Genomic DNA, 68,423 nt, shown 5'->3' on the forward strand with positions numbered 1-68,423 from the left:
GAAATGCTAAGCCAAGGTCCTGGGGCAGGAAAGTGCACGCCATCAACCACATGCACTACCAGTGAAGGGAAGGCCTGGTGGGTGCTTACCTTCATTGATAGTCTCTGCACTATCAGTGGACTCTCAAGTCCCTTCATTGAAATGGCTCTGTTCACAATGTCACCATGGGCAACACACGACCTATTGATTCCATGAAGAGAGAAACCCTGCAGGACCCAGGGAGCCACGTCAGGAGGTGAATCTAGGTGACGTTGGGGGTCGATTCTTCTCTACACTCCAGCAGTAAACAGAGATGTTTGGATTTAGCACCACGACCTGGTGATGTGGTGGTGCCTCGGCAAGTGGAGGGTGGGAGGAGGGGACGTGGACAGTAAGAGCAAACACACAGCAGGACTCTCAGGGTTTTAGTGAGACTTTTTCACAGTCATGTCCACAGGACCAGCACACTTTACACTGTGGGCACAGCTTCACGGACAGCTCCCAGTGGGGACTGGCGTGTGGAGGGCTGCAGAGAGTGGTGGGCCAGCCCTGGGTGGGCACAGCATGGTGGGGAAGGCTCTGCAGCCAGCACCCAGCTGGTCCTGCACCCAGTCACCTCTGCTGCCAGGACAGTCTCAGGTGCAGCCCCACCTGTCCAGGTGGCCTTCAGACTCCTGAGGGTCCTTCCTCTCCCAGCTCTGCACTCTGAGTGTGCCCTGTTCCTCCTGTTCACCTCCTGGCTGCATCTCGGGTCCCTCTCTGGCTGTCCTGAGCCTGAAACAGCAGGATCCCGAGGACCAGCAGGACCAGGCCAGCCACGCCCATCCGGATGAGGTTCTGCACTGTGTAATCCTGGGGAGGTGAGGCTGGGAAATGGACACAGAGGTCAGAGGTCAGGGAGGCCAGCAGGTCAGGGTCTGAGCTGCTCTGTGCTGGGCTGATGGTCTCAGTGGCTCCTGAGAACCAAGTGGAGGAGGGGACCTGTGACCTGAGGAGCCCCGTCCTGCCTGGGACCCAGCTCCTCGCCTCATTCTCACCACAGGACTCTCTGAGCCCCTCTGAGCCCTTCCTGGTCCTCAGGGTCCCCTCTGCTCCTCTCCCTGGTCCTTCACCCTCTCTGTGCTCTGGGGGTCAGGACTGTGTCTGAGTCACGTTGGAGCAAAGTTCAGCTGAGCCCAGAGCAACTGCATGACACCTGTAACTGTCAATCATGTGACAGGCACCACCACCCATCCACCCACCAAGGTATGAGGACACTGAGGCTCACCCAGGTCCCCAGCAGGAAGCAGCAGAGCGGGGCCTGAACTGGGGGAGTCTGACTCCCAGTCTCCTTCTCTCCCCCAGAGCTCAGCCCTGAGCTGGAGGGAAAGAGCCTCACACCCCGATGGCCTGAGCCCTCCCCTGCTCAGTGACACTGTCACTGCACAGAGGGGACAGAGCCCTGCAGATTCAGGTCCTGGAGGCGTCCCTGGAGGCCCCTCTCCCAGCAGGGCACAGCCAAGGTCAGCCTGAGAGGCACTTGAAGGTCAGGGCCGGGCCTCTCCTCTGCCCTGGGAGAAACTGAGGCCCAGAGGGGAGGGGCTGGTCCCCGTCAGCATCTCCAGAGGGGGCTGCCCCCCTCAGCTCAGCCCTGCCCTGGACCCACCTCCCACCAGAGCCCCTCACTCACCACTCTGGGGTCCTGGGTATGTGGGAGTGAGGGGCTGGTCCTCAGGGCCTCCTGGGGTGGGTGGGAGGTGAGGGCTGGGCTGCCTGCCCCCCATTCAGCTGGCTGCTCCTCCCCAGGCTGGGCCCAGGGTCACCTCTGCCTGGACCTCACCCTCACGCCTCCCAGCACTGAGCTCTGGGGCCCGGGTTTCCTGACACTGTACACCCCTGAATCTTGTCCTCTGAAAACTTTGAAGAGGAAGCAGAGATCCACTGGGACAGTCAGAAGAGCTAGGTCAGAGTGGGGTGGGGAGTCCTGGGTCCCTGTGAGCTACCAGGCCTTAGGGACCAGCCTTGGGGATGGTAGGGGCAGGGCCACCAGAGGGTCCTGGGAATGAGGAGGACAGGAGGGTGAGGGGTGCAGGCTGCCCCTGGGGACTGTCTCTGCCCATCCTCCTACACCTGCTTGGCCTCCCCAGCACCCTCCTGTGCCCACCTGCACCTTCCTGATTCCAGTGGTGGTGGGTGCACAGGCTGGAGGACCCCGTTGGCCCCTCCTCTCTGAGGGGTGAGTCCCGCTGGCCGACCCTCCCTAGGCCCCTCCCTCCCATCCCACCCAGAGCTGTCCTGGGCAGGGCCATGGGGGAATCCTTGAGCTCACAGAGGATGGGGGCAGGGTCACTCACCTGAGACCACCAGGTCCAGGGGGGCACTGGGCCGTGACAGCAGGTAGGGGGATGAGCTGTGAGAGCCATAGCACCTGTAGGTCCCCCCGAGGGCTGGGGTCACAGCTCTCATGGAGAACTCTGCCTGGTACCATGGGGCTCGGTACTCTGCTCTCAGACGCAGGGGGGGATCAGCTGCCCCCTCCTTGCACAGAAGGAAAGTGTCCATCTTGATCTGTGACTGACACAGCAGGGTCACGTTCTCCCCTGAGGACACTGTGGGACCAGGCTGCACTGAGAGGGAAGGTGTGACAGGGAGCTGTCCTAGAGAGGAAGGAGGGTGAGGGTGGCCCCAGCTTGTTCTGAGCTGAGACCTCCCAGGGCCTCTCTCTGAGGACCCTGTGCTCTCTGTCTGTCTCATTGTCTCTGATTCTTCCTGTCCCTGTGTCCCCTGTCCCTGTCCTCTCTGTCCCTCCCTGTCTCTCTCCCTCCTGAGACCCCACATCACCCTGGCCATCACCTCCTGGGGCCCCCCAACAGGGCTGTGCAGAGGCTGGGTCCCTGACTGCACCCTCTGGGCTCCTCACCTGAGACCAGGATGTCCAGGGGGTCACTGGAGGCTGACCACTCAGAGGAGAGGCTGTGTCCACCGTAGCACCTGTACCGACCCCCGTGGGAGCTGCTCTCAGGGCCCAGCAGGAAGTCGGCCTGGGAGAGCCCAGCCTGGGGCTGCTGGGCAGGGCTCTGGGGGAGGTCCTGTGCCCCCTCCTTGGACAGAGCGAATCTGTCATAGGTGACATCTGAGTGACACTGGAGGGTCAGGTTCTCTCCAGGGGCCAGGACAGGGCCCTGCTGGGTCAGGAGGGAGGGCTTCCTGGACACCCCTGGAGGAAGAGGAGCCTGGGCTGAGGGCTGGATCCTGCCAACCCCTCCCTCCCCCCGTCCTGCCTGCAGGTCACCCTCTCACACCTGGGGACTCTGGTCAGGAGTCCCTGATTCTCTCCCCTTTCTCTCACCTGGGGCCATCCTGAGGAAAAGGCCCCCAAGTCCCTGATTGATGTCCCCAACTGTGTCAGGGGAAGATGGAGCCTCCTCACCTGAGACCAGGAGCTCCAGGGGGTCACTGGGCACTGACCACACCTGGGGTTCATGCCTGTAGTAGCCGTAGCATGTGAATGTCCACCTGTGGCTGGGGGTCACGGGGCCCACAGGGAACAGGGCCTGCACCTGCCCACTGGGATCTTGCTGTGAGTCCAGGGTCCAGGTGAGGTGGTGTCCTCCTTCCTTGGTGAGAACAAACCTGCCATATCCCTGCCCTGAGCCACACTGGAGGGTCACCTTCCCTCCTGAGGTCACCACAGGGCTGGGCAGGGCTGAGAGCCAGGGTTTGCTGTAGGATCCTAGGAGAGAAGGAGGCAGGTGTTCATGGCTCCCTCCTCCACACCACCCCCAGCTGGGCTGTGAGAGGGACCCCTGGGGGCAGACCCCGTCCCTGAGGGCAGAGCTTTGGGCAGGGACCCCTGAGTGTCCTCTCACCTGTCACCACCAGCTCCAGGGGGTCACTGGGCTCTGACCACCCAGCAGGGCTGAGATAGAGGCATTGATATCTCCCTGCGTGATACTCGATCATGGACGGGATGGGGAACTTGGTCATATTTCTGGACCCTAGTGGGCTCTGTCTGTCCCAGGGCACTGAGAATCCCTCTTTATCCAGACGGAACTCCTGGGCCTCCAGGGGCCCCTCACACCAGATGGTCACTGGCCTTCCCCAGGCGATCACTGAGCCTGGCTCAGCCCACAGGGTGGGCTTGGGGAGGGTCCCTGCAAGGGGATCAGAGGCTGGGTCCCAGCACAGCCCCTCAGATCCCAGCCCTCAGCCCAGCCCCCTCCAGGCTCCCCAGCCTCAGCCCCCAACTCTGTTCTCCACCCACTGCCCACGGTGGCTCCTGGTCCCCAGGAGGAGGACCTGGACAGCTGGGGACACTCACCTGCCTGCCCTCGGGTCCCGGGGCCCAGACTCATCCCTGGAAGAGAGTTCCTGTGAGAGGGGAGCCCCTGAGGCCTGAGCAGGCCCTGTCCCCCCACAGCCTCCTGGGCCCTGGGTCTCCTGGTGGCCAGGGCCAGGCTGTGGGCTGGGTCCCCCCAGAACAGGGTGTCCCCTCCCTCCTTCACATCTCACCCAGGCAGAGCAGGGCCGTGAGGGTGGGGGTCATGGTGTGTCCTCCCGTGGTCCCAGGGTCCAGATGGAGGAGGTCACAGAGCTGGAGGACAGACACACACAAGGTGTGGCCACTTGGAGGCCGGGTTCTGCCTGTGTGGGGTGTCACATAGCTGCCCACAGGAAGGGGAACTGCCCTCCCAGAGCCTGGCTCTTGTTCCCAGGACTGGGTGGGGTGGGCCTGGGCTCCCTGCAGGCGGCTCAGACAGCAGTGCTGCCCTCTCACCCCTTCTGCTGTCACCTGACCTGTCCTCGTCCCTCCAGGGCCAGGATGCAGCAGCACACTCCCTGGTGCCCTCCTGAGCCGGCCCCTTCCAGGTGAGGGTAACCCGGGGCTGGTCCTCTTCCCAGGGCCTCCCGGGGGCTCCCTCAGCCTGTCCTGGGCACAGGTTCTGGTCCTTGCTGGGCCTGTCGTCTCCCAGCCCTGGAGGTGCTCTGGGGAAGGTGCAGGTTCCTGCTGCAGGTGGGCGCAGAGCAGCAGACCTGAATGTACCATTACTTCGACTCAGAACAGGGAAGACAAACCCCCAACCAGCAACCAGGACCCGGGGAGAAACAACTAGAGGGACCTCGGCTCCCACCCTGACGTCTGCTCATGTCAGAATCAGGGAAGTCCCTCACTAAAAAGAGAAGTACTCACCCAAAATACGCTTAGAAAAGAGCAAGGGGACCCCACCTCAGCTGATGCTCTCGTCCAGGGTCTCTGACAACAGGGGGAAACACGCAAACAAAACTGACCCCCAAATTCACGATCCCCCAACAAAGGATGCCAGAATATCAAAGTCAAGAAATTCCAGAGAAAGATCACGAGAAACTGATGATAAAAATGTTCAATGAATAAAATGATCTGAGCACTGAAACAACAGGGCGAATACAGGATATAGAAGGTCATTCCAATGAAGAAGTAGGATTATTGAAAAGGAGGATCCCGCAAACTGAAGAGATGCGCTTCCTGAGAGAGAGGGGGGAGGGCCTGGGAAGTCCCACCTGCTGCTCATGGACCTAAACAGAAGGAAACATCCAGGAGGAGAAAGCAGAGAGCAGGAAGACAGAAGAAAACAGAGAGAGAGGAGCGTCAGGTGAGGAAAGTGGTGCAGGAATTGACAGCGAAGGTGAAACGGAGCCAGACGCGGAGGCCCCGCAGGAGATGGGAGGAGAAGATGCAGAGGTAACCGAGGAGAAGATGGACCAAGCCCAGGGAAGGAAGGGGCTGCCGGGAGCCTGAATGGTGGCAGCTACAGGACGCCCCAGGGCTCTCAGCTGAGTCCTCACTTGGCCACTCTGCAGGCCGAGAGAGCCAGGGTCTTCACCCAATGGCAGAAGCCAAATGCTGCCGTTCGAGAGTGTGACAGAGCCATCGAAACCAACCTGATTCAGCTCCGCCTTGCGAGTGGCCAGGGAAAGCCCAAGACGTGTGGCCACGGGTAGGGCAGCCCTCCGATTGGCCTTGCCTGTGGCATGATGACCTAAGGCCATGCTGAGAGAAGGTCCACCTCGGGCACAGAAAACGGCAGAATGTGGGAGAAGACGGGAGCGAAACCGTGAGGAGCGAGAGATCCAAGGAAGAACGGAGGGGTAAAGAAGGCTCCAGAAGAGCAGAGAGGCCCAGAGGGAGGAGGAAGGGGGACCACAGCAGGAGCTCAGGTGGGCGCTTCCCCAGGTGCGTTCCCGGGGGAATGCCTGGAGCGGCCGGGGGCGTGCTGCCATGTTCTTGTGGCCACGCAGGATCCAGGAGTCAGGTGGCCTTCCAGGACGGGGCCCAGAACCCAGCAAAGGTGTCATGATGTCAAAGCAACCCTCAGGTTAGGCATCTCACCAGTCAGTTGTCAGCCAAGGTTGGAGTCGAGCAGAAGGCCCAGCACACAACCCTCATGAGGAAAAGCACCTCCATCACTTAGTGGCTGTGGCGACCTCCGCCTCATCAGGAGAGCTGGGTGCTTTCAAGGTGACCTGCCCCTGTGCGGCCAGGGCAGGTGGAGCATTGCACAGGGTTGGCCATGAGGGTGTCCATTCAGATGATGTTTTCCTACTAGGACTTACAAACTTTAAACACTTTCAAACCTTAAAATATTTAAAACTAAACATGGTGTTATTTCCTACATCTTTCTTTACTAATCATTTTGGGTTTTTTCCTTTGACATTGGGCAAGGCAGACACTAAGTATGGAAAATCCATTGCTGTAGTGTGAGTAAAATAAAGACTCACTAGTGGGAAGTAAATAAATCCCATTTACAGAGATAAAAGTTTCAGGTGAATGTATGGTTACTGAGACTGAGGCATTTTGATTCATCTTCAAAAATACACTTTAAATGATTGATTTCAATAAAACTATGGGGACCGTCGGTATTTCACTGTCACCTGGTAGGGGCTGGAAGTCCTGGGAAGGCAGCAGCAGTCTTGCTATTTCATGACACGTGCCTTATGCAGGTTGCATTTCAATGTTACACTGGGTCGAGGGGCGATTGCCTTTGTTGTGCTGCAGTGGAGTTGGGTTACTTAGCTCTGATGTTGTTCGATATATCAAATAAATGTTTCATATCATTTCCTCCATGGGGGAAAAAAGAAAATAAGGAAAGCATATGAAACTTCTGGAGAGAAAGTTCAGGTCACATTTAGAAGCAAACCAGCAACACTCCTTCTGACCTGTCCCTTTAGACCCGACAATCAAGGAGGACTGCAGTGAGATATTTCAAGCTCTGTAAGGAAACAGCTGCCAGCCAAGGTCACCCCACTCAGCAACGCTCTCTTTCTAGTTCAAGGAGGGAAGTAAAACTCTCCATGACAAGGATAAACTGAGAGAATCCATGACCACCACCCAGAACTAAAGAACCCTCCAGATAACCTGCACACAGAGGAACTCAGAACCAAATCTGGAAGTCCCCCCGTACAGGGATATCCCTGAGAAGTGATCCACTAAATGAGACCCAGGATGGAATCCAATGTAGCAAGACACCACGATGGCAGGAAACACGGACACAGTCTATAGGAACACTGAATGTAAATGGTCTCACCCCTCATTAAAAGACACAGAGGAGCAGAGCGGATCAAAACACAGAGTCCAGCTGTATGCCGAGACTCGTCTCATAGGTGAGCACTCACAGGACGGAGGAAATAGGAAGGAAAAACTCTCCACACAAATGAAGATTGAAAACAACACGAGTAGCTTCTTCTCAGACAAGGAGCAGGTGTGCTGGGCAGCTAAGAGAAGGGGACCTGTTGTCCACCACGGTCCTGAACAAAACAGTACAGATCAACCTAAGGAGTGAGTCCACACCTCTGTACGTCTTCACCACTCTTAGCTCCCATGACACCGCCTTGTCCCCTTTAGACGTGGTTTTGATGGAACACCATTGACCAGTCAGCACAGCAGACAGTGCCATGGACGTGGAGTGACCTCAGGTTCAGTGGGAGACTCAGCGTGGTGGACCATTGCTGAGGACCTTGTGCTTCTGTCAAAGCAGACTTCTGAGCACCCACGTGCTGGGTTCTGTGGGAGGCAGTCCACAGTGGTGTGAAAGTGTCCTGACTTCTTGAATCTATGCAAGTCCCTGAACCTGGTCAATCACTGTGTCTATAGTGGACATCTGCGCCCAGGGCTACTCCAGATTCTGATGTGGGTTTCCTGCTCTCCCTGGGACAAGACATTTTTTTTTTTTTGAGCAGGAAACCCTTGCCTCTACCATAGCTCAGATCTGTTTCCCCTAGTGCCGCCGACAACCAAAGCAGAGATAATACATCCCCCTGTGAATGCCACCCATGACGTCTCGGTCACTCAGTGGTGACACTGGGCTCCATCAGTACATACCCTCAGCTTCCCAGGGCTCCCCCTCCAGCCTGGCCTCTGGAGGCCCAGTGTCTTCAGGAGGGACTTTTCACCGTGTCCTCTGCTGCCTCCCCTTCCAGGGCACAGCAGGGACAGGAGGTTGGTAAATTTGGGGCCAAGTTGTGGGACAGGATGCAGGAGCTGAGCAAAGCTGCAAAGTGAGCAGGATGTGGTCTCAGGACCTTCACACCCTGCAGGGTTGCTGCCTTCTCCCCACAGCAAGGTGACCAGCTTCTTCTCACCCCAGCAAGGGCCGGGGGTGGGCAGCTGTCAGGTGAGACCTGGGTGCAGCACAGGCCCCTCCCAGGCCCCGCTCGGCCCCTCACAGCCCCCTGTGGACACTGCAAGCCCACTGTGGCCATGCAGCCCCCACACAGACATTCATCACGTCTCACCACCTTCCTGGGTCTGGGCAACTTGTCCTGGGCACCAGGCCCCAGCACATGGACATGGAGTCAGTACTCACACAGGATCGTGTAGAAGTGAAGTGAATCCTCTTCTCCTTACTTGTGTGCTCTTCATCAACAATTCCCGTCTAGTAGAGGCTGGGTGACCTGGGCCTGCCCACATCCACCGTGTCCTGGGGGTCGTTTCCACCTTTCCATCACGTTCCCCGTGCACCTGGAGCCCGCCCTGGTGCTCCTGGGTTCAGCTCTGGTCACTCTGTCCTTCTTGACCTTAGTGGGCTTCAGTCCTTTCATCTCCTTTCCCACCTGGGGCTGACCTCAGCCCTGCACAAGGACCTGGGTATGCGAGTGCTCCACCCCGAGCCACGTCCCAGCCCTGTGACTCTTCTCTAAGGTTCCCAGGGTGGCCTCAAACCTGGGATCCTCTTGTCTCAGCCTCTAGAGCCACTGGGATTAGACAGGGACTGTACCACCAGGCTTGAGTCAGCTGTTTAATATCTTTCAAAATTCACTACTTTCTGTTGATTCCATCTGTCCTTTAACTTGGACAAAATGATTAAAATATATTATGTTAAATGATGATATTGCTGAGATTTGATGCTGATTTGCCGTGTCTTTTATGGTATTTATTAGTTATTTGAAGACTTACATGATACTGGTGTTCATCATGACACACTCATGCAGGCATGGGAGGTGATTTGCTCCAGTTCAGGCCATACCAGGCTGGCTGTGACACCTAGGTCAGTGTCTGTGCACTATCTTGTGCCTGCTGAGGTCCCCGTGTCCCTGTTCTTGCAGTGTGGGATCTGAGTGGTGTCCTGGGCTAGTGGATGGCCAGGGTGGCGTAGACACTGGACTCAGCTGGACGCTCCAGTCCCTGGGAGGAAGGAGGAGTGGCTGTCCCCTGTCTGAGCTTGAGATCCTTCAGCTGGGCGTAGGTCACATCGTGGGGAGGTTCAGATGCAGCCAACTGGAGTGAGGACAGAGTGATGACAGGTGAGGCTGGTACCTGGAGAGCCTGGGCCCTGGAGGGGACAGGACCTACCTTGCAGGTCTGCAGGTTGTCCTCTCCCTCTGATGTGTCCTTCATGACCAGGAATGGCCCTGACTCAGGGGATGAAGTGGACAGTCCTCCATGCCCTACTCTCGAGTGTGACACCTCAGCGTAGGTGACTGCCCAGGGGTCTTCATCTGCAGGGCTCTGTGGAGGGGACAGAGGCAGGCGATTCCTGAGTCCACTCTGGCTGTGCCCCTCACCTCCCACAGGGACTGGAGGGACCTGCAGCCAGCAGTCAGCTCTCCATGCCCAGCAGAACTTCCAGGGGCTTCTCAGGCTCTGCCAGAGCAGAGGCACCTGCAGGACTCAGCCCTGCCCACCTCTGTCCTGCCACCATCACACCTGCTCCTCATGCATCACCTGCAGCACCTGGACTCGAGCGGGCTGGACAGGTCAGCCTGTGCCCACTGGCCTCACACTGCTGCTCCTTGGCAGGACCCTCTTCCTGAGATGCTCTCAGGCCTGTCCCTGTGGTGGGGGCTCTGTCCAGGGTCCCCCCCAGGGAACCCTCCTTGACTGTCCAGTTACCCCTCCTGCTCCTGCCCATGGCCCCCGCCCCACCTGGCTCTGTCCTGGGTTCAAGCCGTCGCCCTGCCTGGTCTCCCCACGCCTGTCTGCCTCTGCCCCGTCTGTCTGTCCCGGGGCTGTCCTGTGTCTGAGCACCAGACTGTGTTTGCTGCTGCTGCCCCAAGCCCCCAGTAGAGCCTTGCCAACAGCAAACCCCCAGGAGTCGGCCATCTGTGTGGCTGGGAGGGGCCAGTGCAGGGCAGGGCTGTGGCCAGGTCCACCTCCTCCTCAGGAGCAGGTGACCGAGCTCAGCAGGGGGAGGAGGCAGAGGAGAGAGGCCAGCGCCCAGGCCTCAGGGCAGGAGGCCGACCAGAGCCCATCAGCACCATCACCTGGGAGGAGAGAAGAGGGCAGCGGGCAGAGAGAGGAGGGCGGAGGAGAGGACGGGTCACCTGGTGGCCTTGGGTGGCCTCTGGGGAGGTGACAGCAGTGCTGAGCCCTGTGTGATGAGAAGAAGGCAGACCTGTGAGGCCCACACGGGCTCTTGCTGGGTCTCCTGGGTGGTCCTGCTGGTCAGGGTGACAACCAGGCTTCCCATCCTGTGTGCCCGGAGCACAACTGGCTAATTCCCCTGGGACGCCACCACGTCCCCCCTCCCCACTCACCTGCCTTCCTGCATTGTCCCCGACACTGGTGTCCCTGGAGGACGAAGATGAGCAGCAGCAGGAGGGGAACCGAGACCCCCACCAGAATCTTCAGGCTCCTTCCCAGTCCTGGGCAGGGGTGTGGACGAGGAGCCACGCTGCTTACCTGAGCACCTACTGTGTGCCAGCCCTGCTGGTCTTTCCACCTGTCACCTCCAGCCCTGTCACTCAGGCATCATGGCACTGCCACCCACCCCCCAGGCACAGATGAGGAAACTGAGGCTCAGAGGGGGGTCCCCTGCCCAGTCACCCAGCAGGAAGCAGCAGAGCGGGGCCTGAACTGGGGGAGTCTGACTCCCAGTCTCCTTCTCTCCACCAGAGCTCAGCCCTGAGCTGGAGGGAAAGAGCCTGACACCCCGATGGCCCTGAGCCCTCCCCTGCTCAGTGTCACTGTCACTGCACAGAGGAGACAGGGCCCTGCAGATTCAGGTCCTGGAGACTTCCCTGGAGGCCCCTCTCCCAGCAGGGCACAGCCAAGGTCAGCCTGAGAGGCACTTGAAGGTCAGGGCCAGGCCTCTCCTCTGCCCTGGGAGAAACTGAGGCCCAGAGGGGAGGGGCTGGCCCCCGTCAGCATCTCCAGAGGGGGCTGCCCCCCTCAGCTCAGCCCTGCCCTGGACCCACCTCCCACCAGAGCCCCTCACTCACCACTCTGGGGTCCTGGGTCTGTGGGGGTGAGGTGCTGGTCCTCAGGGCCTCCTGGGGTGGGTGGGAGGTGAGGGCTGGGCTTCCTGCCCCCCACTTCAGCTGGATGCTCCTCCCCAGGCTGGGCCCAGGGTCACCTCTGCCTGGACCTCCCCCTCCTGCCTCCCAGCCCTGAGCCCCAGGGCCTGAGACCCCTGACCATCCTCTGCAGTGACCTGGACACAGCTTAGCTGAGTTGGTAACTGGACTTTGTAACTCAGGGTGATGCTTGGTGGCCCAAGAATGCAGGACACTGTCTGCACAGAGGCCCCTGAGACTCACCAGCTGTTGACCTGGGTCCTGAGGGTGGGGGGCTGGGTCCCCCAGAGGGTCCTGGGAATGAGGAGGACAGGAGGGTGAGGGGTGCAGGCTGCCCCTGGGGACTGTCTCTGCCCATCCTCCTACACCTGCCTGGCCTCCCCAGGACCATCCTGTGCCCACCTGCACCTTCCTGATTCCAGTGGTGGGTGGGTGCACAGGCTGGAGGACCCCGTTGGCCCCTCCTCTCTGAGGGGTGAGTCCCGCTGGCCGACCCTCCCTAGGCCCCTCCCTCCCATCCCACCCAGAGCTGTCCTGGGCAGGGCCCTGAGGGAATCCTTGAGCTCACAGAGGATGGGGTCAGGGTCACTCACTTGAGACCACCAGGTCCAGGGGGGCACTGGGCCGTGACAGCAGGTAGGGGGACGAGCTTTGAGAGCCATAGCACCTGTAGGTCCCCCCGAGGGCTGGGGTCACAGCTCTCATGGAGAACTCTGCCTGGTACCATGGGGCTCGGTACTCTGCTCTCAGACGCAGGGGGGGATCAGCTGCCCCCTCCTTGCACAGGAGGAAAGTGTCCATCTTGATCTGTGACTGACACAGCAGGGTCACGTTCTCCCCTGAGGACACTGTGGGACCAGGCTGCACTGAGAGGGAGGGTGTGCCAGGGAGCTGTCCTAGAGAGAGGAAGGAGGGTGAGGGTGGCCCCAGCCTGTTCTGAGCTGAGACCTCCCCAGGGCCTCTCTCTGAGGACCCTGTGCTCTCTGTCTGTCTCATTGTCTCTGATTCTTCCTGTCCCTGTGTCCCCCTGTCTCTGTCCTCTCTGCCCCTCCCTGTCTCTCTCCCTCCTGAGACCCCACATCACCCTGGCCATCACCTCCTGGCCCTCCACACACAAAGCTCTGCACATTTGGATCACTGACAGGATCCTCTGTGCTTCTCACCTGTGAACAGGAGGTTAAGGGGTTACTAGGGACTGGCCCCTCTGACAAGAGGCTGTGTCCACCGTAGCACCTGTACCGACCCCCGTGGGAGCTGCTCTCAGGGCCCAGCAGGAAGTCGGCCTGAGAGAGCCCAGCCTGGGGCTGCTGGGCAGGACCCTGGGGGAGGTCCTTGCCCCCTCCTTGGACAGAGCAAATATGTGATAGATGATGTCAGTGTGACATTAGAGGGACAGGTACTCTCTAGGGGCTGGGTCCTGGCCTGTCCCTACCCCAGGTCCCACTGCCCTACCTTGTCACCACCCTCGGCCCAGGCTTCTCCCTTCTCTCCTGAGACCCCAGGGGCTGAGCCTGGGCAGGACGTGGGAGGCTGCAGGGCACTCACCTGAAGACCCCCGGGGGCTCTGTTGCAGACTCAGCCCTGGAAGAGAGGTCCCCGTGAGGAGCCGGCATCTCAGTGTTGGGGAGGATTATTGTTCCTTGTGGTCACAGCAGCCATTTGGTACCATATGAGACTAAGACCTGAGGGTTCCCTGTGAACAGGCACCTGGGACCCTCCCCACCGACCCTGTGTCCCCCCACCCCCACCATCCAACCAGCACTGACCGAGGCAGAGGAGGACAGGCAGGGTGGACCTCATGGCGTCTGCTCTGAAGACGTCCAGAGAGGAGAGGGCAGGCCCTGCAGGTCAGACAGCACGGAAGTGGTAAGCAGGGGCTGCTGCTGGCCCCTGGTCCCCAGAGCTGAGCACCCACCGGATGGGGACGGCCCCTCCTGTCCTGTCTCTGGTTTCCCCAGGGCAGAGCTCAGGGGGATTCCGCCCTGGAGACATCTCAGCCAGAGCTGAGGTCCCCCGACCCTGAGGCCCTTCCATACTGACCTGAATGCTGCCCAGCCAGGCCAGGGCCCAGGTTCCACTGAGTCGGCCACCCCTGTGTGAGGGGACGTGCGTTTCCCCAGGGGACGTGGGCTGAGACACGTGGGCCTGGGAGGACACAGCGTGGGGGACGTCGCTGGGGCAGGTAGCTGCAGGGGTTGCCAGGGGAGGATCCAGGAGGGCCTCTGCTCGTCACCACCTCCCAGAAGACCACGTCATCTTGCCATGGAGGTGGACACTGTCACCCCCTGGAGTCTCCTGCAGGAGACCTAGGTCAGGGCAAGGAGGCGGTGTCTGGCCCTGCACCATGACCCAGGATGGCCAGGCTCCCTGCCTTGCTGGACAGGCTGCAGCCACAGGAGGCCTCAGAGTCTTGACCGGGGCTCAGGGGCCACGGAGCTGAATTACCTCCAGGTAGTTGGTCCTCCCTAATTTTAGTCTACGTGGCCCACGTGTTCCCAGGGAGCCCTGTAGGAGGGCGCGGAGGTGGAACACTAAGGCCGGGAACTTGGGGCACTCCTGTAACCCCAGCAGCTCGGAGGCTGAGGCAGGAGGATGACACGTTCAAAGGCAGCCTCCAGCAACTCAGCAAGGCCCTGAGCTAGAGAGTGATTCCTTGTCTCTAGATACAAAGGAGGGCTGGCTGTGGCTCAGTGTTCAACCACCCCTGGGTTCAATCCCCTGTGCCAAAAAAGAAGATGAAAGTTTACTGAAGAATTTGAAGATTGTCTGAGTTTATGCCTCAGACATCAGAAGCCTCAGTAGGGTTTAGAGAGCCGCAGGATAATGAGCACGGCAGATGGGTGGTGCGCAGGGGGACACGCCCCGCCCTGTCTGCACCTCACAGTGGAGGCTGGAGTAGCTGGCTCTCTGCTAAGGGACCCTGGACATGTATTTTCAGTCCTGGGAACTGAACCCAGGGTCTCTTTACCCTGGAGTTACATCCCAGGCTGCTTATTTTCAATTTGGAGACAGGTCGTGCTACAGTGCCAGGCTGGCCTTGAACCTGTGATCCTCCTGCCTCAGCCTCCTAGTCTCTGGGACAAGGCACTAGCTGGGACCTCCAGGTTTCAAGGTCATCCTATAAGTATTCACTCTGCTGTCGTCTCCTCAGAGGCCCCCGATGGTTCTAGAAGGAGACAGAGAATCTGGGAATCCTCCCAGGGCTGGATCCAGGTCCTTCTTGGGCAGCTCTGTGTGGTCACAGTGGGGGCAGCTGCAGGACTAGGGTGGCAGCTGAGGTGGGGGCCAAGCTGCAGGTCTCACCTCCTGTCCATCATGGGGTCCTCCCTGGGCTCTGGGTCTTACAGCAGATCTGTGGGGTGCAAAGTGGAGAGAGGCCTTGGTGTATTCTCCTGGTCCTCCCATCAAGAGCAGAATAAGGAGGAGGTATATGTGAGGTCACTCAGGCCTGTCCCCATTAGATCCAGGCAACTAGCCACCAACGCCAGGCCACCTCCACCTCCCCAGGGTCCCCTCTAACACATGGCCCATCCTACCACATCACCTCTCGGCCATTTCCTGAAGGTCAGCAGCCTTGGGCATGAGGAGAGGGAGGTGGGCAGCCAGCTAAGGAATGGGCAGGGGTCCTGGTGTCCACCATGGTCCTCAACACCCCACAGGTCAGCCTGGGGAAGTGGACCCCCACCTCTGCACCATTCACCCCATTAGCTCTATGACCCCGTCCTGGCCCCTTTGGACCTGGTTTGATGGAACACCAGTGACAGTTAGCACAGAGGACAGTGCCAGGGAGACCAGCTACCCCATGTCCACTGAGGGAGTCAGCTTGGTGGCCCATCCTGGAGGACCTGGTGTGTCTGTCATCAGCACACCCCTGAGCACCTGTGCTGGTGGCTGTGTGAGGGGACCACAGTGGCCTGCAGCGTGTGCTGGCTCCTGAGTCCCCAGCCCTCAACCCCCCCAGCCACTCTCTCTATTCCAAGATGCACCCCCAGCTCCAGGAGCAGTGGGCACATCTGTGCAATCAGGGAGCCAGGAAGGGACGTGGACGTCTAGCCCAGGTCCATCCCATACTCCAAGTGCTCTTTGCTGCTGCCCTGGGAAGAGGCGGAGATTCTGGCCAGAGCAGGAAGGTCGTCCATCTCCTGTGGCTGAGCAGTTCCCTGGGAAAGCACTTGTGTTGGCCAAACCCACAACCTGGGCCTGGGAGGATCCTCGTGTGTCCCTAGATCATGTGGCCCAGATGGAGTCCTAGTGGGACAACCACACAGACATGAAACATCCCCATGTGGACTCCCCCTGCAGGGCTCTGCCTGTCCCTAGTGTTGGCTGTGGCAGGTCACCCTGGGCTCCTCAGTGCATGACCTCAGCTTCCCAGGGCTCCTCCTCCAGCCTGGGCTCTGGAGGCCCAGTGTCTTCAGGAGGGACTTTCCACCATGTCCTCTGCTGCCTCCCCTTCCAGGGCACAGCAGGGACAGGAGGTGGGGGAAGTGGGGCCATCTTGTGGGCCAGGATGCAGGAGCTGAGCAAAGCTACAAAGTGACAGGATGTGGTCACAGGACCCTTCACACCCTGCAGGGTTGCTCCCTTCCCCCCACAGCAAGGTGACCAGCTCCTCACCCCAGCAATGGGCTGGGGCTGGGCAGCTGTCAGAGGAGACCTGGGTGCAGCACAGGCCTCTCCAAGTCCCCACGCACCCTCCTGCTGACCAGCCACTGTGTGCGCACTGCAGGCTTAATGTGGCCCATACCTCCCTGGGGACGTTTTAGAATATCTCACTGCCTTCCTTGGGTTGTGAGATCCAGTGGACTCCATGCCTCAGGCACCTTGGTGGTCCGTGTCTCATATTGGTCAGGAGTAAGTCACTGGTGTGCTCCGTGCTCCTACTTGTGTCATGTCCATCAGGAATTCTAGGTCAGTAGAGGGGTTGCTCTTGGCCTGCCTTTCAGGTCCTTGTGTCCTAGGTGGTCACTGTTACATGTCCTTTGCCTTCTCCACCATCTGTGAGCTGTCCCCTGAGCCTCTCTGATGTCAACTCTGGTGACTGTGGCTTCCTGACCTTTATGAGCTTCCATTTCTCTGAAACCTTTTTGTTTGCTTTAATTTATTTGAGGCTTGAGGAAGGAACCCAGGCCCTGGGTGTGCTCTGCAGCCTCTCCCATGAGCTACGTCCACCGTCCTGTTTACTTTTATGTTGAATCACAAGTTTTCCTCTGTTCCCCAGGCTGGCCTTCAACTTGCTATCCTCGTGACCTCGCCCCCAGAGTTATTGGAGTTGAAACCCTGGGCCACTGTGCTGGGCTGGCCATGTAGAAACCACAGAGACCTTTAATGGATCTCCCTGTCTCTCCTGGCACCTGCAGGACGCAGTGGATTCCAGGCCACAGTCCCCATGGTGATCCCTGTGCTCATATGGTCACGAGCAGCTCACTCATGTGCTCCGTGTTCCCATTTGGGCCGTGTCCCTCAGGCATCCCAGGTCAGCGGAGGTGGGAGGTCTTGACCTGCCTTTGTGTCCTGGGTGTCACTGTTGCGTGTCCCTCACTGACTCCATACTCTGTGAGCACGCCCCTGCTCGGGTGACTCTGCCGTCTTGAACTTTAATGTCCTTTCATTTCTTTAATATATCTGTATTTTAATTTCTTTGAGGCCCTGAGGATAGAACCCAGGCCCTGGGGGTGCTCTGCAGGCCTCTCTCATGAGCTACGTCCTGTCCAGTCCTATTTAGTTTTTACCTTGAGTCATGAGGTTCCTCAGTTCCCCAGGTGGCCTTCAACTTGCCATCCTCCTGCCTTGGCCTCCGGAATCACTGGAGTTAAAGCCCTGGGCCCCTGTGCTGGGCTGGTCTCTGTAATACCTTTTAAGGATTCACTGTTTCCATCCATCTCCTCCGTCTCCTACTATAATTGAAATGAGTAAAGCATCCTCTTCCAACTCCACTTCTTGGTATTTTCAGAAGAACTAAATTCACCTACTATCGTGATAGAGCCACATCAGTGTGTATAGCAGCACAATTCATAGTAGCCAAATCATGGAACCAGCCCAGGTGCCTGTCAACAGATAAATGAATAAAGAAAATCTGGTTCATACACACAGTGGAGTTCTTCCCAGCCAAGAAGAAGAATGACATGATGGCATTTACTGCAAAAGCTAAGTAGAAAAAAGAAATGAAAAAAGGACCACAAAAGTACAAGGGAGATCAATGGAGCAGAGGAGGGTCCCGAGGAGCAGGAAGGAGGGAGGGCCACAGGGAGGACCTGGGGAAGGAGGTGGACCACATTAGGCTCTGTGCCGACATGAGCCCACCTGGATGAATGTCAAATTTACATGTAATGTCAACGCACGAACTAAAAAGAAACCAGTAGAAAGAAGGCAACCAGGAGAGCAACGTGGTCCTCATTCTCTGGGCAGCAGAGAGCCTCTTGGAAGGGGGCCTGGGAGGTCTCGCAGCCACCCCAGGTCAGGAAGAAGGCCACCCTGACCCTGGGAGCAGGTGGCCTGTGAATCAGGGAGGCTGAGTGCCCAGGCTCCACCAGGCCCTGCAGGCCCAGCTCTGGGGGAACCGGACGCTCTTCCCACTGGGCTTCTCTTCCAGGGCTCTGCCTGGGCCAGGCCATCCACGCACAGGAGGGTGAGTGCAGGTCCCAGGGCCTCCTCCCAGGGCAGCTGTGGACAGGGGCATGTGGATCCAGGAGTGTGGACCCTTGGTCATTACCTCCGTGTCCCCATGCTGTGGGGACTCTGGTCCTGTCAGGGCTTCCCCAGTGTCTGTGAGGTGACGTGTCACGGTCCTGTGCACTGAGACTCCATTAGGACCTGCAGACCCAGAGATCTGTCAATCACCAGCTCAGGAGGTCAGCTCCAGGGTGCACTGGGCTGGGGATGCTCCTGGGACCCAGCCCCATGCACTCTGGGACCTGCTCACTGTAGCTCAGCACTGTGTCCCCAGGAGACCCTGGGTGTTGGGGGAGGAGGGTCACCCAGTGAAGGGCCAGCAGAGTCAATCCATCCTGCCCTAGGGACACACACACAGTGGTCACCTACCCTGACCCCTTTCCCAAGGCCTCAGATGCTGAAGTGTGGGCTGAGAGGAGGGACGGGGACACTCAAAGGTCCAGCAGACGTCGGGCTGGATGAACTGGCAGAGCAGAGACAGCCCTGGTCCAGCCCAGGGTCACACTCTGCCCTCCCATGGCTGGTTCTCACAGTGGGCTGTGGGCACCACCAGGCCCTGAGCTCTCCTCTCATCCTCAGGTGGCAGAGGCTGCTCGTCCCCCGTTTTCTCCAGGGTGGCCTTGGCCTTAGACTTGGAGCTGAGTTTGATCAAAGGCAGCTGTGTGTGCTCCAGTCCCCTGTCCCCAGGGCCCTCCTGTTCACTGGGAGACCTGGGAGGGACACAGGGAGCAGGGGAGGTGGGGCAGGGTGATCCCAGTGACAGGACAGTCAGGAGAAGGGCTCAGGAGGTCAAGGTCAGCCTAGGGGAGAGGCTGCCAGCCCTTCACCAGCCTCTGACTCCCAGGAGTCCCACGTGACATCAGCCCCCACCCACAGGAGTGAGCTGCCCCACAGTAGGTCACCTGGGACTCTGCATGGGGTAGTGCCCACAGGGACAGGTTCTGGCCTGGAAAGTGGGGAGTGGCTCCTATTTCAGGGCCCTAGGGTGGGTCTTGGCCACCTGCCAGTGACCTGTCCTGACAGTCTGCCGTGTCCTTCTGCTTCCAGCCTCCACCCCCCAGAACTACAGGGTGTTGAACTGTGTCCGCCTGGGCCTGGCTGGGCTGGTCTTGGTGGCCCTGGGGGTGCTTCTGGGAGAAGTTGGGTGGGAAGCCACAGGTGCCCACTCCATCAGCGTGGCCAGGAGCCCCTCCCACTCAGCCTGTGCTGCAGCCCCCAGGACACAGGGGGAGGAGTGAGGGGAACACATGTGCCCAGGTGGGGAGGAGGGAGTGACATCACAATGTCACGATGGGCAGCACAAAGGACCTAGTGATTCCATGAAGAGAAACCCTGCAGGACACAGGAAGCCATGTCAGGAGGTGACTCTAGGTGACATTGAAGTTGGTACTTCCCTACACTCCAGCAGTGAGCAGAGGAATTTGGATTTAGCACCACGACCTGGTGACGTGGTGCTACCTGGGCATGTGGAGGGTGAGAGGAAGGGACGTGGACAGTAAGAGGAAACACATGGCAGGACTCTCAGGGTTTTAATGTGGCTTTTTCACAGTCATGTCCACAGGACCAGTGCCCCTTACACAGTCCCTCAGACACCAGCCTGTGGCTTGCATGACCCTTGTTTCAGGGGGAGCTGTACAGACAGTTCCAATGGGGACTGGCGTGTGGAGGGCTGCAGAGAGCGGTGGGCCAGCCCTGGGTGGGCACAGCATGGTGGGGAAGGCTCTGCAGCCAGCACCCAGCTGGTCCTGCACCCAGTCACCTCTGCTGCCAGGACAGTCTCAGGTGCAGCCCCACCTGTCCAGGTGGCCTTCAGACTCCTGAGGGTCCTTCGTCACCAGCTCTACACTCTGAGTGTGCCCTGTTCCTCCTGTTCACCTCCTGGCTGCATCTCGGGTCCCTCTCTGGCTGTCCTGAGCCTGAAACAGCAGGATCCCGAGGACCAGCAGGACCAGGCCAGCCACGCCCATCCGGATGAGGTTCTGCACTGTGTAGTCCTGTGGAGGTGAGGCTGGGAAATGGACACAGAGGTCAGAGGTCAGGGAGGCCAGGATCCCCACATGTCCACGCAGGGCAGCCACCTCCCCTGGCCAGGACGTGACCCACAGAGTCCAGTCCCATAGCTGATAATCCTCCCGACTCCCCTGAGCTGGGGTCTGAGCTGCTCTGCGCTGGGCTGATGGTCTCAGTGGCTCCTGAGAACCAAGTGGAGGAGGGGACCTGTGACCTGAGGAGCCCCGTCCTGCCTGGGACCCACCTCCTCGCCTCATTCTCACCACAGGACTCTCTGAGCCCCTCTGAGCCCTTTCTGGTCCTCAGGGTCCCCTCTGCTCCTCTCCCTGGTCCTTCACCCTGTCTCTGCTCTGCGGGGTCAGGACTGTGTCTGAGTCACGTTGGAGCAAAGTTCAGCTGAGCCCAGAGCAACTGCACGACACCTGCAACTGTCAATCATGTGACAGGCACCACCACCCATCCACCACCAAGGTATGAGGACACTGAGGCTCACCCAGGTCCCCAGCAGGAAGCAGCAGAGCGGGGCCTGAACTGGGGGAGTCTGACTCCCAGTCTCCTTCTCTCCACCAGAGCTCAGCCCTGAGCTGGAGGGAAAGAGCCTGACACCCCGATGGCCCTGAGCCCTCCCCTGCTCAGTGTCACTGTCACTGCACACAGGGGACAGGGCCCTGCAGATTCAGGTCCTGGAGGCTTCCCTGGAGGCTCCTCTCCCAGCAGGGCACAGCCAAGGTCAGCCTGAGAGGCACTTGAGGGTCAGGGCCAGGCCTCTCCTCTGCCCTGGGAGAAACTGAGGCCCAGAGGGGAGGGGCTGGTCCCCGTCAGCATCTCCAGAGGGGGCTGCCCCCCTCAGCTCAGCCCTGCCCTGGACCCACCTCCCACCAGAGCCCCTCACTCACCACTCTGGGGTCCTGGGTCCGTGGGGGAGAGGGGCTGGTCCTCAGGGCCTCCTGGGGTGGGTGGAAGGTGAGGGCTGGGCTGCCTGCCCCCCACTTCAGCTGGTTGCTACTCCCCAGGCTGGGCCCAGAGTCACCTCTGCCTGGACCTCCCCCTCACGCCTCCCAGCCCTGAGCCCCAGGGCCTGAGACCCCTGACCATCCTCTGCAGTGCCCTGGACACAGCTTAGCTGAGTTGGTAACTGGACTTTGTAGCTCAGAGTGATCCTTGGTTGCCCAAGAATGCAGGACACTGTCTGCACAGAGGCCCCTGAGACTCACCAGCTGTTGACCTGGGTCCTGAGGGTGGGGGGCTGGGTCCCACAGAGGGTCCTGGGAATGAGGAGAACAGGAGGGTGAGGGGTGCAGGCTGCCCCTGGGGACTGTTTCTGCCCATCCTCCTATACCTGCCTGGCCTCCCCAGGACCTTCCTGTGCCCACCTGCACCTTCCTGATTCCAGTGGTGGGTGGGTGCACAGGCTGGAGGACCCCGTTGGCCCCTCCTCTCTGAGGGATGAGTCCCGCTGGCCGACCCTCCCTAGGCCCCTCACTCCCATCCCACCCAGAGCTGTCCTGGGCAAGGCCCTGAGGGAATCCTTGAGCTCACAGAGGATGGGGTCAGGGTCACTCACCTGAGACCACCAGGTCCAGGGGGGCACTGGGCCGTGACAGCAGGTAGGGGGATGAGCTGTGAGAGCCATAGCACCTGTAGGTCCCCCCGAGGGCTGGGGTCACAGCTCTCATGGAGAACTCTGCCTGGTACCATGGGGCTCGGTACTCTGCTCTCAGACGCAGGGGGGGATCAGCTGCCCCCTCCTTGCACAGGAGGAAAGTGTCCATCTTGATCTGTGACTGACACAGCAGGGTCACGTTCTCCCCTGAGGACACTGTGGGACCAGGCTGCACTGAGAGGGAGGGTGTGCCAGGGAGCTGTCCTAGAGAGGAAGGAGGGTGAGGGTGGCCCCAGCTTGTTCTGAGCTGAGACCTCCCAGGGCCTCTCTCTGAGGACCCTGTGCTCTCTGTCTGTCTCATTGTCTCTGATTCTTCCTGTCCCTGTGTCCCCCTGTCTCTGTCCTCTCTGCCCCTCCCTGTCTCTCTCCCTCCTGAGACCCCACATCACCCTGGCCATCACCTCCTGGGGCTCCCAACAGGGCTGTGCAGAGTCTGGGTCCCTGACTGCACCCTCTGGGCTCCTCACCTGAGACCAGGATGTCCAGGGGGCCACTGGGGGCTGACTACTCAGAGGAGAGGCTGTGTCCCCCGTAGCACCTGTACTGACCCCCGTGGGAGCTGCTCACAGGGCCCAGCAGGAAGTCGGCCTGAGAGAGCCCAGCCTGGGGCTGCTGGGCAGGGCGCTGGGGGAGGTCCTGTGCCCCCTCCTTGGACAGAGTGAATCTGTCATAGGTGACGTCTGAGTGACACTGGAGGGTCAGGTTCTCTCCAGGGGCCAGGACAGGGCCCTGCTGGGTGAGGAGGGAGGGCTTCCTGGACACCCCTGAGGAAGAGAGGCCTGGGCTGAGGGCTGGACCCTGCCAACCCCCTCCCTCCCCCGTCCTGCCTGCAGGTCACCCTCTCACTCCTGGGTCTCTGCCCACAAGGTCGCAGCCTCACCAAATATTGGAGTGAAGGATGGGAATTCCCTACCTGAGACCAGGAGCTCCAGGGGGTCAGTGGGAATTGACCACACCTGGGGTTTGCTCCTATAATAGCCATAACATGTGAATGTCCACCTGTGGGTGGGGTTAACAGGCCCCACGGGGAACTGGGCCTGGAACTGCCCACTGGGTTTTTGCTGTGAGTCCAGGGTCCAGGTGAGGTTTTGTTCTCCTTCCTTCACCAAAATAAAGCCGTCAAATTCCTTCCATGAGCCACACTGGAGGGTCACGTTCCCTCCTGAGGTCAGCACAGGGCTGGGCAGGGCTGAGAGCCTGGGTTTGCTGTAGAATCCTAGGAGAGAAGGAGGCAGGTGTTCATGGCTCCCTCCTCCCCCATTAATGGGCTGTGAGAGGGACATCTGGGGCAGACCCCTTTCCTGAGACAGAGCCGGGGCTGGGACCCCTGAGTGTCCACTCACCTGTCACCACCAGCTCCAGGGGTTCACTGTGCTGAGAGGAGTCAGTAGGGCTCTGATGGTAGCATTGATATCCCCCTACGTCCTGCGCAGTCATGGTGGGGATGGGGAACATGGCCCTGTTCCCTGGACCCTGTAAGGGTCTTCTGCATGTGGGGCTCCCGGTCCTTTCCTTAATGAGACAGTACTCGTGGGTGTACAGTGATCCCTGACACCAGAGGGTCACTGACCTTCCACGGGGAATGACAGGGCCTGGTTCTGCCCACAGGTTGAGCTTGGGGAGGGTCCCTGCAAGAAAACCAGAGGCTGGGTCCTGGCCTGTCCCTACCCCAGGTCCTCTGCCCTACCTTGTCACCACCCTCGGCCCAGGCTGCTCCCTTCTCTCCCGAGACCCCAGGGACTGAGCCTGGGCAGGACGCGGGAGGCTGCAGGGCCCTCACCTGAAGACCCCCGGGGGCTCTGTAGCAGACTCAGCCCTGGAAGAGAGGTCCCCGTGAGGAGCTGGCACCTCAGTGTTGGGGAGGATTATTGTCCCTTGTGGTCACAGCAGCCATTTGGTACCATATGAGACTAAGACCAGAGCGTTCCCTGTGAACAGGCACCTGGGACCCTCCCCACCAGCCTGTGTCCCTCCCTCCACCAGCACTGACCGAGGCAGAGGAGGACAGGCAGGGTGGACCTCATGCCGCCTGCTCTGAAGACTCCAGCGTCCAGAGAGGAGAGTGCAGGCCCTGCAGGTCAGACAGCACGGAAGTGGTAAGCAGGGGCTGCTGCTGGCCCCTGTCCCCAGGGTTGCGCACCCACCGGGTGGGGACGGCCCCTCCTGTCCTGTCTCTGGTTTCCTCAAGGCAGGGCTCAGGGGAATTCCACCCCTTGGGGACTCTCAGCACAAAATTTAGGTCCCTGACCCTGAGGCCCTTCCATAATGACCTTGATGCTGCCCAGCCAGGCCAGGCCCCAGGCCCCACCTGAGTCAGCCCCACACAGGCTGAGGCCAACCCAGGATTATGTCCTCAGAGGATCCAGGGAGGGAATGTGGGGGTCACTCCTAGACCAGGTGAAACATGACCAGCTACTGGGCAGGTGTGTGGGACGCCCCAGATGTCCAGCATGGTGGAGGCCTGCACCCTGCCCTCTGGGAGCTGGAGCAGCTGAAGGAGCTCAGGGCTGATTTCCCAGTGCAGCCCACCATGGCGTAGCCTGTGCAGGAGCAAACCCCTCCCTCAGCAGCTCTGGTCTATTTAAATTGATGGTCTTTGGTGTTTTGTTGCAGTAGCGCAGAGCTGACAGACACAGGAGCTGAAAGGAGCGAGCCCTCCTCCCTGTGCCAGGTCCCCGTGCTGCACGTGAAATGCTCTGTTCTGGGGTGTGGGGGAAGAGCCGTCCCATCTGCTCTGGAGTCCATGCTCCAGCCTGTCCCACCATCAAGCAGAGCGGCCTGGCTGAGAGCTGAGGTGGGCGTCACCACCCCTGGAGCCTGGCTGTGCTGGCAGGCCACTGTTCCTCTGGCTGACACTGGGTCCCCTGGCCTCATGCTCTTCCTGTGGTCTCCCATGGAGTAGCTTAGGAGAGGGGCCAGGGCTTCCCCAAGGTCACAGCAGGTCAGTTCCCCAGGTGCAGAGTCTGGAGGCAGTGAGCACTCAGGTCCTGCATAAAGGAAGGGTCACCCCAGGACGGGCTCAGTGACAAGGGGACACAGCGAGGCCTCCCAGGCTGCCCAGCGAGATCATCCTCCATGAGTGCAAGGCTCTGGGCTGGAGGAGCCCTGGGCTGCAGAGCTGCTGAGGTGAGGTCCTCCCTGTGCACGTGGAGAGGAGCTGGTCCACTTTCCACCACTGAGGCCAGATCCTGGGAGCAAGCCGCTAAGAGGAAGGGTCACTGCGGCTCCTGGTGCAGAGCCTCATCTTGGTGGCCAGCCTGTGCCCTGGGCCCTGCTCAGGCAGCACATGTGCAAGCCCACAGAGGAGCTAAGCTCTCAGCTCCTGGCAGGCGGGAAGCAAAGGGAGCCAGGGAGGGCCAGGGTCCCCACGTCCCCTCAAGGGCTCGTCCCCAGGGCCCACGTCCCTTCCACCAGGCTCCACCTCTGAGCTTCCTGCACCTCCCATAGCACCACGGCGGGTGGCCAAGGCTTCAGCATGTGGGCTTCAGGGATGGCCAAGGTCCACCCACATCCCTGTGTGGGTGACGGCTGCCCTGGGAGAAGACGCCCTGGGTGTCCTGCAGTGGGAAGTGCTGGGCACCCCATGCCCTGTCCCCCCATGATGGCCTGAGTCTCTACAACCCCAGCAGAGCCACCAAGGCCCAGCACAGGGGTCCCAGCCAGCTATCCACCTGCTCTGACCACGGCAGGTACAGGAGCCCTGGGTCCTGGGAGAGCAGAAGTCAGGGGCAGGTTGCTGGGGTCAGCTCTGGTGGCGCCCAGGCCTGGGTGTGGAAGGGTGACCCTGAGCCTGGTGCAGTGGAGGGCGGAACTCTAAGAGGTGAGACCTAGTGGAGGTGGCCGGTCAGGGGGCGAGCCCCGCAGGCTGTGGTTGGCCTGCTCCCCTCTGTAGTGGCCCTGGTGGCTCCACCACCTGTCACCATGATGTGGCCCTGATGACAGGCCCAGGCAGCAGGACCATGTGAGACCTCTGCCCCTGTGAGACCAAGGAGCCTTTGCCCTTCATGGGGGAGGTCAGCCTCCAAGCCACGTCACATGGAGGAGGGTGGCCAACAGCAGCGCTGGTGCTGGGGAGCGGGTCTTCCCTGTGTGCAAATCATAGAGGGAGAGAGGAGACTCCGCGGGGCTGGGGAGGAGTGGGAGGAGGTAGGAGAGCAGGCTGGAGCCTGGGGAGCCTCAGTGGGCTGTGGGGACGTTCTGGGCAGGGTTCTAGGATCAGGTCCCTGTCAGACAGGGCAGGGTGAGGGTCAGCTCAGGAGGTTGCAGGTGACACAGGGACTCCACTGGGAAGGTCCCAGGCCCTGTCCCTGGCCTGCTAGGGGGACCCAGAGATTTCTAGTCCCCTCAGCTTTAAGCTTCTCAGAGGCTTCCTGGAATCTAAGGTGGTCACAGTCACTCAGGGGGACCTTCCCACAGTGCACAGCTCCAGGGGCCCTGGGAGGACGGACCCCCAGGAGGTGGGCAGGGCGAGTGCAGTGACCTTCCTCCTAATTTGAAACTGCAGCGTCTGGGTCAGGCCTTCGTTGCTCACAGGAAGGAAGGTAGGACTTGAAGCCCCTGGGTGTAGGGTGGGCTGTCCACTCCCCTGCAGTCAGGCAGAGCCCAGGCGGAGCCACAGCTCAGCCCACTCACCACTTCCTGTCAACCTCGTGGACAGCCCCCTGGTGACCTGAGAGGGCTGTTTACCTTGTGGGGACAAACTGAAGCCCGTCCTTGCTCCTGCGGGATCCTCTCAGCACCAGCGGCCTGCAGGGGCCCCGCTCCACTCTGGGGTCCAGGGAGGAGAAGTGCAGGCCCCTCCTTCGCCTCCTACAGAACAGGGTCCTCCAGGAAGCACGGGGAGGGCCCCTGGAGAGTGTGGGCGTCCTGGGCACAGCCAGGCTGGCAGCGTGAGCTCCCTTTGCCAACCAGTGCTCAGCCTTAGCCACTCGCCTCAGGTCTGGACAGTGGAATGACCACAGTGCTCCCAGGAGGACGGGGCACCCTGGGGGTCTACTGGAGGGGCCCTGAGGTGGCAGCACCTGCCCTGTCAGTCACCAGGCAGGTGTGTCTGGGGACTTCCTGTGGGTGGGCTCCTCTGATGGCCTCTGATGGCCAGAGTTCATGGAGACCCCACCACTGTCCCAAAGGTCAGATCAAGGCAAGTCAGACCCATGGGTATCAGGAGGGGTAACTCCCCTTTGGGGCATGTAGCATAGACACTGGGCTCAGCAGACTCCCCAACATGGGTGTGAGCACCAGGTGCTGGTCAGCAGGACGTCCCCAGGGGAGGGACAGCAGGGGCGGGGCCCAGAGCTGAGCAGCCCTGGCTGTGTGCAGTGTTTCCTGGGATGTTCAGCGCAGAGCTGTTCAGGGGGGAGGAGAAGGAACACAGGGCCCAGGAGGGTCTGCGACACCAGCTCCCAGCACTTACCGCGTGTGAGGGGACGAGGCTTCCCCAGGGGACGTGGGCTGAGACCCCTGGGCATGGGGGGACACAGCATGGGGGGGAACTTGCTGGTCAGCCTGGGGAGGTTCCGTGCAGCACCTAAGCCACGTGTCCACGGCCAGGCATGTGGTGAGGGTGACCAGATGGCTCCCAGCCTTGTCTGGATGTTGGTGACTGAGGTGGCAAGTCATCTGGAAAGTTGGGCACCTGAGGCGTGTCCACGTTGGGCAGCGAGGCAGAAGTTGTCCCTGAGCACTGAGACTCGTCCTACCTTCTCTGGGCAGATCCTGAGCTCCAGGTGGAGAAGCTGAGTTGACCAGGCCCAGCAGGAGGCCAGTGTTTGCCAGGGAGGGGGCGGTTCCAGGCAGGACCCTCCCAGCAGCCTCAGCACCACCTGGGCAGCAGGAAGGAGCTCCTGCTCCAGGTGCAGACTAACAGCTCCTGGAACCTCACGCTGTGCAGACCAAGAAAGTGAACAGCATGTAAGAAATCCCGTGTAGCCAGGCGCGGTGGTGCACCCTGTAATCCCCGCAGCTCAGCAGGCAGAGGAGGAGGACCAGAGCCAGCCTTAGCCACTTAGCAGCCACTTAGCCACTCAGCTAGACCCCGTCTCTAAATAAAACACGAGAAAGGGCTGGGGATGGGGCTCAGAGGTGAAGCCCCCTGGGTTCCATCCCAGGACTAAAAAGAAAGAGAGAACTCACTTGTGAAGGGTGCCCCAGGTGGACAGGCTAGTGGCAGAGGGTGACCAGCCCCTAGGGAAGGGGACGTGCAGGCAGAGAGGATGGCCTGCAAATAACAACAGAGATCAATTAAATCTGAAACTTTTTGGCAGGGAACCTGTGGACTGGAGAGGGAGCTGGTCTAGGGAACTCAGAGGTGGTGGAAAGTGGATCATTGAAACCAGCGAAAATTTCTCAGGCTCCAGCGTCCACAGCTCAGCAGGAACGGAATCGCTGGCCTTGGAATGGTCTATACATGCTGCAGAGACAGACAGGGGACCCGTGAAGGACGTGGCCAGCTCTCCCGTAGCTTGACAGCAGCAGTGTGAGCCTGGACCTGTGTGAGAGACCAGCACAGGGAGCTCTTTATCACTGCTGCCCCTGGAGAGCGCATGGAGACGCCTGACGGGCCTCTCGGGTGGTCCACACTCCCACCCAGCAAGGTGACCAGCTTCTTCTCACCCCAGCAAGGGCCGGGGGTGGGCAGCTGCCAGGTGAGACCTGGGTGCAGCACAGGCCCCTCCCAGGCCCCGCTCGGCCCCTCACAGCCCCCTGTGGACACTGCAAGCCCACTGTGGCCATGCAGCCCCCACACAGACATTCATCACGTCTCACCACCTTCCTGGGTCTGGGCAACTTGTCTTGGGCACCAGGCCCCAGCACATGAACATGGAGTCAGTACTCACACAGGATCGTGTAGAAGTAAAGTGAATCCTCTACTCCTTACTTGTGTGCTCTTCATCAACAATTCCCGTCTAGTAGAGGCTGGGTGACCTGGGCCTGCCCACATCCACCGTGTCCTGGGGGTCATTTCCACCTTTCCATCACGTTCCCTGTGCACCTGGAGCCCGCCCTGGTGCTCCTGGGTTCAGCTCTGGTCACTCTGTCCTTCTTGACCTTAGTGGGCTTCAGTCCTTTAATTTCCCCACCTGGGGCTGACCTCAGCCCTGCACAAGGACCTGGGTATGCGAGTGCTCCACCCCGAGCCACGTCCCAGCCCTGTGACTTTTCTCTAAGGTTCCCAGGGTGGCCTCAAACCTGGGATCCTCCTGCCTCAGCCTCTAGAGCCACTGGGATTACAGGGGTGACTCATTAGGTATTAAGCTAATTCACTACTTTCTGTTGATCCATCTGTCCTTTGACTTGGATAAAATGACTAAAACATATTATGTTAAATGCCGATATTGCTGAGATTTGATGCTGATTTGCCGTGTGTTTTATGGTATTTCTTCGTTAACTGAAGACACACGTGATGTTGGGGTTCATCTCGATACAGTCGTGCAGGCATGGGAGATGGTTTGCTCCAGTTGAGGCCCCAGCCCTCCCCTCCCCCCCACCTGTTCCCCTCCTCACCCTCCTGCCTTCCTTCTGTTTATTTGTGGTGTTTTAATTAGTGCTTTATGGATAGGCACAGTGTGGGATGCACGGTGGGATGTTCAGGTGTGAACCTGGGAAAGTTTGATCCCTTTCACCCACAGTTCTTCCTTCCCACTCCCTCTCCTCCCTCTCCCCTGGTTTCCCGTCACTTTCCATGGGATCCCCCACCCCTTCTTCTTCTTCTTCTTTTCTCATTTTGGGGTCCAGTTTCTGCATAGAGAGGAAACCCTGCCCCTTGGGGTGCAGTAGCCCAGCCCTGGGCAGTGCCAGCCTAAGCTGGCCTCCTGGAGCAGGGTCAGGGCAGGAGCAGACGCCTGGGCTTCAAGGTGGTGGGGAGTGAAAGCAGGTCCTCTCTGCTGTGGAGGGGACAGTGCTGGGGACTTGCCACTGCAAAGGGGGGAGATTGGATAGAGGGGATGATGGCCTTTGTCCCTGTCACAATGAGAAGAGGCACCAGCAGTTTGCAACCTTGGGCAGTGGCATGCAGACCACAGGACAATTGGCTGTCTCTCTCCTGATAGCAGGGACAGTGCCCCAGGATCTCCTCGGGGACACTTCTGCCCAGGGAACCCCACCACAGGACCTGTGCTTGTGGACAGCTTAGATCAGGCTCTGGGCCTCTCTGCAAAGGAGCAGGTGTGGTGACCTGGGCAGTCAGTCCAGCCCAGAGACCAGCCTCCTGAGCTCCTGGGCACAATGGAGACAACCAGCAGACACGGCACCGCCCCAGGGCACCAGCCCCATTCCCAGGGCTGACACCTGAGGACCCGCTGGGAAGGTCCACAGCAACCAGGCCCATGGCTCCTGAGCCCCAGCACCTCTGGGCGCATTCAAAGCCTCCAAGTGATGGACATCTTGTACAGGCCGAATCCCAGGAGACCAAGCAAGGGTCAATGAGAACTTTCTCCACCTTGGCATGGTTCACTACAAACAGCTCTAAAGTTAACTTGATGGATTCCCTATAAGAGATCCACACTTCAGCTCACCATACCACATGTATTTGAAGCAGGTACGCATGAATTGATACATAAATTTTCTAAATTGAGAGGCAGGACCTCACAAATGTGCTCAGCTGGCCTCCAACTGTGATCCTCCAGCCTCAGCTCTCCACGGAGCAGGGATCTCAGGCGTGTGCCACTGTGCCCAGTGACGATGTTGTCTCCTCTGCACAAAACCTGAAAGTTTCCATGAAACCCAATTTGTCTATTTCTTTCCTGCTGTGGCCTGGGCCTGCAGGGATTTCCGCAGGCCACTGTCCAGCCCAGAGCTGTGGCTTTATGTCTGTGCGTCTGGAGGTTGGTCGCACATCCAGGACCCACAGCACTTCTCACCCTCCCTCCCGTGTCAGAGATGGTCCAGGCCCCAGTGGACCCTCAAGTGCAGGCCAAGCACAGCCTCCAGGAAGGGCTGAGGGCCATGCTGTCCCTGGCCGGTCCACCCACTCACCACACAACTGCGAGCAAATGTCACCAATGAAATGAACTGAGGATCCCTGTCCTGCACACGCCATGGAATGAAAAGTAGTAGCTTTTGTGAGTGCTCACAGCACTGTCCTGCGCAGATCTCTCCATGACCTTGTCATCACTCTTGTTTAACGTGTGTGTGTGTGTGAGTGTGTGTGTGTGTGTGTGACAGCAGGTGCTCAGCTATGGTATGAACTTCATGGAGGTAAGCTGGTTTCTATTTTCATAAATAAACAACTAAGAAAAATTAACACATTGGCTGATGAATATTTAATTCCATATTATTTGTGGAGAGATGATCGTGAAACACTTCCATCCCTAGGATTCTACTGACCAGTCCTTGACCACCACAGAGTCTCCTGGTTATCAGAATTGCAAAGGGCTAACTAAGACCAAGGAGGAAACATCTGGTCACTCAGATTCCTATGACATTGTCTGGTGGGTCAGAAGAACCACATTTCTTCCTCTCTCTCCCCCTCCCTGTCCCTCTTTCTCTCTCCCTCTCTTTTTCCCTCTCTTCTTCTCTCTCTCCCTCACCCTCTCTCCCTCTCTCTCTCCCTCTCTCCCCCTCCCTCCCTCCATCTCTTTCCCTCTCCCCCTTCCAATCTCTCCCTCTCCCTCTCTCCCTCTCTCCCCCTACCTCTCTGTCTCTCTGTTTTTAAGGTGGCTGTTTAAGTCACCTTTTGCATCACTGTGACAAAGACCTGACAAGAACAATTAGAGGAGGAGAAGTCTATTTGGCTCACAGTGTCCCAGGCCTCTGTTCCCAGTGGCCAACCCACTGCTCTGGGCCCCAGAGGAGGAGGGCATCATGGTAGAAGGGCCTGGGGCAGGAAAGCAGCTCAGGACGCAGCAACAAAGCAGCAGACACAGCGTCTGCCCACCAGGGACCAGACAGAAACCCACAGGACAGCCCCAGGGACCCCTCCTCCAGCTGTGCCAACCTGCCCACAGTTATTGCCCATTCACTAATCAGGGCATTAAGCCTGGATCAAGTTACCAGGTGCCACAGGACTCCTCCCCTGATCCTGTCACCTCTGAAAGCTCTTGCATTGTCTCCTACATGAGCTTCTGGGGACAAGTCACATCTAAACCATAACAAGTGCTGGAATTCTTGACTTTAGTCTTAAGAACAGTCTGTGTGTGCTCATTCTGGAGACTAAGAGGGGTAACAGGCCGACCACCAAGAAGGAGGCTGGGGCCTGGGAACAGGGGAAGAGAGTTTCTTGATCCTGGGCCGAGACCAAGACTGAACCTGGGAAAATATAAGCGTCAAACAGACTTAGAACATTCTTTTCTATCTGCTTTTTGAAAATGATTCCTGCTAAGTGTGAATGTGGTCCATCAAGAGAAATAAGCCTGGGAAGGATAGACACAGGGGTGTATGGCCTTGGGTTCTAAGGACTCCAACTTTGAGGTTTTCTTGTAGGGTCCCTACATTTATTTGTTAATAAATGAAAATTTTAAGTTTGGGTGATTTTAGGCACATAATTCATGGACCTAGTAAGTAAAAAAAAAATAGTATCAGAAAGACCAGTAGAAAAGTTAGAGAATAAAGGGAACCGTCAGTAAGTCAAGAAAAGGTAAAGAAGAAGGGGAAGAGGAATAATAATTATAGACCACAGTAATGGCAGGGAGGAGGAGGGGAGGGGGAGAGGGAGGTAAGGGGAGGGGGAGGGGAGTTAAGGGGAGGAGGACGGGGGAGGAGGGAAGGAGAAGGGATGGGAGAATAAGGGAAAGGAGGTAAGGGAGGAGGGGAGGAAGGAGGAGGAGGAAGAGGAGAGAAGGATGGGAAGAAGAAAAGAGGAGGAGAAGGAAGGAGGAGGGCATTAGAGAGGGAGGAGGTGGAGGAGGAGGAGGAGGAGGAGGAAGAGGAGGAGGAGGAGGAGGAGGAGGAGGAAGAGGAGGAGGAAGAGGAGGAGGAGGAAGAAGAGGAGGAGGAAGAGGAGGAGGAGGAGGAGGTGGAGGAGGAGGAGGAAGAGGAGGAGGAGGAAGAGGAGGAGGAGGAAGAGGATGAGGAGGAGGAAGAGGAGGAGGAGGAGGAGGGAGAGGAGGAGGAGAAGGAGGAAGATGAGGAGGAAGAGGAGGAAGAGGAGGAGGAGGAGGTGGAAAAGGAGGAGGAACAGGAGGAGGAGGAGGAGGAGGAGGAGGAGGAGGAGGACAGGGCAGTGGGAAGCAGAGCCCCCGCAGGTGGACAGGGGACCCCTGCAGGCTGCCACTCAGCCCAGGTCATGCTGCTGGACAGAGGGGTCCCAGCCAGATGTGAAAATCAGCAGGAAGGCAGGTGACATGGACTCCCCAGGGTCACCCCAGCACATTTTGAACTTTATTGTAAGTTTCCTTTCATCAAAGTCACTTCATTTCTGTGCGTCACCAGCTGGATGCACTTTCCCATCACACATTTGCTCACTTGCCTTGTGACCCCTCCCCTTGCCTGTTGGTTACCAGGAGAATAAAATGGCCAAACGTGGCACATGGTTGGGGACCAGTTGTTGTGACTGGGAATCAGGTGACTTCCAGCAGGTCTCAGATGCTCCTGGCCATGCATGTCAGGCCCCAGGCTGGCCGTGACACCCAGCTGCATGTCCATGGGCTGTCTTGTGCCTGCTGGGGTCCCTAGGTCCCTGTCTTTGCAGCGTGGGATCTGAGTGGTGTCCTGGGCTAGTGGAAGGCCAGGGTGGCGTAGTCACTGTGCAGAGCACGAGATTGTCCTACTTGGGAGGAAGGAGGAGTGGCTGTCCCCTGCATGAGCTTGAGGTAATTCAGCTGGGCGTAGGTCACACCGTGGGGGGCACCAGATGCAGCTACCTGGAGTGAGGACAGAGTGGTGACAGGTGAGGCTGGTGTCTGGGGAGCTGGGGCCTGGAGGGGAAAGGACCCACATGGCAGCCCTGCAGGCTGTCCTCTCCCTGTAATGTGTCCTTCATGACCAGGAATGGCCCTAACTCAGGGGATAAGTGGACACTCCACAATAGCCCTGATTCTGGGCACAGGTGACAGCCCAGGGGTCTTCATCTGCAGGGCTCTGTGGAGGGGACAGAGGCAGGCAGCTCCTGAGTCCACTCTGGCTGTGCCTCTCACCTCCCACAGGGACTGGAGGGACCTGCAGCCAGCAGTCAGCTCTCCATGCCCAGCAGAACTTCCAGGGGCTTCTCAGGCTCTGCCAGAGCAGAGGCACCTGCAGGACTGAGCCCTGCCCACCTCTGTCCTGCCACCATCACACCTGCTCCTCATGCATCACCTGCAGCACCTGGACTCGAGCGGGCTGGACAGGTCAGCCTGTGCCCACTGGCCTCACACTGCTGCTCCTTGGCAGGACCCTCTTCCTGAGATGCTCTCAGGCCTGTCCCTGTGGTGGGGGCTCTGTCCAGGGTCCCCCCCAGGGAACCCTCCTTGACTGTCCAGTTACCCCTCCTGCTCCTGCCCATGGCCCCCGCCCCACCTGGCTCTGTCCTGGGTTCAAGCCGTCGCCCTGCCTGGTCTCCCCACGCCTGTCTGCCTCTGCCCCGTCTGTCTGTCCCGGGGCTGTCCTGTGTCTGAGCACCAGACTGTGTTTGCTGCTGCTGCCCCAAGCCCCCAGTAGAGCCTTGCCAACAGCAAACCCCCAGGAGTCGGCCATCTGTGTGGCTGGGAGGGGCCAGTGCAGGGCAGGGCTGTGGCCAGGTCCACCTCCTCCTCAGGAGCAGGTGACCGAGCTCAGCAGGGGGAGGAGGCAGAGGAGAGAGGCCAGCGCCCAGGCCTCAGGGCAGGAGGCCGACCAGAGCCCATCAGCACCATCAGCTGGGAGGAGAGAAGAGGGCAGCGGGCAGAGAGAGGAGGGCGGAGGAGAGGACGGGTCACCTGGTGTACTTGGGTGTCCTCTGGGGAGGTGACAGCAGTGCTGAGCCCTGTGTGAGGAGAAGGAGGCAGACCTGTGAGGCCCACACGGGCTCTTGCTGGGTCTCCTGGGTGGTCCTGCTGGTCAGGGTGACAACCAGGCTTCCCATCCTGTGTGCCCTGAGCACAACTGGCTAATTCCCTGGGACGCCACCACGTCCCCCCTCCCCACTCACCTGCCTTCCTGCATTGTCCCCGACACTGGTGTCCCAGGAGGAGGAAGAGGAACAGCAGGAGGAGGGGAACCGAGACCCCACCAGAATCTTCAGGCTCCTTCCTAGTCCTGGGCAGGGGTGTGGACGAGGAGCCACGCTGCTTACCTGAGCACCTACTGTGTGCCAGCCCTGCTGGTCTTTCCACCTGTCACCTCCAGCCCTGTCACTCAGGCATCATGGCACTGCCACCCACCCCCCAGGCACAGATGAGGACACTGAGGCTCAGAGGGGGGTCCCCTGCCCAGTCACCCAGCAGGAAGCAGCAGAGCGGGGCCTGAACTGGGGGAGTCTGACTCCCAGTCTCCTTCTCTCCCCCAGAGCTCAGCCCTGAGCTGGAGGGAAAGAGCCTGACACCCCGATGGCCCTGAGCCCTCCCCTGCTCAGTGTCACTGTCACTGCACAGAGGGGACAGAGCCCTGCAGATTCAGGTCCTGGAGGCGTCCCTGGAGGCCCCTCTCCCAGCAGGGCACAGCCAAGGTCAGCCTGAGAGCACTTGAAGGTCAGGGCCAGGCCTCTCCTCTGCCCTGGGAGAAACTGAGGCCCAGAGGGGAGGGGCTGGTGCCCGTCAGCATCTCCAGAGGGGGCTGCTCCCCCTCAGCTCAGCCCTGCCCTGGACCCCACCTCCCACCAGAGCCCCTCACTCACCACTCTGGGGTCCTGGGTCCTTGGGGGAGAGGGGCTGGTCCTCAGGGCCTCCTGGGGTGGGTGGGAGGTGAGGGCTGGGCTGCCTGCCCCCCAATCAGCTGGCTGCTCCTCCCCAGGCTGGGCCCAGAGTCACCTCTGCCTGGACCTCCCCCTCACGCCTCCCAGCTCTGAGCCCCAGGGCCTGAGACCCCTGGCCATTCTCTGCAGTGCCCTGGACACAGCTTAGCTGAGTTTGCAACTGGACTTTGTAGCTCAGAGTGATCCTTGGTGGCCCAAGAATGCAGGACACTGTCTGCACAGAGGCCCCTGAGACTCACCAGCTGGTGACCTGGGTCCTGAGGGTGGGGGGCTGGGTTCCCCAGAGGGTCCTGGGAATGAGGAGGACAGGAGGGTGTGGGGTGCAGGCTGCCCCTGGGGACTGTCTCTGCCCATCCCCCTAAACCTGCCTGGCCTCCCCAGGACCCTCCTGTGCCCACCTGCACTTTCCTGATTCCAGTGGTGGGTGGGTGCACAGGCTGGAGGACCCCGTTGGCCCCTCCTCTCTGAGGGGTGAGTCCCGCTGGCCGACCCTCCCTAGGCCCCTCCCTCCCATTCCACCCAGAGCTGTCCTGGGCAGGGCCCTGAGGGAGTCCTTGAGCTCACAGAGGATGGGGTCAGGGGTCACTCCCATGAGACCACCAGGTCCAGGGGGGCACTGGGCCATGACAGCAGGTAGGGGGATGAGCTGTGAGAGCCATAGCACCTGTAGGTCCCCCCGAGGGCTGGGGTCACAGCTCTCATGGAGAACTCTGCCTGGTACCATGGGGCTCAGTACTCTGCTCTCAGACGCAGGGGGGGATCAGCTGCCCCCTCCTTGCACAGGAGGAAAGTGTCCATCTTGATCTGTGACTGACACAGCAGGGTGACGTTCTCCCCTGAGGACACTGTGGGACCAGGCTGCACTGAGAGGGAGGGTGTGCCAGGGAGCTGTCCTAGAGAGAGGAAGGAGGGTGAGGGTGGCCCCAGCTTGTTCTGAGCTGAGACCTCCCCAGGGCCTCTCTCTGAGGACCCTGTGCTCTCTGTCTGCCTCCTTGTCTCTAATCCTTCCTGTCCCTGTGTCCCCTGTCCCTGTCCTCTCTGCCCCTCCCTGTCTCTCCCTCCTGAGACCCCACATCACCCTGGCCATCACCTCCTGGGGCTCCCCAACAGGGCTGTGCAGAGTCTGGGTCCCTGACTGCACCTTCTGGGAGCCTCTCATGTGACCACAATGTTAAGGGGGTCACTGGGGGCTGACCACTCAGAGTAGAGACTGTGTCCACCGTAGCACCTGTACCGACCCCCGTGGGAGCTGCTCACAGGGCCCAGCAGGAAGTCGGCCTGAGAGAGCCCAGCCTGGGGCTGCTGGGCAGGGCGCTGGGGGAGGCCCTGTTCCCCCTCCTTGGACAGAGTGAATCTGTCATAGGTGACATCTGAGTGACACTGGAGGGCCAGGGTCTCTCCAGGGGCCAGGACAGGGCCCTGCTGGGTCAGGAGGGAGGGCTTCCTGGACACCCCTGGAGGAAGAGAGGCCTGGGCTGAGGGCTGGACCCTGCTAACCCCCTCCCTCCCCCGTCCTGCCTGCAGGTCACCCTCTCACACCTGGGTCTCTGCCCACAAGGTCGCAGCCTCACCAAATATTGGAGTGAAGGATGGGAATTCCTTACCTGAGACCAGAAGGTCCAAGAGGTCACTGGGAATTGACCACACCTGGGGTTTGCTCCTATAATAGCCGTAACATGTGAATGTCCACCTGTGGGTGGGGTTAACAGGCCCCACGGGGAACTGGGCCTGGAACTGCCCACTGGGTTTTTGCTGTGAGTCCAGGGTCCAGGTGAGGTTGTGTTCTCCTTCCTTCACCAAAATAAAGCCGTCAAATTCCTTCCATGAGCCACACTGGAGGGTCACGTTCCCTCCTGAGGTCAGCACAGGGCTGGGCAGGGCTGAGAGGCTGGGTTTGCTGTAGAATCCTAGGAGAGAAGGAGACAGGTGTTCATGGCTCCCTCCTCCCCCATTAATGCGCTGTGAGAGGGACCCCTGGGGGCAGACCCCTTTCCTGAGGCAGAGCTGGGGCTGGGACCCCTGAGTGTCCTCTCACCTGTCACCACCAGCTCTAGGCGTTCACTGCGATGTAATGAGCCACCAAGGCTCTGATAGTAGCATTGATATCCCCCTACGTCCTGCGCAGTCATGGTGGGGATGGGGAACATGGCCCTGTTCCCTGGACCCTGTAAGGGTCTTCTGCATGTGGGGCTCCCGGTCCTTTCCTTAATGAGACAGTACTCGTGGGTGTACAGTGATCCCTGACACCAGAGGGTCACTGACCTTCCACGGGGAATGACAGGGCCTGGTTCTGCCCACAGGTTGGGCTTGGGGAGGGTCCCTGCAAGAAAAAGAGAGGCAGGATCCTGGGATATCCCTACCCCAGGTCCCACTGCCCTACCTTGTCACCACCCTCGGCCCAGGCTGCTCTCTTCTCTCCCGAGACCCCAGGGGCTGAGCCTGGGCAGGACGTGGGAGGCTGCAAGGCACTCACCTGAAGACCCCCGGGGGCTCTGTAGCAGACTCAGCCCTGGAAGAGAGGTCCCCGTGAGGAGCTGGCATCTGGGTGCGGGCCTAATATCTCCTTGTGGTCACAGCAGCCATATGGTGCCACATGGACCTAAAACCTGAGGGTTGCCCGAGAACTGGCACCTGGGACCCTCCCCACCCAATCTGTGTCCCTCCCTCCACCAACACTGACCGAGGCAGAGGAGGACAGGCAGGGTGGACCTCATGCCGCCTGCTCTGAAGACGTCCAGAGAGGAGAGTGCAGGCCCTGCAGGTCAGACAGCACGGAAGTGGTAAGCAGGGGCTGCTGCTGTCCCCTGGTCCCCAGAGCTGTGCACCCACCAGATGGGGACGGCCCCTCCTGTCCTGTCTCTGGTTTCCTCAAGGCAGGGCTGAGGGGATTCCACCCCTTGGGGACATCTCAGCACAGATCTGAGGTCCCCCTGACCCTGAGGCCCTCATGACTGACCTTGATGCTGCCCAGCCAGGCCAGGCCCCACACAGGCTGAGGCCAACCCAGGATTATGTCCTCAGAGGATCCAGGAAGGGAATGTGGGGGTCACTCCTAGACCAGGTAAAACATGACCAGCTACTAGGCAGGTGGGTGCCAGGCTCCAGAGGTCCAGCATGGTGGAGGCCTGTGCCCTGCCCTCTGGGAGCTGGACCAGCTGAAGGAGCTCAGGGCTGATTTCCCAGTGCAGCCCACCATGGCGCAGCCTGTGCAGGAGCAAACCCTCCCTCAGCAGCTCTGGTCTATTTAAGTTGATGGTCTCTGGTGTTTTGTTGCAGAGCGCAGAGCTGACTGACACAGGAGCTGAAAGGAGCAAGCCCTTTTCCCTGAGCCAGGTCCCCGTGCTGCACATGAAATGCTCTGTTCTGGGGTGTGGGGGAGCAGCCGTCCCATCTGCTCTGGAGTCCCTCACTCCAGCCTGTCCCACCCTCAACAGAGTTTCCTGGCTGAGAGCTAAGGTGTGGGTCACCACCCCAGGAGCGTGGCTGTCCTTGTAGGAAAATGCTCTTCATCTTAAACTGGATGCTCCACACTGTGCCAGGTGGGGAGGGACCCTCTGTGGGGCCTCGGGAGCTCTACCTGCTTATCACTTCCTGTATGTCCTTGGCTGCAGGGTCCACACAGCAGGGAGGGGACGGCTGAGGGTGAGGCTGCACAGGGGAAGGACTAGGGTGGCAGCTGAGGTGAGGGCTGCAGATGTCACCTCCTGTCCTTCACGGGGTCCTCCCTGGGCTCTGGGTCTTCAAGGCAGATGTGTGGGGTGAAGGGGGAGCCAGGCCCTGGGCATGTCCTCCTGGTCCTCCGTCAAGACCAGAATGGGGCAGGGGTGTGCCTGAGGATGCTCAGCCCTCCCCCCTAGATCCTGACAACTTACCTACCCCACCATCCCCCAGGCCAACCTCCTCCTCCCCATCGTCCCCTCTAATCCATGCCCCATCCTGCTGCATTGCCCATCCACCATCTCCTTTTGCAGGTCAGCAGCCCTGGGCCTGAGGAGCAGTAGGGTGGGCAGCCAGTTAAGAGAAGTCCAGGGGTCCTGGTGTCCACCATGGTCCTCAACACCCACAGGTCAGCCTGGGGAAGTGGACCCTCACCTCTGCACCATTCACCCCATTAGCTCTATGACCCCGTCCTGGTCCCTTTGGACCTGGTTTGATGGAACACGAGTGACAGTTAGCACAGAGGACAGTGCCAGGGAGACCAGCTACCCCAGGTCCACTGAGGGAGTCAGCTTGGTGGCCCATCCTGGAGGACCTGGTGTGTCTGTCATCAGCACACCCCTGAGCACCTGTGCTGGTGGCTGTGTGAAGGGATCACAGTGGCCTGCAGCGTGTGCTGGCTCCTGAGTCCCCAGCCTTCAACCCCCCCAGCCACTCTCTCTATTCCAAGATGCACCCCCAGCTCCAGGAGCAGTGGGCACATCTGTGCAATCAGGGAGCCAGGAAGGGACGTGGACGTCTAGCCCAGGTCCATCCCACACTCCAAGTGCTCTTTGCTGCTGCCCTGGGAAGAGGTGGAGATTCTGGCCAGAGCAGGAAGGTCGTCCACCTCCTGTGGCTGAGCACTGTTTCCCCTGCTGCCCCTCAGCCCCCACAGGTGCGCCTCCTGAGAGCCAAAGAGTAGGTGGCCAGAGGTTGGGGACAGGTCCAGTGTGGGCTGCTATGATCTCAGCTTGCTCTGAAGCATGCTTCCTGCAGGAGAGGCCAGGGTGGGGCAGGGGAGGATCAGGGGCAGCAGGAGAGGGCTCAGGTGGACACATGCTGAGCAGGGCTGCTCCTGGACCCTGCTGTTATGGGAGGACATCTGAATCTGTGAGCCCTCCCCAGCTCAGGGGCAGGAGGAGGTGTCTCAGCCTCACATCCTGGTCAAGGAGTGGATTCTCCCTGAGTTCACTGACTAGGACACCAGCCCCAGGACTAGAGTCCAGTCTGTCTCTGACCCTTCTGTGTTCAAGGACTCTGTCACCCAGGCTCCCTGCCAGCTCCACTGCTGTGGCTCTGGTGGGGTGCCCTGTGGACACTGCGTGGACATGGAATGGGCTGGACGTCTCCCACCTGCGACCCTGAGCTCCAGGCGTCTCTGTGTGAGGAGCTCTGCGAGGGTGAGTCCTGGTGAGGAACCACTCACTGCAGGTGCCCGAGGGCCAGGTCACAGGCTCATGGGAGCTGGTGGGAAAGGTCCCCTCCAGAGCTCAGGAGGAGGCCCCACCTCCTTGGAGTAGCTCCCCCAGGACACCCTGAGGCTGGCGTGGACGGTGCAGGGTCAGAGCCTGTGAATTCTGATAGAAGACCAGGAACCAGCAAAAGCCCTAGAGTGACATCCCCCAGATCAAGCAAAACAAGACAAAACTGAAGCCCATTTAAGATTCTTCTTCATCACAAAGTGCTCAAGGTCTGGAGGTCACTTGTTGCTGGCCAGTCCCTCTGACTGCACCAGGGGCACCCTGACCTCAGTCCCCTGTCAGGTGAAGACCCTCAGACAGTGCCTGGTCCCCAGGGGGTCCTGTGTCCAGCACTGGAGCTTCCCTGCTCACCAGGTGACCCGCCCACCCTGGAGACCCCTGAAGGTGAACACCTCAGCCTTTTGCAGATCTGGCTGAGGCCAAGGAGGGGTCCAGGCAGGTCTCAGAGGAGAGTGTGAGCATCAGTGTCTAGCATCCTTTTTCTTTGCTACCACAGGACCCAGTGCAGAGGATCCTAGGTCACCTGCATTGTCCCCACCTTTCCTTCTTGGGAGAAACCCTCGTGTTTTGCCAAAACCACAATCTGCACCTGAGAGGATCCTCGTGGGTCCCTAGATCAGGTGCTTAGATGGAGCACTTGTGGGACAACCACACAGAGGTAACCCATGTGGACTCTGCCCTCCCAGGATTCTGCCTGTCCCTAGTGTTGGCCGTGGCAGGTCACCCTGGGCTCCTCAGTGCATGACCTCAGCTTCCCAGGGCTCCCTCCTCCAGCCTGGGCTCTGGAGGCCCAGTGTCTTCAGGAGGGACTTTCCACCATGTCCTCTGCTGCCTGCCCTTCCAGGGCACAGCAGGGACAGGAGGTGAGTGAAGTGGGGCCACATTGGGGCCAGGATGGAGGAGCTGAGCAAAGTGAGCAGGATGTGGTCACAGGACCCTCACACCCTGCAGGTTTGCTGCGTCCTCCCCACAGCAAGGTGACCAGCTCTCTCCCCAGCAAGGGCCGGGGGTGGGCAGCTGCAGAGGAGGCCTGGGTGCAACCCCAGCCCTGCAAGGCCCCGCTCCCCCTCCTGCTGCCTGCCCCTGTGTGCACACTGCAGGCTCCACGTGGCCACTTATGTCCAAGGACACATTTCAATATGTCTCAGCACCTCTCTTGGGTCTGTGGGATCAATGGATTCCCTGCCTCAGCCCAAGGTGATGAGGGTGCTCCTATGGAGCATGAACGGGTCCCTGGGTGCTCTGTGCTCCTGCTCCTGACCTGTCCCACAAGGTGTCCAGGTCAGCAGAGGTGGGGGTTCTTGACCTGCTTTGCATCCTGGGCGTTCACTGTCACAGGTCCTTCCCTTTCCCATAACCTGGGAGCACGTCCCTGTTCAAGTGACTCTGCCTTCTTGACCTTCATGTCCTCTCACTCCTTTGATATCTTTTGTTTATTTGTTCTGATTCCTTTGCGGCCCTGAAGGTGGACCCAGGCCCTGAGGGTGCTCTGCAGGCCTGTCCCATGAGCTACGTCCTGTCAAGTCCTTTTTAGTTTTTATGTTGAGTCATGAGGTTCCTAAGTTCCCCAGGTGGCCTTCAACTTGCCATCCTCCTGCCTTGGCCTCCAGAGTCACTGGAGTTACAGCCCTGGGCCCCTGTGCTGGGCTGGTCTCTGTAATACCTTTTAAGGGTTCACTGTTTCCATCCATCTCCTCCTTGTCCTACTATAATTGAAATTGAGTAAAGCATCCTCTTCTAACTGATGATATTATTGCGTTTTTGTTGCTGACTTACTGTGTCGACTTTGAGAGATTCAGTTAGATAACCGCTCAGAGACCAGGGTGCACATTTGTCTCCGTCAGCTCTGGAGGATCTGTCTTCCTACCCCAGGTGCCTCATGGTGCTGTGTTCCCCTGTGTCTTTCATGAATGCCGGGGAAGTTCATCTCTGCTCAGTGCTGAGGGGGCCCTAAGCCTGGAGGGATGAGCCCTCTTTAGGTGGCCACAGGAGTAGGCATGGTCCTGGGTGGGGCCCTTGTGACAGGGGTGGAGGGCACTTCACCTCCCACCAAACCTGCTGCTCCTGGTGCCCAGTGGCCGACTCCTCCCACAGTCCCTTATCTCAGAGGAGGACGTGGACAGCACAGAGAGGGAGGAGCTCCCCCTTCAAAGCCCTGTGGGGCCTAGTGAGGCTTTGGGCACCTGAGGTCCCAGCTGCTCAGAGGCTCAGGAGCCCAGGGATGTCTTGAGTCCAGGAGGCCAGTGTGGGCAGCACAAGAGTCCTGCCTCAACAACAAGCAAACCCTCAGCAGACACAGTGTGAAGGGCAGAGACCAGCTGCTGTCCCAATGGGTGGGGCTGGGTGACTGCTCCCCATGTCCAGGTCCTGGTGTCCACCCCGGCCCTGACAAAGACACGCCTCGAGAACCAAGTGGAACCTGAAGGCCCTGCGAGCTTCAGAATCAGAATAAGACAGGAAATAATAAGGTCTGAACAAAAAAATAATGAGATAGAGGCTTAAACAAATTCACAGTATCTATGAAACAAAGGGTCAGTCTTCATAAAGGTAAATGTGATTGACCAACCCTTTGCCAGACTGACCAATATAACCAGAGGGCAAGCCCAAAGGTGGACGAGGACACATCAGCACAAACACAGGTGAAATCCAGAGGATCATTCAGGATTATTTTGAAAACTTATATTCTAATAAATTGGAGGAAATAGAACTTACAGACATATTGCTAGACACATTGGACCTACCAAATAGGAACCGACGGCTATAGAAAACCTAAAAAGGCCAATATCATGTGAAGGAGTAACAGAAAACCTTCCCAGAAGGAAAAGCCCAGGACCAGATGGATTCTCCGCTCCCAGACCTTCAAAGAAAAACCAATGCAGAGTTCCTCCAATTGTTCTGTAAAATAGCAAAGGGGGCAGCGCTAGCAAACTTAGTCTATGACGCCAATATTACCCTATCACAAAACCAGATAAAGACACACGAAGAAAATAAAACTGTAGACCAATTTCCACGATGAACATAGATGCAAAAATTTGTAATAAAATAATAGCAAACTATATTCAAAACCCCTTATAAAGGCTGCATACGACGATCAAGTTAGACTCAACCCAGGATGCAAGCTTGGTTCAATACCCACCAGTCATCAACATGATTCATCACATAAGTAAAACCAAAGACAAAAATCACATGATCATCTCAATAGATGCACTGGGGACAGAATCCAGCACCCATTCACTGGCTCAGTGGTTTAACGATGGCTAGCCTGTGTAGGCCCCAGGTTGAATCTCCAGCACTGCAAATAACAACCAACCAACCAAAACAAAACAAAACTCTGATGAAACTAGGGACAGAAGGAACTCACCTTAGCATCATGAAATCCCTATGTGAGAACTCCAAAGCCCACGTCATACTGAGCATTGCCTCCAGAGTCAGAAACATGACAAGGATCTCCATTCTCACCACTCCTATCCAGGATCGTTCTTGAGAGTGTAGCCAGAGCAATCAGGCAAGACAAGGAAATTCTAGGGATACAAATAGGACAAGAATAAGTTCAAATATCTTTGATGACTGATGCTTAAAGGAACCAAAAACTTCACCAGAAACTTCTAGATCTGGAAAACATAATGTGACAAGGAATTTGCCAGCTTCTCTTCCAATAAGGAATTAATAACAAGGATATATAAAGAACTAAAAAGCATAACACCTAAAAAACTAATAACCTACTCAATAAATGGCCAAATGACCTAAAGAGGCATTTCTCAAAACAAGAAATGTGAGTGGCCAACAATCATAGGAAAAAAGGTTCCACAACTCTAACAATCAGGGAGATACAGGCCAAAATCACACTGATCATCAAGAATACAAATAACAATGAATAGAGGCAAGAATATGGGGAGAAAGAACACGCATACCTTGTTGGTGGGACTGCCAAATAGCACAACTACTTTGAAGAGCACTATGGAGATTCCTCAAAAGACTAGGAATAGAGCCACATATGACCCAGTGACCCCACTTCTTGGTGTTTATCCAATAGAACTTAAATCAGCATAGTGTAGTGATTCAGCCACATCAATTGAATCTCCAGCACTGCAAATAACAACAAATATCAATGTTTATAGCCAAATTATGGAACCAGCCAAGGTACCTGTCAACAGATACATGAACAAAGAAAATACAATTGATACACAGTGGAGTTCTACTCAGCCATAAAGAAGAATGATATTACAGCATTTGCTGGAAATGCTAAAGATAAAAAAGAGATCTCACAAAAATAGAGAGAGATAAGTAGAGCAGAGTTGGGGACCAAGTGTCAGGAAGGAGGGAGGGCAACAGGGAGGAACTGGGGAGGGAAGTGGACAGGGTCATGCTGTATGCAGTGTGAACAGACCTGGATGCATATCAATTTATATGTAACAGAAATGCACCAACTAAAACTAACTTAGTAGAAAGAAGACTGACCAGTAGAGTGAAGGAAGGCAGGGGAGGGGGTGGGGGAGGAGGGAGCCCTGGGGATTGAGGTGGGCAGACTGCTGTGTGCACTATGAACATGTCAAATGAACCCCACTGTGGTGCCTTCCTACATGGCACTGGTGGATATTACACACATAAACTCCACAGCCCACGCAGGTTTGCAAGAGCTTGAGCTCACTGTTACCATGCAGCAGGGGCTTCTGGAACCTGGTAAGCAAAGGGGGGGTCTTCCCTGATCAGCTCAGGTCTGTGCAGCCATCAAGGTGAGACCAGGGCTGTGCTCAGGGCACTTGGGGACCGTCCCTTCCACTCTGGCCTGCTCCTCCTTGGTCTAGTCTTTATCTACACTGGGACACCCTCAAGGTGTTAATGTCCTGTTTGGACTTTGGCAAATGCTCCCTTAGAGGCTCAGCAGGAGTGTGGTTCCCACACTGACATGAGGACATCCAGCTTTCGGGGTCTGACGTCTTTCCCAGGACAGACAGTGGCTCTTTGTGGAGCTGGTGGGACCCAGTCAGTCTGTAGCAGGGCCTGCGTTCTGCCTTGTCCCCTAGATTGACAGTGAGGCCCAGGTCAGGGGACACTCAGCACATGTGAGCACAGGTCAAAATGTCCCAGCAGCCGAGGCCTCCCTCTGTCTCTGGCTTTGCTCTGTCTCTGTGAGCTGGGTCATGACAGCCAAGGTTCGTCGTCAGAGATTAAAATGCACACACACAGATAGCAGTGACAAAGATGAAGCACTTTACTGCAAGCTGCTGCTGTCTTATATAGAAAGTGAGAGTCGGTTGTCTTAAACCAGGTGTAGAGAATCAAATGTAACTGCGTTACTATTACTGTTCTTGATGGAGTCTGCCTGCAAACAGGATATTCTGTCAAGGTATAGATAAGTAACAGCGGACATGCTTGCAAACGAGGTGTCTGCTGTCCTTGGGAGGGCCTGCTCGCAAACGAGAGGCTTCTTCAAGGTTTAGATAGGTAACAACAAACATGCTTGAAAACGAGGTGTCTGCTGACCTTGGGAGAACTTGCCTGCAAACGGGATGTTCTGCCAAGTGGGCTAGGAGGGCGCTGAGAAAAAATTTTTTATCTGTTCTAAACAAAGAGCAGAGCTCAGCATACTCCAGGCCGAGAGTAGATTAGCCATGAGAAGCGGGTCACTTCTGATTAGAAAGTAAAACTTCTGTGTGCTATGTTTAATTAGCTGAAAGACCTGATTTATTGAAGTTGGAAGGCTGCCTTTTTTGTTCACAATACTATAAAAAGATTGCTTGTACACAATAAAGGACTTTTTTTCTGCTGCTGCTTTGCTTGCTCTGCTTCTTCTTCTTCTTTGTTTTCCCATGCTGACCTGCAAGTGAATTACTGCAACAATTGGCGTAGTCGGCAGGATCCAGCACCGAAAGGGTAAGCACCCCGGGTTAAGAAAACGAAAGGGGGACTTTCGGGATTCAAAAAATATCGAAAGGTATCGCCCCAAGTTGAAAGAAACTTTAGGGGGAACTTTCAGAACTAACAAATATCGAAAGGTATCGCCCCAAGTTGAAAGAAACTTTAGGGGGAACTTTCAGAACTAACAAATATCGAAAGGTATCGCCCCAGGTTGAAAGAAACTTTAGGGGGAACTTTCAGAACTAACAAATATCGAAAGGTATCGCCCCAGGTTGAAAGAAACTTTAGGGGGAACTTTCAGAACTAACAAATATCGAAAGGTATCGCCCCAAGTTGAAAGAAACTTTAGGGGGAACTTTCAGAACTAACATGGGAAACTCCCAGTCTTTAAAGGAACAATATGTGGAGTTACTACAAGGATTATTATATTCCATAGGTGTGAAAACATCTCATAAGAGACTCAAGGAGTTATTTAAATTATAGAATGTCATTGTCACTGGTTCCAATATCAAACTAAGATCCAGTTAAATTTAGGGGAATAGAAATTGATTCAAAAAGAGCTCCGTAAGCAGCATCAGGCTGGGAATGTTATTTCTTTGAAGATTTGAACATTGTGTAGCGCTATTACTCAAGCATTATAATTATTAGACAGCAATAATAAAAAGGGCTCTCTTTGTAAAAGACAAGTTAATACATCAGAATCTGATAATAAGGTTAACAAAACGGAGCCCAAAGAAAATATTTGTGATACTATAGATGACTCTCCTAAATCAGATCTGAGTGATGAGGAAGATTCAGAAAGTTCAGATAGTGACTCCAGTATGAAAGAAATTATGGAGGGCCTTAGTGGATAATATGAAATTTAAAAAGCAAAGGTCCTCTCTTAAACCTACTACTCCTTCTAATATTTCTCTCTTTCCAATGACAGAGTATAGAGTTAATGTGGGTAGAAAACAACAATGTTTTTCATTTCCTCTTACTATGACACATGATGATGATGATGATGATCTTGCAGCCCCTCCTGGTTGTTTTGTTGATCCACTACATTTGTATCCTATAACTAGACAACAAAACCTTCAAAATCCCCTAATGATTGATGTTCACTATACTGCTATGGAATATAAGTTTATAAAGGATTTATAAGCTACAGCCTTTCAATATGGCCCTCAGTCTCCCTTTGTGCTAGGGGTGTTAGAAAATTTGGGAACTTCTAAATTACTTATTCCTTTGGATTGGGAGGCATTAGCCAAAAAAGTTTTGGAGGGATCTCAATTGGTTACAGTTGAGAAGTTGATGGGAAGATGAGGCACAAAAACAAGCTGAAGAGAGTGAAGCTCAAAATCCCGCAGGACCCAAGGAGGATAAGTTAATGGGGGAAGGTAATTACCCTGCCTTTAGAGACAGGCTCTATATACAGATCCAGATCTTCAACAAGTTTAGAGACAGGCTCTATATACAGATCCAGATCTTCAACAAGTTTAGAGACAGGCTCTATATACAGATCCAGATCTTCAACAAGTTTGACAGGTTTTCTTAAGAGCTTAGAGATGTGTGATACCCACTGGTCAGGCACAACCTTCCTTTACTAAATCTATACAAGGGGCTACTGAAACTTACACTGATTTTCTTGCAAGACCACGTACTTTTGTTATGAAGGCAATGGGTCAAGATCAAATAGCAAAGGTATTATTAGAAACATTAACATTTGAAAATGCAAATCCTAAATGTAAGCATATTTTGGGGCCATTAAAAGGGCAAAACGTCTCATTGAGTAAATATGTGAGCTTGTGCTGGAGTGGGAGAAATTGAACATCAAAGTTTCTGTTTTTGCTGCAGCCATGGCTGGAGCCCTTAAACCCAATAAATCAGGAACTTGTTTCAATTGTGGATAAACAGGTCATTTTAAAAGGGATTGTAAAAAATAAAATAAAATATATAAATAAAATTTTATGATACTTTCTAATTACTGGCTGGTCATTTTTCTAGGACTCTTACCTTTTCCTAGATTCTGTATTTTTTTGAGCTCATAATTTTGACCCTACAGACCTAAGTTAATGTTTTTCTGATCAGTTCTATTTTTGATCAACTGTGAAATATTTAAACATTACAATGGAAATTTCACCTAAAATAGCTATAAGGCCTTTATTGTGTTATGTGTGCACATTTGTATTATATGTTGTATGTCTGTGTGTGTATGTCCATATGTCATGTACATGATATAAAGATTGATATATATGTAAAGAGCGCTCATAAAAATTAAAAAAAAATGGATCCAAATATTTTTAATTCACTGATTTAAATTGTTCAATTTAAATTGGGTAAACAGATAAAAATAAGACGTCTTTAACATGTTAATGACTGATATGCTTTGGTTCTAGGATTTTTTTTTTCAACAACAACAAAAAAAAATGGCTAACACGGTTCATTATACTTGTCTAATGTTTTGATAAAATAAGTAAATTAATTAGACATAAGATTATTTGTTTATAAATATTTGTTAAATATCTGATTGATTTACAAGGTTAATATGCTAAATGTTAAATATACCATTAAATGCTTTTAACTCCTTAAATTACATTAGATAACATTATTAATAATTTTTTAAGTTGGTAAATAATATAAATAAGTAAATAAATAAATGGTCCTTTATCATCCCTAATATTTAGACACTATATTTTCATAATATGGTAAACAAATGTGATTAATTGTATACTACAAATAACAAAATATCTCTTATTAAAATGGAATAATTTGCCTAAATTCAAAAATTTACAAAGATTATTTCAAAATATAAATAAAAAAGGGGTTAACAAAAAATAAATAAATAAAAGTTTCTAGATATGGATTTAAAAAAAAAAAAATGTGTTTCCGGAAGTGAGTAAATAAAAGGATTTAAACAAGTGATAAAAAAGGTCTATGTATGTTGGCTATATAGTTTTAAGTAAGTGATAAAGAAGGTCTGTGTACGTTGGCTATATATGTAAATTTTTGAACAAATAATCTTGAAAAAATTAAGGATTATACAGATATGGTTAAACAACAACTGTTATTTTACAATATTCTAATATGTTATTTGTTTAAGAGCTAAACTTAATTAATATAAAAACATCAATAGTAATTATGGTACTATTACTCTTCTTTGTATATTAAATGTGTTCATATTTTCCAGGTATACAAGTCATTAAGATAAAAGCTTTAAAAAAAAAAAAAATTACATCAAGCTGGTGTTCTCCAAAAGGTTGCATGGTAATTTAGGCTTATAAAAATAACATACTAAAAAATATTTATATCATTTAATGTTCTATAACTGGGCCTATTATCAATAAGATATATAAAGTTTTATGTTACTTTTTACAACACTGAGGTACAATTTAAATGTATTTTTTAAATTAATGAGAGCCTTATCTACATAAAGGTTAATATTATAAAACACAAGAACATTTTTCTATTTTTCTAAATAAGGCTAAAAGCTTTCAGCCTTTCTTTATTTCATGTTTTAGATGTGTTATCATATTGTGTTAGTTTTTACTCAAATAAACTTAAACAATTATTTATATATAAAATTTATAATATAATATTAAAAAAAATAAATAAAAAATAAAATAAACTTTAAAACTACAACACTTTACTTAATTTATAAAGATAGCCCTACTTACCTAAGATAAGACTCTATGTCCTATCTGACTACATGTAAAAATAACAACAAAATTAGTAGGCCAAATTTCAGTATATTTTACTCATATTAGAGCACATTCTACACTGCCAGGACCATTAATTAAAAAAAAAAATCAAAATATTGATTAACTATTATTCCCCTTACAAAAGGCTCATCTAGAACATACTTTACTTTATACAAACACTAAAGGACTTTATAATAAATACAAAATAACTGTTCATCATGTGCTTCTTTTAATATTCCTTACTGTCCTCCTGGTGTTAATCCAAGGGGACTCCATCCTTATGCCCTTTAACAAATGGATGTTGTTATAATTCAGTCATTTGGACAACTAGATATGTACATCATACTATTGACACTAATACTCATTTTCTTGGGCCACAGTTTATCTTAAAAAAAAAAAAAGGCTGATGCAATCATTTCTCATTTATTATCTTGTTTTGCTATCATGGAAATTCCTTAAAAACTTAAACTGACAATGCACCTACATATACCTCACAAAAATTACATTCATGACATTACACATACATTTGACATACCTTGTAATAGTCAGGGTCAAGCTATTATAGAAAGGATAAATCATACGTTAAGAAAATATATACTAAAAATAAAAAGGGGGGATATGGCTATGGCTTATATACCTCAAAATATACTTCATAAAACTTTACTAACTTTAAATTTTTTAAATGTCTGGTCAACTTCCAAGGTTCCTGCAGCCCAGCAACATTTCTCTACATTTATATCTCAGCCATTATTTCTACAAATTGGAAATACCTATGTGGAACAGGGATGAAAATAAAGAATGGATTTCTAGGTTGTTGCACCACATGGGAAGGGGGTTTGCTCTTATTTCTACAGGTAAAACACCTTTCTAGGTACCTTCAAGACTTATCAAATTGCTGAATAAGTGACCCATTTGTCAGACAATTTCAGGAGCTGGCAATGCAGAGAGCTTCTACAATGGCAACGAGAACAGCGGACCCCCCAACATGGGGACAGATAAAAAAGTTGATTCAAGAAGCTGAAAAAAAAAAAAAACCCTTCAAAAGGCAAATCAGCCTTTAAATCCTGTTAATCTTTTATTAGCTATGCTTGCCATTATTAATTGCCAGGTAAGTATAGTTTCTGCTCATTCTTTTGCTTATTGGGCCTATGTTCCTAACCCTCCTTTGGTGCACAGTGTTTCCTGGGGAAAACCTGAAGTTCGTGTGTGTATTAATAATACTAATTTCCCCCCCTAATGTATGTGGGGGAATTAAAAATATTCCATTCTATAAAAATCTGTATAATATTTCTAATATAACTGTAGCTGTTGAAGGAGTCCCATTGTGTATAGGGGCTCGTTCTTTCTGTTTGCCTCTTATAGCACATAACAACTCTTTCTTATATTAGTTGGGGAGTTAATTATCATAGTTACCCTACTGCTGTTTTTACTGTCATATCTTCCCGAGGATTTAATACCTCTAGTATGTATGTTAATCAATCATGACTATTATCTGAAGAATGTTTTGTCAGAACTCATCTTCCTTTATGTTCAGCTAAATATTTTGAAACATTTTTAACTCATTTAAAGTGAAAAAAAAAAAGTCATGATCATCACCCTAAAACAGTAGTCAAATATCAAAATATCACTATAGTTGGGTGGAGTCTTAATCATTCTAAATTTATAAAAAGTTGGTCAAATCGTACTTTAAGATGGCATCGACATAATGGGACAATAAATGCTTGGGGTAATGAGACAAAATGCAACATTATGCTTTGGTCTCTCCAATGTTACAGGATGTAAGGTTTTCCAATACTCAAGGGGATATATGGAAATTATGGGCAGTATCTGGGAAACTCACTGTATGGACTGGAAATTTCAAGTTAGATGTATCCCATTCCTCTCCTTTTGAAGTACATCTACATAATAATCTGACTTATTTTTCTACATGTGTTAAATTCCCTTATTCTCTTATGATTGAAAACTGGGAATGTAACTTGGGGAACAATATCATGTATAAACTGTTATCTTACTCAATGTGGAAATAGAACTAATTGGGAATTAATAGAAATTAATAATTATTCTTTAGTTATTGTTAAAGCTCGCACAGAATTGTGGGTGCCTGTTAAGTTGACTCATCCTTGCTCTGATTCATTGTCTGTTACTCATTTGTACAATGCTGTTCAAGTTTTGTTATATTGCTCACTACAATTAATAGGAATAGTTATAGCTTCATTCCTTGCAGTTGCTTCTGTAACTGCCACTGCTGCGATAGCTAGTGTTGCTTTGCATCAAGACATTCAAACTGCGAATTTCATGAGAACATGGCATCAAGATGCTCATTTAATATGGCAACAACAAAAGGACTTAACTCTCAATTAACTACAGATGTGATCAATTTACAACATGCTGTTTCCTGGCTTGGCGATCAAGTGACTATCTTGGCTACCAGAAGTGTACTGAAGTGTGACTGGAATTCTTCTCATATTTGTGTGACTCCTGTGCCATATAATACCAGTGATTCCTGGGAAATTGTTAAAGGATGGTTAAATGGACATCAAAATTTAACTTTAGAAATTATGAATTTGTAAAAGACTATTATGGTCACCTTTAGTAAGACATTACCTGAACTAACAGGATCTGACATTTTACAAAAATTGTCTTCAAGTATTGCTAATTTAAATCCTTTAAGTCATTTCTCTACCTTGTTGTCAACTTCTTTAGGTAACACTGTAATAATTTTTGTTTTATGTTTTGTTTTGTATATAGTCATCCAATGCTGGAAAAAGCAAAAGCAACTGAAACATGAAACCTCTCTTGTCGCTTCTGCTAAGGCTCATTTACAAAAACAAAAGGAGGGAGATGTAGAGAATCAAATGTAACTGCGTTACTATTACTGTTCTTGATGGAGTCTGCCTGCAAACGGGATATTCTGTCAAGGTATAGATAAGTAACAGCGGACATGCTTGCAAACGAGGTGTCTGCTGTCCTTGGGAGGGCCTGCTCGCAAACGAGAGGCTTCTTCAAGGTTTAGATAGGTAACAACAAACATGCTTGAAAACGAGGTGTCTGCTGACCTTGGGAGAACTTGCCTGCAAACGGGATGTTCTGCCAAGTGGGCTAGGAGGGCGCTGAGAAAAAATTTTTTATCTGTTCTAAACAAAGAGCAGAGCTCAGCATACTCCAGGCCGAGAGTAGATTAGCCATGAGAAGCGGGTCACTTCTGATTAGAAAGTAAAACTTCTGTGTGCTATGTTTAATTAGCTGAAAGACCTGATTTATTGAAGTTGGAAGGCTGCCTTTTTTGTTCACAATACTATAAAAAGATTGCTTGTACACAATAAAGGACTTTTTTTCTGCTGCTGCTTTGCTTGCTCTGCTTCTTCTTCTTCTTTGTTTTCCCATGCTGACCTGCAAGTGAATTACTGCAACACCAGGAAGCTCCTGGGGCCAATCATAGTAAAGGTCAGGTCATCACCTACGGTGCACGCATGTCCGCCCTGCTTAAGATTCATGGGGATCACGAACTGTCCACAAGTGCGGAAGACGGGACGACCAACTAGAGAATTTTCAAAACCACTTGTTATCCACCCACTGGCCATTTCCCTGCTGCCATATTGCATTAGGGGCTCCTTATCTGGAAGACCTGGGGAGTTCTTAGGGAAACTCCCAAGAGGTCATACATTCAGGACACACAGCACCTGCTCAGCCTCCTACCTCGGGGAGGGTAGGCCCAAGGTGGACCTCTCATCAAGGACAGGCAAAGCAAGGCCTCCCCCAAGGGCTGTGAGCCCTTGCTCTTACTGGCCTGTCCACTCCTCACTACAGAAATCCCACAAAAACATCACCAGTAAAAAGAAATGAAATGAATCCTTGTCCTGCACACTTACGGAAAACAAAATAGCAGCTCTCGTGACTGTTCACACCCTGTCCTGAATGATCTCTCCATGAACCTGTCATTCACTCGACTGTACACGTGATGTGTGTGTCTGTTTCACAGCAGGTGCTCACCTGTGGGGTATGTTTCTCCACGTGAGGACGGTCACTTACCCATAAATAAATTATAAGGATAATTACTCTAACACATTACTATTAAATATTTTAATCTCTCATTATTTGTGGTGAGATAAATGCAAAATATTTCCATCCCTAATATTCTATTGACCAGGCCTTGACTAGACACACCAGAGACACCTCCAGTATTAACAAAGACAAATAGAAAACTTGCGGTTATTGAAATTTTCTATGAAATTCTTAGGGGTCAAAAGAAGAGCATTTCCCTCTCTCTCTCTCTCCCCCTCCCCCTCTCTCTCCCCCTCCCTCTCTCTCCCCCTTTCCCTCTCTCCCTCCCTCTCTCTACCCCTCCCTCCCTCTCCCCCTCTCTCTCCCTCTCTCCCCCTTTCCTCTCTCTCACCCTCTCTCTCTCTCTCTCTCTCCCTCTCTCCCTCACTCTCTCCCCCCTTTCCTCTCCCTCTCCCTCCCTCTCTCCCTCTCCCTCTCTCTCCCTCTCTTCCTCTCTCTCTCCCTCTCCCTCTCCCTCCCTCTCTCCCTCTCCCTCTCTCTCCCTCTCTCTCCCCCTCCCTCCCTCTCCCTCTCTCCCTCACTCTCTCCCCCCTTTCCTCTCTCTCCCTCTCTCTCCCTCCCTCCCTGTCTCTCCCTCTCTCTCTCCCTCTCTCTCCCTCTCACTCTCCCCCCCTCTCTCCCTCCTTCTCTCTCTCTCCCTCTCCCTCTCCCCCCCTCCCTTTCTCTCCCTCTCACTCTCCCTCTCTCTCTCTCCCCCTCCCTCCCTCTCCCCCCCCTCTCCCCCTCCCTCTCCCTCACTCTCTCCTTCTCTCCCCCCCTCCCCTCCTCTCTCCCCCTCCCTCTCTCTGTTTCTAAGGTGGCGGTTTAAGTCACCTTTTTCATCTCTGTGACAAAGACCTGACATGAACAATTAGAGGAGGAGAGGTTTATTTGGCTCACAGTGTCCAATGCCGCAGTCAGGCTGGGCACAATTCAGGAGCCACTTGTCAAGCAGAAAGGAACTTTATTTTTAGAACCACACCCCTCACCACAGGAGCTCTTCAGGAATCCCCTCAGAGCCCAACTGCCACCACGGGCTTCCCACAAGCCTCTCAACCGGCCCCCTCCTCCTGCTCTGGAGGCCGATTGGCTGGGTTGCATGGGCGGAGCCAAAAGAGTCCCCCAATGAGCAGCTCTGGAGTCTGGAAGGGCGGGGAAACAGCCCAATGAGCATCACCGCAGAGGAGCCAATTAGCTGGCAGCTGGAAGTTTGCTGGGCCCCTTGGGCTGCGGCTCACCACAGTGCTCGGCCTCAGTTCCCAGTGGCCAACCCACTGCTCTGGGCCCCAGAGGAGGAGGGCATCATGGTAGAAGGGCCTGGGGCAGGAAAGCAGCTCAGGACGCAGCAACAAAGCAGCAGACACAGCGTCTGCCCACCAGGGACCAGACAGAAACCCACAGGACAGCCCCAGGGACCCCTCCTCCAGCTGTGCCAACCTGCCCACAGTTATTGCCCATTCACTAATCAGGGCATTAAGCCTGGATCAGGTTACCAGGTGCCACAGGACTCCTCCCCTGATCATGTCACCTCTGAAAGCTCTTGCATTGTCTCCTACATGAGCTTCTGGGGACAAGTCACATCTAAACCATAACAAGTGCTGGAATTCTTGACTTTAGTCTTAAGAACAGTCTGCGTGTGCTCATTCTGGAGACTAAGAGGGGTAACAGGCCGACCACCAAGAAGGAGGCTGGGGCCTGGGACAGGGGAAGAGAATTTCTTGATCCTGGGCCAAGACCAAGATGAACCCGGGAAAATATAAGAGTCAAACAGACTTAGAACATTCTTTTCTATCTGCTTTTTGAAAATGGTTCCTGCTAAGTGTGAATGTGGTCCATCAAGAGAAATAAGCCTGGGAAGGATAGGACTCAGGGGTGTATGGCCTTGGGTTCTAAGGACTTCAACTTTGAGGTTTTCTTGTAGGGTCCCTACATTTGCTAGGGAAAGGGAGAATTCACGTTTGGATGATTTTACGCACTTGAATTCATGCCCATAGAAATAGAGCCTCAAAAGCAGCCTCAGAAAATCATGAGGAGTGTGAGAAGGTAGAGGGAGAGTGAGTCAGTGAAGGAGAACGGAAAGGAGGAGGGGAGAGGAGGAATGATCACAAGGGGATGCACCATCCTGCAGGGGGAGGAGGAGGGGAGGGGGAGGGAAGAGGGAGGGGGAGGGGAAGGGGAGGGAGAGGGGGAGGGAAGTTAAGGGGAGGAGTAGGACAGGGGGAGGAGGGAAGGAGGAGGGATAGAGAATAAGGGGAAGGAGGCAATGGAGGAGGGAGGGGAGGAAGGAGGAGGAGGAAGAGGAGAGAAGGAGGGAAGGAGGGGAAGAAGAAAAGAGGAGGAGAAGGAAGAAGGAGGGCACTAGAGAGAGGGAAGAGGTGGAGGAAGAGGAGGGGAGGAGGAGGAAGAGGAGGAGGAGGAAGAGAGGGAGGAGAAGGAGGAGGAAGAAGAGAGGAGGAGGAGGAGGACAGGGCAGTGGGAAGCAGAGCCCCCGCAGGAGCACCTGGAGGGGGGTTCTCTGTGGACCCTGAGGACAAGGAGGTGTGAGCTGGGGACCCCCCTCCCCTCACCTGGGAGCTGGGTGAGTGAGGTGCCCCCTGCCCTCTGTCTTTCCCCTCCATGTCTCCATGCCCCTGGGTGTCGGTGCCCCTCGCCCACCCCCTGCACCTCCCTGTCCCTCCCTCTGTTCCTCTGTCTCTAGGTCCCCAGACTCTGCTCCCACTGGGCTCCTGGGTGGCTCCAGGTCTGCTCCCCTTTCCACAGACGCTTTCCTGAGGTGGGCAGGGGACCCCTGTAGGCTGCCACTCAGCCCAGGTCATGCTGCTGGACAGAGGGGTCCCAGCCAGATGTGAGAATCAGCAGGAAGGCAGGTGACATGGACTCCCCAGGGTCACCCCAGCACATTTTGAACTTTATTGTAAGTTTCCTTTGATCAAAGTTTCTTCATTTCTGTGCGTCATCAGCTGGATGTACTTTCCATCACACATTTGCTCACTTGCCTTGTGACCCCTCCCCTTGCCTGTTGGTTACCAGGAGAATAAAATGGCCAAACGTGGCACATGGTTGGGGACCAGTTGTTGTGACTGGGAATCAGGTGACTTCCAGCAGGTCTCAGATGCTCCTGGCCACGCATGTCAGGCTCCAGGCTGGCCGTGACACCCAGCTGCATGTCCATGGGCTGTCTTGTGCCTGCTGGGGTCCCTAGGTCCCTGTCCTTGCAGCATGAAATCTGAGTGGTGTCCCGGGCTAGTGGAAGGCAAGGGTGGTATAGACACTGGGCTCAGTGAAAGGGTCCTGTCTTTGGGAGGAAGGAGGAGTGGCTGTCCCCTGCATGAGCTTGAGGTAATTCAGCTGGGCGTAGGTCACATCCTGGGGGGCACCAGATGCAGCCACCTGGAGTGAGGAGAGAGTGGTGACAGGTGAGGCTGGTGTCTGGGGAGCTGGGGACTGGAGGGGACAGGACCCTAATGAAACCCTTCAGGCTGTCCTCTCCCTCTGATGTGTCCTTCATGACCAGGAATGGCCCTGACTCAGGGGATAAGTGGACACTCCACAATAGCCCTGATTCTGGGCACAGGTGACACCCCAGGAGTCTTCATCTGCAGGGCTCTGTGGAGGGGACAGAGGTAGGCGATTCCTGAGTCCACTCTGGCTGTGCCCCTCACCTCCCACAGGGAGCTGGAGGGACCTGCAGCCAGCAGTCAGCTATCCATGCCCAGCAGAACTTCCAGGGGCTTCTCAGGCTCTGCCAGAGCAGAGGCACCTGCAGGACTGAGCCCTGCCCACCTCTGCCCCTGCCACCATTACACCTGCTCCTCATGCATCACCTGCAGCACCTGGACTCGAGCGGGCTGGACAGGTCAGCCTGGGCCCACTGGCCTCACACTGCTGCTCCTTGGCAGGACCCTCTTCCTGAGATGCTCTCAGGCCTGTCCCTGTGGTGGGGGCTCTGTCCAGGGTCCCCCCCAGGGAACCCTCCTTGACTGTCCAGTTACCCCTCCTGCTCCTGCCCATGGCCCCCGCCCCACCTGGCTCTGTCCTGGGTTCAAGCCGTCGCCCTGCCTGGTCTCCCCACGCCTGTCTGCCTCTGCCCCGTCTGTCTGTCCCGGGGCTGTCCTGTGTCTGAGCACCAGACTGTGTTTGCTGCTGCTGCCCCAAGCCCCCAGTAGAGCCTTGCCAACAGCAAACCCCCAGGAGTCGGCCATCTGTGTGGCTGGGAGGGGCCAGTGCAGGGCAGGGCTGTGGCCAGGTCCACCTCCTCCTCAGGAGCAGGTGACCGAGCTCAGCAGGGGGAGGAGGCAGAGGAGAGAGGCCAGCGCCCAGGCCTCAGGGCAGGAGGCTGACCAGAGCCCATCAGCACCATCAGCTGGGAGGAGAGAAGAGGGCAGCGGGCAGAGAGAGGAGGGCAGAGGAGAGGACGGGTCACCTGGTGGCCTTGGGTGGCCTCTGGGGAGGTGACAGCAGTGCTGAGCCCTGTGTGAGGAGAAGGAGGCAGACCTGTGAGGCCCACACGGGCTCTTGCTGGGTCTCCTGGGTGGTCCTGCTGGTCAGGGTGACAACCAGGGCTTCCCATCCTGTGTGCCCCGGGCACAACTGGCTACTTCCCCTGGGACACCACCACGTCCCCCTCCCCACTCACCTGCCTTCCTGCATTGTCCCCGACACTGGTGTCCCAGGAGGAGGAAGAGGAGCAGCAGGAGGAGGGGAACCGAGACCCCCACCAGAGTCTTCAGACTCCTTCCTAGTCCTGGGCAGAGGTGTGGACGAGGTGCCACGCTGCTTACCTGAGCACCTACTGTGTGCCAGCCCTGTTGGTCTTTCCACCTGTCACCTCCAGCCCTGTCACTCAGGCATCATGGCACTGCCACCCACCCCCCAGGCACAGATGAGGACACTGAGGCTCAGAGGGGGGTCCCCTGCCCAGTCACCCAGCAGGAAGCAGCAGAGCGGGGCCTGAACTGGGGGAGTCTGACTCCCAGTCTCCTTGTCTCCCCCAGAGCTCAGCCCTGAGCTGGAGGGAAAGAGCCTGACACCCCGATGGCCCTGAGCCCTCCCCTGCTCAGTGTCACTGTCACTGCACAGAGGGGACAGAGCCCTGCAGATTCAGGTCCTGGAGGCGTCCCTGGAGGCCCCTCTCCCAGCAGGGCACAGCCAAGGTCAGCCTGAGAGGCACTTGAAGGTCAGGGCCAGGCCTCTCCTCTGCCCTGGGAGAAACTGAGGCCCAGAGGGGAGGGGCTGGCCCCGTCAGCATCTCCAGAGGGGGCTGCCCCCCTCAGCTCAGCCCTGCCCTGGACCCACCTCCCACCAGAGCCCCTCACTCACCACTCTGGGGTCCTGGGTTCGTGGGGGTGGGGGGCTGGTCCTCAGGGCCTCCTGGGGTGGGTGGGAGGTGAGGGCTGGGCTGCCTGCCCCCCACTTCAGCTGGCTGCTCCTCCCCAGGCTGACCCCCGAGTCACCTCTGCCTGGACCTCCCCCTCATGCCTCCCAGCCCTGAGCCCCAGGGCCTGAGACCCCTGACCATTCTCTGCAGTGCCCTGGACACAGCTTAGCTGAGTTGGTAACTGGACTTTGTAGCTCAGAGTGATCCTTGGTTGCCCAAGAATGCAGGACACTGTCTGCACAGAAGCCCCTGAGACTCACCAGCTGTTGACCTGGGTCCTGAGGGTCGGGGGCTGGGTCCCCCAGAGGGTCCTGGGAATGGGGAGAACAGGAGGGTGAGGGGTGCAGGCTGCCCCTGGGGGCTGTCTCTGCCCATCCTCCTACACCTGCCTGGCCTCCCCAGGACCCTCCTGTGCCCACCTGCACCTTCCTGATTCCAGTGGTGGGTGGGTGCACAGGCTGGAGGACCCCGCTGGCCCCTCCTCTCTGAGGGGTGAGTCCCGCTGGCCGACCCTCCCTAGGCCCCTCACTCCCATCCCACCCAGAGCTGTCCTGGGCAGGGCCCTGGGGGAATCCTTGAGCTCACAGAGGATGGGGTCAGGGGCACTCACCTGAGACCACCAGGTCCAGGGGGGCACTGGGCCGTGACAGCAGGTAGGGGGATGAGCTGTGAGAGCCATAGCACCTGTAGGTCCCCCCGAGGGCTGGGGTCACAGCTCTCATTGAGAACTCTGCCTGGTACCGTGGGGCTCGGTACTCTGCTCTCAGACGCAGGGGGGGATCAGCTGCCCCCTCCTTGCACAGGAGGAAAGTGTCCATCTTGATCTGTGACTGACACAGCAGGGTGACGTTCTCCCCTGAGGACACTGTGGGACCCGGCTGCACTGAGAGGGAGGGTGTGCCAGGGAGCTGTCCTAGAGAGGAAGGAGGGTGAGGGTGGCCCCAGCTTGTTCTGAGCTGAGACCTCCCCAGGGCCTGTCTCTGAGGACCCTGTGCTCCCTGTCTGTCTCATTGTCTCTGATCCTTCCTGTCCCTGTGTCCCCCTGTCCCTGTCCTCTCTGCCCCTCCCTGTCTCTCCCTCCTGAGACCCCACATCACCCTGGCCATCACCTCCTGGGGCTCCCCAACAGGGCTGTGCAGAGGCTGGGTCCCTGACAGCACCCCTGGGATCCTCATATGTGACCACAATATTAAGGGGGTCACTGGGGGCTGACCACTCAGATGAGAGTCTTGTCCACCATAGCATCTGAAACAACCCCTGTGTGGGCTGCTCACAGGGCCCAGCAGGAAGTCACTCTGAGAGAGTTCAGCCTGGGGCTGCTGGCCAGGGCACTGGGGGAGGTCCTGTGCCCCCTCTTGGACAGAACAAATCGGTCATAGCCAATGTCATTGTGACACTGAGGGCCAGGTTCTCTCCAGGGGCAGGACAGTGCCCTGATGGGTCAGGAGGGAGGGCTTCCTGGACACCCCTGGAGGAAGAGAGGCCTGGGCTGAGGGCTGGACCCTGCCAACCCCCTCCCTCCCCCGTCCTGCCTGCAGGTCACCCTCTCACACCTGAGTCTCTGCCCACAAGGTCGCAGCCTCACCAAATATTGGAGTGAAGGATGGGAATTCCCTACCTGAGACCAGAAGGTCCAGTGGGTCACTGGGTTCTGACCACACCTGGGGTTTGCTCCTATAATAGCCGTAACATGTGAATGTCCACCTGTGGCTGGGGTTAACAGGCCCCACGGGGAACTGGGCCTGGAACTGCCCACTGGGTTTTTGCTGTGAGTCCAGGGTCCAGGTGAGGTTTTGTTCTCCTTTCTTCACCAAAATAAAGCCGTCAAATTCCTTCCATGAGCCACACTGGAGGGTCAAGTTCCCTCCTGAGGTCAGCACAGGGCTGGGCAGGGCTGAGAGGCTGGGTTTGCTGTAGAATCCTAGGAGAGAAGGAGGCAGGTGTTCATGGCTCCCTCCTCCCCCATTAATGGGCTGTGAGAGGGACCCCTGGGGGCAGACCCCTTTCCTGAGACAGAGCCGGGGCTGGGACCCCTGAGTGTCCTCTCACCTGTCACCACCAGCTCCAGGGGGTCACTGTGCTGTGAGAAGCCAGCAGGGCTCTGATAGTAGCATTGATATCCCCCGACGTCCTGCGCAGTCATGGTGGGGATGGGGAACATGGCCCTGTTCCCTGGACCCTGTAAGGGTCTTCTGCATGTGGGGCTCCAGGGTTTTTCCTTACTGAGACAGTTCCACGTGGCGTCCTGTGATCCCTGACACCAGAGGGTCACTGACCTTCCACGGGGAATGACAGGGCCTGGTTCTGCCCACAGGTTGGGCTTGGGGAGGGTCCCTGCAAGAAAACCAGAGGCTGGGTCCTGGCCTGTCCCTACCCCAGGTCCCACTGCCCTACCTTGTCACCACCCTCGGCCCAGGCTGCTCTCTTCTCTCCTGAGACCCCAGGGGCTGAGCCTGGGCAGGACGTGGGAGGCTGCAGGGCCCTCACCTGAAGACCCCCGGGGGCTCTGTTGCAGACTCAGCCCTGGAAGAGAGGTCCCTGTGAGGAGCTGGCATCTCAGTGTTGGGGAGGATTATTGTCCCTTGTGGTCACAGCAGCCATTTGGTGCCATATGAGAGTAAGACCTGAGAGTTCCCTGTGAACAGGCACCTGGGACCCTCCCCACCGACCCTGTGTCCCCCCACCCCCACCATCCAACCAGCACTGACCGAGGCAGAGGAGGACAGGCAGGGTGGACCTCATGGCGCCTGCTCTGAAGAAGTCCAGAGAGGAGAGTGCAGGCCCTGCAGGTCAGACAGCACAGAAGTGGTAAGCAGGGGCTGCTGCTGGCCCCCGGTCCCCAGAGCTGCGCACCCACCGGATGGGGACGGCCCCTCCTGTCCTGTCTCTGGTTTCCCCAGGGCAGGGCTCACAAAGATCACGCCCCTTGGGGACATCTCAGCAATGAGCCGAGGTCCGCCCTGACCCTGAGGCCCTCATGTGTGACCTGAATGCTGCCCGGCCAGGCCAGGCCCCAGGCCCCACCTGAGTCAGCCCCACACAGGCTGAGGCCAACCCAGGATTATGTCCTCAGAGGACCCAGGAAGGGAATGTGGGGTCACTCCTAGACCAGGTGAAACATGAGCAGCTGGGCAGGTGGGGCCAGGCTCCAGAGGTCCAGCATGGTGGAGGCCTGCACCCTGCCCTCTGGGAGCTGGACCAGCTGAAGGGCCTCAGGGCTGATTTCCCAGTGCAGCCCACCATGGCGCAGCCTGTGCAGGAGCAAACCCCTCCCTCAGCAGCTCTGGTCTATTTAAGTTGATGGTCTCTGGTGTTTTGTTGCAGTAGCGCAGAGCTGACTGCCACAGGAGCTGAAAGGAGCGAGCCCTTCTCCCTGAGCCAGGTCCCGGCACTACACGTGAAATGCTCTGTTCTGGGGTGTGGGGAAAGAGCCGTCCCATCTGCTCTGGAGTCCATGCTCCAGCCTGTCCCACCCTCAACAGAGCGGCCTGGCTGAGAGCTGAGGTGGGCGTCACCACCCCAGGAGCCTGGCTGTCCTTGTGGGAAAATGCTCTTCATCCTAAACTGGTGCTCCACACTGTGCCAGATGGGGAGGGACCCTCCATGGGGCCTCGGGAGCTCTACCTGCTCATCACTTCCTGGGTGTCCTTGGCTGCAGGGTCCACACAGCAGGGAGGGGACGGCTGAGGGTGAGGCTGCACAGGGGAAGGAGGCCACAGGACTAGGGTGGCAGCTGAGGTGAGGGCTGCAGATGTCACCTCCTGTCCTTCACGGGGTCCTCCCTGGGCTCTGGGTCTTCAAGGCAGATGTGTGGGGTGAAGGGGGAGCCAGGCCCTTAGCATGTCCTCCTGGTCCTCCGTCAAGACCAGAATGGGGCAGGGGTGTGCCTGAGGATGCTCAGCCCTCCCCCCTAGATCCCGACAACTTACCCCACCATCCCCCAGGCCAACCTCCTCCTCCCCATCGTCCCCTCCAATCCATGCCCCATCCTGCTGCATTGCCCATCCACCATCTCCTTTTGCAGGTCAGCAGCCCTGGGCCTGAGGAGCAGTCGGGTGGGCAGCCAGTTAAGAGAAGTCCAGGGGTCCTGGTGTCCACCATGGTCCTCAACTCCCCACAGGTCAGCCTGGGGAAGTGGACCCTCACCTCTGCACCATTCACCCCATTAGCTCTATGACCCCGTCCTGGCCCCTTTGGACCTGGTTTGATGGAACACCAGTGACAGTTAGCACAGAGGACAGTGCCAGGGAGACCAGCTACCCCAGGTCCACTGAGGGAGTCAGCTTGGTGGCCCATCCTGGAGGACCTGGTGTGTCTGTCATCAGCACACCCCTGAGCACCTGTGCTGGTGGCTGTGTGAGGGGACCACAGTGGCCTGCAGCGTGTGCTGGCTCCTGAGTCCCCAGCCCTCAACCCCCCCAGCCTCTCTCTCTATTCCAAGATGCTCCCCCAGCTCCAGGAGCAGTGGGCACATCTGTGCAATCAGGGAGCCAGGAAGGGACGTGGACGTCTAGCCCAGGTCCATCCCACACTCCAAGTGCTCTTTGCTGCTGCCCTGGGAAGAGGTGGAGATTCTGGCCAGAGCAGGAAGGTCGTCCACCTCCTGTGGCTGAGCACTGTTTCCTCTGCTGCCCCTCAGCCCCCACAGGTGCACTTCCTGGGAGCCAAAGAGTAGGTGGCCAGAGGTTGGGGACAGGTCCAGTGTGGGCTGCTATGATCTCAGCTTGCTCTGAAGCATGCTCCCTGCAGGAGAGGCCAGGGTGGGGCAGGGGAGGATCAGGGGCAGCAGGAGAGGGCTCAGGTGGACACTTGCTGAGCAGGGCTGCTCCTGGACCCTGCTGTTATGGGAGGACATCTGAATCTGTGAGCCCTCCCCAGCTCAGGGGCAGGAGGAGGTGTCTCAGCCTCACATCCTGGTCAAGGAGTGGATTCTCCCTGAGTTCACTGACTAGGACACCAGCCCCAGGACTAGAGTCCAGTCTGTCTCTGACCCTTCTGTGTTCAAGGACTCTGTCACCTCGGCTCTCTGCCAGCTCCACTGCTGTGGCTCTGGTGGGGTGCCCTGTGGACACTGCGTGGACATGGAATGGGCTGGACGTCTCCCACCTGCGACCCTGAGCTCCAGGGGTCTCTGTGTGAGGAGCTCTGCGAGGGTGAGTCCTGGTGAGGAACCACTCACTGCAGGTGCCCGAGGGCCAGGTCACAGGCTCATGGGAGCTGGTGGGAAAGGTCCCCTCCAGAGCTCAGGAGGAGGCCCCACCTCCTTGGAGTAGCTCCCCCAGGACACCCTGAGGCTGGCGTGGACGGTGCAGGGTCAGAGCCTGTGAATTCTGATAGAAGACCAGGAACCAGCAAAAGCCCTAGAGTGACATCCCCCAGATCAAGCAAAACAAGACAAAACTGAAGCCCATTTAAGATTCTTCTTCATCAGAAAGTGCTCAAGGTCTGGAGGTCACTTGCTGCTGGCCAGTCCCTCTGACTGCAGCAGGGGCACCCTGACCTCAGTCCCCTGTCAGGTGAAGACCCTCAGGCAGTGCCTGGTCCCCAGGGGGTCCTGTGTCCAGCACTGGAGCTTCCCTGCTCACCAGGTGACCCGCCCACCCTGGAGACCCCAGAACGTGAACACCTCAGCCTTTTGCAGATCTGGCTGAGGCCAAGGAGGGGTCCAGGCAGGTCTCAGAGGAGAGTGTGAGCATCAGTGTCCAGCGTCCGTTTCCTTTGCTACCAGAGGATCCAGTGCAAAGGATCCCAGGTCCCCTCATTGTCCCCACACCTCCTACCTGGGAGAAACCCTCAATTTGGCCAAAATCACAACCTGGGCTTGAAGTATTAAAAACATGTTCCTAACCATGTTGCCCAGACAGAATCCTGGAGGGACAATCACACAGAGGTGACCCATCCCCACATGGACTCTCCCTCCCAGGACTCTGCCTGTCCCTAGTGTTGGCCGTGGCAGGTCACCCTGGGCTCCTGAGTGCATGACCTCAGCTTCCCAGGGCTCCCTCCTCCAGCCTGGGCTCTGGAGGCCCAGTGTCTTCAGGAGGGACTTTCCACCATGTCCTCTGCTGCCTCCCCTTCCAGGGCACAGCAGGGACAGGAGGTGGGTGAATGGGGGCCACATTGGGGCAGGATGCAGGAGCTGAGCAACGTGAGCAGGATGTGGTCACAGGACCCTCACACCCTGCAGGTTTGCTGCGTCCTCCCCACAGCAAGGTGACCAGCTCTCTCCCCAGCAAGGGCCGGGGGTGGGCAGCTGCAGATGAGGCCTGGGTGCAGCTCCACCTCCTGCTGACCACCCCATGTCACACTGCAGGCCTGTCGTGGCCACGCACAAACCTCGAGACATTACTGCATCTCACTGCCTTTGTTGGGGCCTGTGGGGTGCAACGGATTCCATGCCACAGTCCCAGGGTGATGAGGGTCTCCTGTTGATCAGGAGTAAGTCACAAGCGTGCTCTGTGCCTCTGCTGCTGTGTCCCGGTCAGGAACTCCAGGTCAGCAGAGGGGGTGCCCTTGGCCTGCCTTCCAGGTCCTGGTGTCCCGGGTGGCCACTGTTTCCTGACCTTCGCCTTCTCTGGCCTCGGGGAGCTCGCCCCTCAGCCTCTCTGGTGGCAGCTCTGCTGACTCTGCCTTCGCGACCTTTTTTGAGTTAATAACTCTATTTTATTTATTTATTTATATGTGGTGCTGAGGATGGAACCCGGCGCCTCGCAGGTGCTAGACCAGCGCTCTCCCGCTGGGCCCACCCCAGCCCCCTTGGCCACCTTTCAGTACCTCCGTTATCTGATATCGTGGTTGGTTTGTTCTGATTTCTCTGTGGCACTGAGGAAGGGCCAGGCCCTGGGGAGCTCTGCAGCCTCCCCCATGAGCTACGGCCCCAGTTTTGTTTTCTTCTTCCTTTTCATGTTGAGTCATGAGTTTCCTCAGTTCCCCAGTTGCCTTGAGTTTGCCATCCTCCTGCCTCGGCCTCCGGAGTCGCTGGCGTTAAATCCCTGGGCCCCTGAGCCTGCCTGGTCTCTCTAAAGTCTTCACTAGTTTCCTTCCATCTCCTCCGTCTCCTACTATAATTGAAATGAGTACAGCATCCTCTTCTAACTCACAGTACTTTTCGGGTTTTGATGCTGAATTGCTTGTCGTCTTTGAGAGAGACTCAGGTGCACCTAGAGCTCAGAGACCATGGTACCTATTTGTCGGCATCAGCTCTGAGCAATTTCTCTCCGTGTCACAGGTGCTTCTTGGTGGTGCGTCCCCTGTTTCTTTCTGGAGACGCTGCAGAGTCGAACTCTGCTCAGTGCTGAGGGGGCCCTAAGCCTGGAGGGATGAGCCCTCTGCAGAAGGCCGTGGGCACAGGCATGGTCCTGGGTGGGGCCCTTGTGACAGGGGTGGAGGGCACTTCACCTCCCACCAAACCTGCTGCTCCTGGTGCCCAGTGGCTGACTCCTCCCACAGTCCCTTATCTCAGAGGAGGACGTGGACAGCACAGAGAGGGAGGAGCTCCCCCTTCAAAGCCCTGTGGGGCCTAGTGAGGCTTTGGGCACCTGAGGGCCCAGCTGCTCCGAGGCTCAGGAGCCCAGGGATGTCTTGAGTCCAGGAGGCCAGTGTGGGCAGCACAAGAGTCCTGCCTCAACAACAAGCAAACCCTCAGCAGATACAGTGTGAAGGGCAGAGACCAGCTGCTGTCCCACTGGGTGGGGCTGGGTGACCGCTCCCCGTGCCCAGGTCCTGGTGTCCACCCCCACCCTGACAAAGACACGCCTCGAGAACCAAGTGGAACCTGAAGGCCCTGCGAGCTGTGGTCACCAAGGCACCCGCTGACCTCCAGAAGCCCTGCGTCCTGCAGAACCACACTGGGTCCCCTTTTGTGGCATCTCCTGAGTCCCCACCCCAGCCCTGGGGACTGTAGTGCACACAGCTGTGTTGTGCAGGTGAGATTTGCAGAGGGTGGATCTGTAGTGCTCTCACCATGAGAAGGAACAAGGGAGAACGGTAGCTGTGGGGCAGCTGGGTGTGTCCGTGAGCTCAGTGTGGAGCTCATGTCACAGTGTAGTCATATCCCAACACGAGAAATTGTGTGCCCCAGATATGAGAAATATTTATGTGTCATTAACTATAAATAAGTCCCCAGGAATCTTCACCATGACCTTGGTTTCTCCCAGAGTGGACAGGCCTCAGCGTGGTTGCTCCTTCACTTTCTCCATGGACGGTTACATTAAGGAGGGCTGGGGAGGGGCAGAGGGAGGCCTGGACCCCACCCAGCACCAGGAGGGAAGCATGAGCCAGGTCAGGCTTCTCTGGGGTGTGAGAGAAGCTGCGTGAGGCCTCACACCGTGGCCATTGCTCACCCCCTTTCTCGTCCTGGGCTGAGGTCAGCATCATCCCCTGGAGGGGGCAGAGGTAGGACGGGGCAGCT

General features: G+C 56.0%; 4 protein-coding genes, 1 long non-coding RNA gene and 2 pseudogenes across 7 annotated transcripts; 1 reads left to right on the forward strand and 6 right to left on the reverse strand.

Annotated features, from left to right (window-relative positions):
- Window positions 1-567: 567 nt before the first annotated feature.
- Window positions 568-7,119, reverse strand: LOC144370684 (leukocyte immunoglobulin-like receptor subfamily A member 6). Of its 2 annotated transcripts, XM_078031459.1 has the most exons (7): window positions 4,471-7,119; window positions 4,280-4,315; window positions 3,828-4,112; window positions 3,389-3,691; window positions 2,879-3,175; window positions 2,313-2,615; window positions 568-845 (listed from the first exon to the last, which is right to left on the reverse strand). In XM_078031459.1, exons 1-7 carry the CDS (start codon window positions 5,003-5,005, stop codon window positions 709-711), a joined length of 1,896 nt encoding a protein of 631 aa, XP_077887585.1. In that variant the 5' UTR covers window positions 5,006-7,119; the 3' UTR covers window positions 568-708. The 2 variants fall into 2 exon arrangements, with proteins under 2 accessions (XP_077887585.1, XP_077887586.1); XM_078031460.1 differs by lacking the exon at window positions 3,828-4,112 and having other exon boundaries at window positions 4,471-7,118.
- A 2,233-nt stretch (window positions 7,120-9,352) lies between these two features.
- LOC144371085 (leukocyte immunoglobulin-like receptor subfamily B member 2) lies at window positions 9,353-13,340 on the reverse strand (annotated as a pseudogene). Its single transcript, XR_013431235.1, has 7 exons — window positions 13,273-13,340; window positions 12,906-13,130; window positions 12,321-12,639; window positions 11,971-12,021; window positions 10,969-11,076; window positions 9,785-9,843; window positions 9,353-9,709 (listed from the first exon to the last, which is right to left on the reverse strand). The product of XR_013431235.1 is annotated as a leukocyte immunoglobulin-like receptor subfamily B member 2 (transcript).
- A 6,666-nt stretch (window positions 13,341-20,006) lies between these two features.
- On the reverse strand, window positions 20,007-24,096 carry LOC144371086 (leukocyte immunoglobulin-like receptor subfamily A member 6). The gene is given in 7 exon segments (XM_078033292.1): window positions 20,007-20,407; window positions 21,624-21,674; window positions 21,974-22,276; window positions 22,540-22,836; window positions 22,986-23,288; window positions 23,416-23,700; window positions 24,063-24,096. Coding segments are annotated over 7 exon segments (1,410 nt in total). The 3' UTR covers window positions 20,007-20,270.
- A 9,627-nt stretch (window positions 24,097-33,723) lies between these two features.
- LOC144371087 (leukocyte immunoglobulin-like receptor subfamily A member 6) lies at window positions 33,724-38,590 on the reverse strand. Its single transcript, XM_078033293.1, is given in 9 exon segments — window positions 33,724-33,870; window positions 35,115-35,221; window positions 36,116-36,169; window positions 36,470-36,764; window positions 37,041-37,330; window positions 37,481-37,783; window positions 37,912-38,232; window positions 38,350-38,385; window positions 38,557-38,590. Coding segments are annotated over 9 exon segments (1,587 nt in total).
- Window positions 38,591-46,333: 7,743 nt separating this feature from the next.
- Window positions 46,334-53,938, forward strand: LOC144370689 (uncharacterized). The gene is made up of 2 exons (XR_013430601.1): window positions 46,334-46,930; window positions 51,515-53,938. It is a non-coding gene; the product is annotated as an uncharacterized LOC144370689 (long non-coding RNA).
- A 6,009-nt stretch (window positions 53,939-59,947) lies between these two features.
- Window positions 59,948-62,254, reverse strand: LOC101975384 (leukocyte immunoglobulin-like receptor subfamily A member 6). The gene is given in 9 exon segments (XM_078031476.1): window positions 59,948-60,006; window positions 60,274-60,324; window positions 60,624-60,926; window positions 61,174-61,245; window positions 61,248-61,373; window positions 61,376-61,413; window positions 61,415-61,481; window positions 61,632-61,934; window positions 62,063-62,254. Coding segments are annotated over 9 exon segments (1,131 nt in total). The 5' UTR covers window positions 62,175-62,254.
- A 2,269-nt stretch (window positions 62,255-64,523) lies between these two features.
- LOC144371088 (leukocyte immunoglobulin-like receptor subfamily A member 5) overlaps window positions 64,524-68,423 on the reverse strand; it is a 10,487-nt pseudogene continuing 6,587 nt past the window's right edge.

This window comes from Ictidomys tridecemlineatus, chromosome 15 (assembly GCF_052094955.1).
Source record: "Ictidomys tridecemlineatus isolate mIctTri1 chromosome 15, mIctTri1.hap1, whole genome shotgun sequence".
In the NCBI taxonomy this organism is placed as follows: domain Eukaryota; kingdom Metazoa; phylum Chordata; class Mammalia; order Rodentia; family Sciuridae; genus Ictidomys; species Ictidomys tridecemlineatus.

Bases quoted from the DNA above. Each gene is read 5' to 3' on its own strand.
- LOC144370684 (XM_078031459.1), bottom strand. From the start codon at position 5,005: ATGGTACATTCAGGTCTGCTGCTCTGCGCCCACCTGCAGCAGGAACCT. The intron at 3,692-3,827 runs GTGAGAGGACAC...CTTCTCTCCTAG, and splicing joins CCTGGAGCTGGTGGTGACAG to GATCCTACAGCAAACCCTGG. The intron at 3,176-3,388 runs GTGAGGAGGCTC...CTCTTCCTCCAG, and splicing joins CCTGGAGCTCCTGGTCTCAG to GGGTGTCCAGGAAGCCCTCC.